The 72089-nt window shown below is 40.7% G+C and overlaps 1 non-coding gene across 1 annotated transcript; it reads right to left on the bottom strand.

The window, feature by feature from the left end:
- Window positions 1-38572: 38572 nt before the first annotated feature.
- LOC148040740 (small nucleolar RNA SNORD36) lies at window positions 38573-38640 on the bottom strand. The gene has a single exon (XR_015688719.1). It is a non-coding gene; the product is annotated as a small nucleolar RNA SNORD36 (small nucleolar RNA).
- Window positions 38641-72089: the final 33449 nt, after the last annotated feature.

The raw sequence follows: 72089 nt of genomic DNA, 5'->3' as shown, positions 1-72089 counted from the left end.
TAAGTGTAGACGTGCGGACTCATCTAGCCAGTCGGTCCATCATCAATGTCCGCACGTGTTGAGCTTGCCATCTCAACACTCCCCCTCAAGCTCAATTCTATCGCTGCAACTCCAAGTAAGCTTCGAAACTTTCGAAGCTTCTCTGCACCCAATGCCTCTGTGAAAATGTCAGGTATCTGATCCTGTGTGCTGACATATACCAAGTCAATCTCTCCTGCAAGTACCTTCTCTCTTACAAAGTGGTAGTGCGTCCCAATGTGTTTTGTCCTAGCATGAAACACTCGATTCCTAGCTAACTCTATGCTGCTCATGTTGTCACAATGAATGACAGCTGGACCATCTCCCTGCACATCCAAATCACCTAATAACATTTGTAGCCATACCACCTCACATGCTGCCATAGCAGCACCTCTGTACTCGATAAAGCAACTGTAGGTTGATTTTTGCTGCTCCATGTAACTGTTGCACTACCAAGGGAAAACATGAATCCACTTGTAGATCTTGTGTTTGACATGCTATCATCCCAATCTGCATCTGTGTATCCAAAGACATGTACATCCTTACCTACCCCATAAAAAAGTCCATAATGTAAAGTGGACTTCACATACCTCAATATACGTCTAACTACATCCAAATGAGGCTTTCTAGGCATCTGCATAAACTGTCTGACAAGGCCAACATCATAGCTCAAGTCTAGCCTTGTGATAGTCATGTAAATCAAACTCCCTACTATCCTCTTGAACATAGTAGGTTCTTCTATCTCATCCCCAAAGTTGGCACTCAACTTCACATTTTGCTCCAATGGTACTGAAAGAGACTTACATGTTGTCATACCATACTTGGATAACATATCCAAGCCATATTGCCTTTGGGATAGCCATATACCATCATCACATCTGATCACCTCAATACCAAGAAAGTATCTCACCTCACCCAAATCTTTTATCTCAAACTTCTTCTTCAAGAAGTCCTTAACTTCAACAATCCCATTGTCACTATCACCTGTAATAATCAAATCATCCACATAGATGACTATGATGACCAAACTTGCATCTCCCTTTCTCACATAAAGTGAGTGATCAGTATCAGAAATACAAAATCCAATATTAACAAGATACTCTCCAATCTTGTCAGACCATGCTCTAGGTGCTTGCTTCAGTCCATAGAGCGCCTTCTTTAACCTGCACATATATGTGGGATGCTCTAAATCCTCATAACTTGCTGGCTGCTCCATATACACTTCTTCTTGCAATTCACCATGGAAGAAGGCATTCTTAATATCCATTTGCTACAAACTCCAACCTTTGGCTGCTGTCAAGGCAATCACACACCTAACAGTTGCCATCCTAGCAACTGGACTGAATGTCTCTTCATAATCTATGCTATATGTTTGAGCATAGCCTTTTGCAACCAGCCTAGCCTTATACCTGCTAACTGAACCATCTTCATTATGCTTGACTTTGTAAACCCACTTATAGCCAATAGCTTTATTACCCTTAGGTAAGGGTACCAAATCCCAAGTCTTATTGGCTTCTAATGCAGCCATCTCCTCATCCATTGCTGCATCCCAATGAGCATGACCATCAACATCCTCAAAACAAGTGGGCTCAACATCCTCAACTAGATTCACCATATAAGCATAATGGTGAGCTGCATAACCTTCAAAACCAAACCTTTTAACAAGGTATCTGACCCTACTAGATCTATGTACCACCGGATCACTCAATGGAGCCTTTACATTACTATGAGCTCTTTGTACACTTAGTGTCCTGACTGAAGGAATATCAAGCTCATCATCCAAACTCTTCGAACCACTAGAATCTCCACCAAATCCCAAATGACTGGTAGATGCATAATTACCATCCAGCACTTTTTTCTTTCCTTTGTCCTTCCCTGCAACACTTATAGATCCACGTGAAGATGTGGGACTAGTCCTCAGTATCCCAGCCAAGGGCTCACTGTAGGTATAGTACCATATGATGTTTCTAGTCCACTAAGACTCAGTGATTCTTGTTTTTCTTTTTGCACATAACTGTCCTGATCATTATCATCATCTAATACATCACCATCAGGTACATACCAGCTTCCCATCTCATCAAAGATAACATCCCTCCTCACTCTGAACTCACCTGTGATAGGATTATAACAACGATACCCTTTTTGCTCTAAAGAGTATCCAATAAAAATACCATTTTTTGCCTTTGGATCAGGCTTCTTCCGTAGCTCATCTGGCACATGAACATATGCAACACATCCAAATACCTTCAAGTGCAATACATCAAGCTTCTTGTTGGTAAAGCATTCTTCAGGAGTCATCCCATGAACTACAGTTGTGCGAGTTCTGTTCATAATGTAGACAGCAGTATGGATAGCCTCATACCAAAAATATTTGGGCATATTCTTTTCAGCCATTAATGCCCATGCGACTTCTGCAATATGCCTATTTTTTCTTTCTGCAACCCCATTTTGCTCTGGGATATACTTGCAAGTAAATTGCCTCTTTATCCCACGAGTCCTCAAGAAGCCACTGAACTCATTAGAGAGGTACTCTCCCCCTCCATCTGGTCTCAAGCACTTCACTTTTAAGCATGTTTCTATTTCAACAACTGCCTTAAAAGATTTGAAGTGCTCAAACACATCACTCTTTTCCTTCATGAAGTATACCCATAGCTTCCTTGAATAGTCATCAATAAATGTGACAAAGAATTTGCTACCACCAATAGATACATTCTATGTAGGCCCCCAAACAGCTATATGCACTACATCAAGCATTTTTCTACTCACTTCTCTGTCATGCGAGAAGGGTTGCCTTGCCTACTTACCAAACTGGCATGCTTCATAGACTTTATGCAATTCTGCAACTCTAAAAGAAGGCAACCCTATAACCAATCCTCTGGACTACATTAATTTAAGCCTTTGCACATTTGCATATCCAATACGTTTATGCCATATTTCAATATCTGCAACTACTCCTTTTCCTTTAGCATACATAGCAGCATCCATTGCAGAAATTTCGGCACCTAAAGTGAACATTCGGCCAACTCTACTTCCTTTTGTGACCAACCTGCACTTATCATTAAAGTCTTCTACAAAACAACATTTTGCATTGAATCAGACCTGCAACCCCTGCTTTACCATTTGGCCAACAGACACTAGATTCTTTGTAATTGATGGCACATGTAATACATCTGTCAGGTCTGGCCATTATACAAGGACAAGGGAACCTTTCCAATGTGTGAAATTGGGTGGCATGAATCATCACCTGTCTCCACATAACCTGGATTTTGTAGGTCCTGCATCTCTCCAAACCATTCAACATGACTGGTCATATGATTAGATGCACCTGAATCGACATACCATACATCATCATGTGTCCCCTTTCCTGTAACTGCATTCATCATATGCTGAATAACAAACAAACACTCCTTTTTGTCTTCATTCTATCGTGAAGAGGATGCATAGTTTCCTTGCTGCAATTTACCACTGCGAATATAATCCTTCTTAGCATAGTAATGGGTTGCAATATGGCCTGTTTTGCCACAATAATGGCAAACAATAGTAGAATTTCCAGAACCTCTATTATCCCATCCACCTCTTCCTCTAGAGCTCCCCTTGCATCTAAAGTTTCCTTGGCCTCTTGAAACCTGCATTTCACCAAATTGCTGATTGAACATATTTTGCTAGTTATCACCAGCACATTCCATACCACGGCCTCTTGAAGAGGATCTACCACGTCCCCTTCCTGAACTTGAGTAAAATGCTTGAACCTGTTCACCATTTTTTTCAGATGAGTCACCTTGCATATTGATCTCTTCAGTAATCATGAGAGAGATCAACTCATTAAGATCTGGAAATGGCTTCTGTACATATACTGAAGTAACAAATGATTTCCATACATTTTCATTGTTAAGACCACTCAAAGTGGATGAAGCCAAATCATCATCATCAGGCATTGCATCAATCGCTGCTAAAGCATTTGCAATGCTCCTCACCTTCAACACATACTCATTGACAAACATTTCCCTTTCTTCAAGGCATTTAACTCTTGCTTGAGTTGAATCTTTCGTGCCTTTGTATTTACTAAAAACATGTTCTTAAAAATTGTACAAGCTGCATGTGAAGTTTTTGCATTCCTGATATGTCCCAACATCGTATTATCAATGACTGCAGATAACCAGTACATCACCTTTTTGTCTTTCGCATTCCATTCTTTCCATGCTTTTAATTCATCTGCAGTCGGAGGGATACCCAGCTCTGGCTCCTTTTCTTCACCTGAAACAAACTCATAAAGGCCCTTTGCAATGAGGAAGTTCGTCACGCGAAACTTCTATGAAGGGTAGTTGTTCTTGTCGAGCTTCTCAATAATGGGATTTCCACTGTTCTCTGCCATTATCACAAACAATAATACAACACAGCAAGCTAGTCTTCTGCAATCTTTCACAACACGTGCACAATAATACACCAAGCAACCTTTTTCACTGATTGCTTAGTAGTACATGTAATCTACAACCTGTTTGTAGATAAACCTTATGTTTGCTTCCTGCAAACACATAAAAATTTACAGATTCGAAATCTGTAACCTGTGCACCTACTTTCGATCAATACAGCCGAAATCACAGTGTATCCTGAAACTGCTGTTCGCAACCTTGCGGCTCTAAAATGGGGCCTGAAACAGCCTCAGATGCCCAAAATAACTATGATAATGCCCTGAAGACCTTAATACGTAGAATATACAGTGCTTTGCTCGCACACCAAATCTCATAGCAATTTGAGATTTTTGCTCGATCCTGCTTCCGGTGCCTCCACTGGCACTATCCAAGAGAGAGAGTGGAAGAATGGGAGAGCTTCTTACCTGTTGCTTGCTTGCTTGAACCTTGCTTCTTCTCCTTCACTTCAACCTTCAAAATTAGCCTCTCTCAGTGGCGTGGCTCTGATACCATGTCAAGAATTGCGTGATGGGGGGATTTGCTTGAGCTGCTGTGCCAAACACACATGTATACACAAGAGGAAGCTCACTCAAGAACACAAGAAGAGAGATGGAGGCCAAAACGTTTTCTTGCTGATTTTTCTTCTTCTTTCACACGCAATACAATGTACACAAAGTATAGATAAGATACAACATAAAGGAAAGTGTCCTTCTAAGTCAAATAGTGCATAATCGACTACGCTAATCGATTGGTGCTATATCTTTGCCAGCTGTAGGTAGGTGTAACAAACTAAATATAATAAGTGATAAGTCAGTGGCCATGTGAGTATCATAATGACCACCAATATGCTAAGTGTAGATGTGCGGACTCATTTAGCCAGGCAGTCCATCATCAATGTCTGCATGTGTTGAGCTTACCATCTCAACATAGTCCTTATCATGGGGTATTGAAAGTCAACTCTCAAAAGAAGCAAAGTCTTTGTCAATGGGTGAATACCTCCTAATGCTTGAAATCAAAATGACTTCAAAAATCACCTTTGATAGTGAGATAGAGGCATGGATGTATTGTTCTCCTTGTTACATGGCCGTAGCAAAGATAAAGTCAGAAGTAGAGATAGAGACAGAGACAGATGCAGAAGCAGAAGCAGAGGATACAACAGAGAATCTGTTCTTCTCTCACAGAACCCCTACAGAGGTAGAGATAGAGTCTGAAGAGGACAATGATGAAAGTCAAGATGAAGCTAATGAAAGTGACATGGAGGAAGATATACAACCTGAAGAGAAATCTGAAGAGGATACAAAAGAGTGTGAAGTCCTAGATGTTACATAAGTTTAAGACCCTATGTTGTTAGATATAATGAATCTAGTACCCTTTGAATTGGCTAATGAGTTGCAACAGATACAAAATATCAATAAGCAATGGATTAAGCAAAATAAGCCTTCCTTCAATAGTGGCTATTGTCACCCTAATCTACCCTTCTCAAGAAATGGATGATGACAATGCACCTTGCCAATAACCACCAATCTGCCAGCCCAAGCAAAACTCAAAGGATTCCTATTATGTGATGTTTCTAGGGGCATCCTTAGAAGATGAGTCCTCAAGCCAAGATGTAACTAATTTCCAAACCAAACCCGAAAGAGCCCTAATTCTATTTCAGTATTCCAAGGAGCAAGCGAGATCCTCATTAAAAGAAGAAGTTGGTTCTAGCAAAGTATTAGAAGAGGAGACCACTCCCTTGAAGGAGTCGGATCTATACCCAAAAGTAGTTCGTGGAACCTTCATCTGCGAAGTGAAAGGTGAAAAGGAATTAACTTTCGTGGATGCTGCTGGCACTAAATGGCACCTGAAGATGGATACCAATCTTCCAGAAGAAGAGTTGTCGGTCCTACTTGACCTTCTGAAGGAGAAATTGGATGTGTTTGCATGGTCCTACAAAAATCTAAAGGAGATTGATCCCACGGTGTGTTAGCATCACATTGACCTAGAGCCTGATGCTAAGCTTATGAGACAAAGACAGAGACACATGAATTCCAAGTATTCAGCCCTCATGAAAGGAAAATTATTGAAGCTCCTTGAAGTTAAGTTTATCCATCTAGTGGCCAATTGTAAATGGGTTTTTCCCATCATGGTAGTACCCAAGAAGAATGGAAAGTTGTGAATATGTGTAGACTTCCGAAAGCTGAATTCCGAGACTAAGAAGGGTCATTTCTCTATCTCTTTTATAGACCAACTGTTAGACACAATGGTTAGTCGTGAACTTTATTCTCTCTTGGATGCATTCAGTGGTGGATACAACCAAGTCCAAATCATAGAAGAAGATCAATCCAAAACAACCTTCATAACAGAATGAGGAACTTATGCTTACATAGTAATGCCATTTGGGTTGTGTATGCTCCTGCTACCTTCCAATGACTGATGATGGCTGCATTTCAAAATCATCTGCATGATTTCATTGAGGTATACATGGATGACTTTTGTGTCTATAGCCTAATCTGTGAGCATTGGCGACACCTAGAGCAGTGCTTTGACAGATGTCGAGAGTATGGGATTTCTCTCAACCCTGTCAAATGTGTCTTTGAAGTCTCTTCAGGAGTTCTTTTGGGCCACATTATATTTGCACAAGGGATAGCAACCAACCCCCCGAAGATTGCATTTCTAGCAATACCAACTAACCTCAAACAATTGAGGGGATTCCTTGGCCATGTGGGCTATGATAGATAGTTCATTGCGCACTTTGCAACAAAGGCAGCCCCCTTGCATAAGCCCTTGAGGAAAGATGTGGAGTTTATGTGGATCATTGATTGTGATGAAGCATTCAATACTCTAAAGTAGTGTTTAATTGATACACCCATCTTGCAACCTCCTAATTGGACAAGGGAATTCTATGTGCACACTGATGCATATGTTTGAAGGGTTAGGATCAATCCTATGTCAAAAAGGCACCTCGAAGTTAGACCAACCTATTTACTATGCAAGTTGAAAAGTAACCGATCGAGAAAGAAACTACACAATGACAAAGCTTGAATTCCTCGCACTGGTGTTTGCCTTGGAGAAGTTTTGACACTACCTATTGTCGACACACTTTCAATTCTATGTGGACCATGAGACACTATCCTTCTTGATGAATAAGGCCAAATGATGAGATGGCTCCTTTTGTTCCAGGAGCTTGACTTTGAAGTGATTACCAAGCTAAAGAGCATTTAGAAGCTTATTGAATGGTTCTTAATGGTTTTATTTGAGCTAAAATATTTTTGATGACCTTCTGTGTATGGTACTGTAGACCCTCTATAGAACTTCTATAGAGCCTTTGTCTCTATTTTGTTTTTGTTTTGTTTGCTCTGTAAGTGTTCTATGGGATGAATGTGTAGCTTGGGGAAGTTTTCTAATCTTGGAAAGAGATGAATAAAAGTTCAAAATAGCATGTGTGCATAGCACCATAATCCACTTAATTTTGTAAATTAAAATCCATCTACAGTGCAAGCACACACGTGCTATATACACATTTAATTTGTAAATAATAATGAACCCCCCTAAGTCACACATGCATGTGCTTTGCACCACAAATCATCTAATTTTTAAAAATGAAGTGCATTCATAGAGACCCCTAGTCTAGTCCAGTCAAGTCAGTCTAAGTAGGGGTTGGGATTGAATGGATAACCTTTCTGTTGGCTAAAATGGATCAACATTTTTAGCATGTAACGAAAGGCCAACTCAGTACTGTTTCCTATGTTGTTTTTCTACAGAAGATCATTCAATTGGCACCTCCCCGAAAATTTCCTGTGCCTGATCTTGTTCCACTTCTGGAGCAGTTTTCTTCTTTTGTTCCTCCCCCTCCTATGTAAGTCAATTCAGATTTAGCATATATACCCCTTGTTTTAGGATCATTCAAAAGAAGTGCTACACATAGGGTCCTTCTGATCCTCTCCCTACTATGGTACATATTTTGATACTTTATGTGTTTGTAAGTTTCCTTCCCTCATTCTTGTCTTGTACCAATCTCTCTGCAGCACAACAAGAAGGACAAATAGATCCGCAAATGCCTCCTTCCTTGCAAGCAGTGCTTTCTAGATCTATGCTTTTACAACTAGAATCTGGTGTTCAGTTTTCTTTGGAGACCTCCATGACCTCTTATCTTCAAACAATCTATATAGGAGTGTACACCTCATTGTAGGAGAAAGTGGACTCTTTAACTAGTCAGCTTAGCAAGGCTCTAGAAAATTTAGCTCTTTTGAGAAGGCTGCTTTGAGTAATATCTATACAAAAATGATTGTAGCTAGAGCTTTGATGAATGCACAGAAAGCCACAATTAAGGAGTTAGAAATCAAAGTTGCCACTTTAGAAGAAGAGAACATGTCCTTAACCAAGGAGAAAAATGAGGCTCTTGTAAAAATGATAGAATTAGCTCTTAAGCTTGGTATATTTGAGGGCTAGTTGTAGCATTCCCAAGAAACTATAGAGTCGTAGAAGAAGCTTATTGAAGAACTTAACAAAAAATTGGCTACTTTTTTAGTTCTTCTTCTAACCCCAGTGATGTCTTCTAAGAAGAGCTAGATCAGTCTCGCAGTAGAAAGCTAAACTGTGTGATGGGTTCTTTGCCAAGGTACAACGCCTTTAGCAACATATGAATTGTGTTCAGGAAGATTTTGTCCGCTATGCTGCATTGGTGTCACCTCCGCAATCCTTCTAGATTAAGTATCATCAACAATGCTTTGCATTGTACATTTCCTTGAGTAATGTGGGCTTAGAACCTCTAGAGGATGGGTGGCAGAACATGTGGTCTGTAGATTTACTCAAAGTAATGTTTGATAGTTTTATTGATGAGTTAATCTCTCATGAGGCCCAGTTATTATCTTTTATGTATCTTCGAGGAGATCTGCACATTGTTGATGAGGAGGACGTGAATCTTTATGTAGGAGATGTGATTTTATAGGTAGTCATGTATGTACATTCTACTAAGTTGACTTTGGTCGATGGCCTTAAGAATTATCATCATAGCAGACATTGTGGTGTAGAGGCTATACTTGGCATCATCCTTTGGAGGATGATGTTTTTGATCCTCACCATTGATGGAGTGTCTTTCATAAGTTGGATATTCACTTATTGCGATCCCAAGTGTTGAACCATATTGCTAACAATCCCTTGTTCACTAAGAATTTCTTTTTAGCTTTTGATTTTCAATGTTCCATCTACCCATATGATCCTCATGATATCCTAACTTATTCCCTAATTTCTTATCAATTACCCTTGTATATTGCCATCCTCACTTCTAATCCAAATAGTATCCCTCTCTTACTTTTACCCCTACAGTTTTCCCTCAAATTCTAGTTTTTATTACTTGCCCATTTATTATTGATCCTACATCTTTGCCTACTCCTATTCTCCCACCTATTCCCTCTGTTTTTCTGGTAGAATCCCTTCATAAATTTTTACTTTCTTTCCCTTCTTTCCCATCATCATCCCTTCAAATGTCTTCATTTTATGATTTAACTTATCCACCTCTTCATTATTCCCCTCTTATTTCCTTACCATCTCCATCTGACTTTATTAACCTTCCTCCATAATCAGTTATGGATACTCTTGGGTACGATAGTGGTATCCTCTATCGACGGTAGTGGACATTGAATGATTATTTGACTGGACTTGTGTTTAATTGGCCTATCATTCTTGGGTCTTGGGACTTTTTTGCACAATGTTCTACTTCTTATCTTCAATTTGCTAGAGCACATGCTCATTTTGAGGATACCTCTGTATGCTTGGCGTCTCATTTTTGTTGGTATCTTGCTTTTGTGCATCAACAGTCTCATTTGAATAATCAGAAGAGTATTCTAGCTTGATAATTAATCCTAATGAGGATGTGATTGTTGCTCTGATGGATGTCCTGTATTATTTTGCACAAGCTTTTCCTATTAGGTTTATTATCTTGTTGGAAAGGATGTGTTGTTTATAGTTTCTTTAGAATGTGCCTCTACATTTTGTGGATGAGAATAAGAGTCTAGAACATCTCAAGCTGAGTATAAAGTTTAAGAAAAAATATCTTCATCTTACATGGCATGTGGATACTCTCTTGATTGTATTGATCTTTTTAATTAAAATCTTTCTCTTTGCTTTCCATGTTTTGGGAGCATGTGCCATTTAGACTACATTGTTTAGTGTTTGTGTGAGTTCTGTGTATGTTCTATGATGCGTATGTGATGTTTTATCCTTTTTGCATGGAGTTGAAGATAAAGATGGAAATTATTGAGAAGTTGATTGATGGTGGTTTGTGATTCTATTTGATGGATGGATACTTATTGTGAAAGCAATCTCTTATATCCTTTAAAAGTTTGCCATGGTTTTTTGTTTCTAAGCTGTGTTAATGAATGAAGGTGTTTTCCTTTCGTCGGAATTCTTTATTAGATGCAGGTTATAAGTTGGGGATGTGCTTGGATGGTGTTTCATGAAGTTGCCGTGGAAGATCAAGTTGAGCTATATTTTGAACTTCTATTCTCTTTTTCTAAGGCTGTGAGGATGCTATATGTTGAGGGTTGATATGACTATGTTTTGATTTTTTTTGTTGGATTTTTAGATAAATTTTGTGTGATTTGAATGATGATTGATTGGTTTGAAAGTGTTTGGGATTGTTTTGGATAAGGTTGAATAGGTTTGAGAGGCTCATGATAATGATTCTTGATGGTTTTGAATGGTTTTCCTTGAGCTAAATGCTTTCTAATGACCTTCTATATGGTATTGTAGGCCCTTTGTAGAGCTCTGTAAAGCCTTTGTCTCTGTTTTGTTTTAATTCTATTTGCTTTGTAAGTGTTCTGTGTTATGAATGTGTAGCTTGGGGAAGTTTTCTAATATTGGAAAGAGATGAATACAATTTCAAAATAGCTCAAATAAGTGAAAGAAGTAGTTTCTAAAGACTCAAGTGAAGACTAAAGTGACAATGATAGTAGTGAGCTTTCAAAGGACATTGTAGAAGAACACTGTAGAGGCTCTGGTGACCCTTCATATCAGAGATACCTCTTGGGAGGGGTATCCATGACCAAAGAGGGATTATGGATGATTATTCTTCATTATTCCAATGTACCATTGAGAGAAAGCATGTGTGAGAGAGATAGAGTGTGAGAGATAGCCAATTTTTCATGCAAAACAATGTATCTATGAGTGAGAGATCATGAGAGAGATTATGAAGACATTGAAGATGAATACTATGTGATGATTTCCATTCAAAGTGGAGAATTCCTTTGTGTTCTCTTGTTCTTTTGATGAAGAATATGAAGAATGTGTTGAAATTTTGTTGTGATAAATCCATGGGAGAATTATTATATGATGTTGTGTGAAGATTTGAAAAGATTGGTGTTGTTTTTCTTCTTGTGGTTGATTAAATGATGAAGAACATGATTGTTGATGTTATAAGATAGATTTTCTTGTAGTAGATTCCCCGTTTTTCTTGGTGTTCCTCTTGGGGCTTCAACTAACATAATGGAAAAGGATATTCAACCTATTATGAAGGTTTACTAGGGAAAATTTATCCATCAGCCAATAGATCAATGTTGTTCTTTCTTTTTGCATGATATTGAGAAGTCAAAGTGCCACCCATTCCACATTTACTGTATGGGTCTTTGTCAAAGATAATCCTTATCCACTGTGACAAGAAAGTCAACTTCTTTTTTGTGGTTGATTATATCAACAAGTGGTTCCACTAAAACAAAAAAAGGGAAGAGAAAAAACTTTGAAGAAGGAAAGGGTTCTAATAAGTGTCGTTTTAACGTAAGGGTTTAAACAATAAAAATTGATTGAGATGATTAGCTGAGGACTCAAAAATTTATATTAATTTGGAGGCCCTATTGGTGATTATGATGTGTGAAACATGAAAACTTCAATATACAATAGTGTTGGGTAGCTTTTTGGAGAGAGAACCTTATTTTGGAGAAGAGGGAGAAAAACTTAATTTTGGGGGTCAAAATGTGCCACTGATCATAAGTAAGTTGGAGAGGAAGGTGGATCTATGCTAGATAACCCTTGATCCTCATGATCCATATTGATTCTTCTATGTGTGCTTGTGCTTCTTCTACCTAGGCCCCCATTTTTTCGATGATTTCCAATTGGTGCTTTGGGTCAAGATACTCTCCTACCTTAGCACTCCCTTGTTTCTCAAATTTTGGAGCGGTCTTAGGTTTTGCATTTGGTACTTTATTTCTATGTTAGTGTAGTGGCAATAGGACTGGAAAATGTTATATGGCCGCTAGATGAGGAGAAACCATGATTGGTGTATGGTTCCTAGTTTAAAAACTAGAAGGTCTCTAACCTTGAATACCCAATGGTTTTGAGATAGCCTATGTGGACATGACCACATTGGCAAAACAATAGGGGGGAGAGAGGTAGCTTAAGGTCTTACAAGGCACACTACATAGAGAGAATGCCTACAATATAAGAAGATGAAAACCCTAGTATTTCTTCTTCTCCTCCTTCTCCTCCACTATAATAGTCTACCAAGAATAAAGAGAGTACAACAATCATAATATACAAGCAGTCCATATTGTAAACATGCTAACTAGAAGAATAACTAGATAGCTATTCTCTGACTTGGGTAGGTGGAATCAGTGATGTTTAGGTGTAAAATGATACTAAAAGCATATGTCAATGCAAGTAGGAACCGTGCCAATGATATGAATGCAAAAAAAATCATCTAGGCACATGATTGTCAACTCCTTTTGGGCTTAACAACTCAATACTCCCCTTCAATCTCAAATCCATGACTTTTATCCCAAATAAGCTTTGATATTATTGAAGCTTTTTTGTTTCTAGAGCTTGGTAAAAATATCTGCAACTTGCTCCTCTATACTCACATATGTGACATCAATGCCACTTGCCAAAACCCACTTTATAATGAAATGGTAATGAACCTCAATGTATTTTGTACATGTATGAAACATTGGGTTTCTCACCAATTTCATGCTACTCATGTTGTCATAATAAATGAAAACTCTCTTGTCTATCTATATCCCTAAATCATTAAGTAACTTTTCCATCAAAGCTACCTCATATGTTTCCATGTACTCTACCTCTATACACTCAATAATGCAACAATGGGTTATTTCTTATTACTCCAAATCATAACCCCACTACCAAAGCAAAGTACATAGCCTTTGATGGACTTTCTATCAAACACTACATCCTAACCAATCTACATCAGTATATCATAATAATTCCACCACTGAATTAGCCTCATAAAAGATACCATAATCAAATGTGGTCTTAAGGTACCGCAAAGTACATCTCCTATTGTCCAAATGAGGCTTACGAGATAGTTGCATAAATTGAATCTCCAAGCTAATTGTGTAGTTACAATCTTGCTTGGTGATAGTAACAAGGAGCAAACTTCCCAGTGTCTTCCTATGCATCATGGAATCCTCCAATATCTCACCCACATCAACACTTAGCTTCACATTTTGGTTCAATGGCAGTGAGATTGGCTTCAATAAGCCCTATATTTCATTAACATATCCAAGATATATTGCCTTTGTGAGAGCCATAAACCCTTAGATGCCCCTATCACTTAGGCACCCATAAACTGAGTGATATGTATTGACAACATGAAAAAATATAGACAAGATACAATGCTATCTTTTCATGCCATGCGCTTAGCACTTGTTTTAGCCCATATAAGGCTTTTTGTGTAGGCTAACACATAGTTGGGGACCTTCTAGATTCCCAAGTATTCATAATGCAACAAGAGGATCAGCTCTACAAGGCTAATTTCACTCCCCATTGGGCTGATAATGCTATAGATATACTAGAGCATGGACTTCTTGAGTAGAGAAGGCACACCTTACATTCCTACACATTAAAGTGCGACCTACTAGATGATTGTACTAGGATAGTTGCACAAGCTAGGACAATATGGTGTGTTGAGGTGATGTAAGTGTGAGCATGAAATTGAAGATCTATTACAAGAGGTACATGGGGGAATAGCTAGAGGTTACTTTTATTTTACAACCACAACTTGTGTGTGCTACCATGACAACTTTTGTAACTAATCCTATTCAAGGACGTAGCATAATTTATTAATTATAGTAATGAGTATCAAATTGGCTTGTTAACCCTTTGAATAATGGAAAATTGACTTCATGGAACTAATCATCCCCACAAGAAATATTGTCAAATATGGTGCATCATAGTTGCAAAATGGACTACATAATAAAATAGGCTGAGGCAAGGGCAATATGAAAGAATGATGCTAGAATGATGATGAAGTTCCTATGGAAACATGTCAAATATAGATTGGATTGTTTGATAGAAATAATTAACCAAGGGGGACTCACTTCATTAATGAAGTGATTGAACACCTACTATCCATCTTCCTAAGAATCCTTTAAGACTTTGCCCCATGAAAATGGCTAGGCTGTGTTAAGAAATAAGATCCTAATCAATGTTTCATAAAAAATGGTCTCTACATCATGAACCAATTGGGACATCATACTTATGGTAGCTCTATGGGGATATTGAATTTCATACAAGGAAGTATCCATAGGTCAAATTCCCTTTAGGCTAACCTATGACACAATGCCATTATGTTGATAGAATTCTTAATCCCCAATATGTGCATTGTAGGTTGGGAAGGAAACAAAGCATGGATCAAATGTCTCACTAGGTTAAAATTGCTAATAAAAACTAGCCTTCTAGGCCACTCATACACTTATTATAGAAAAAACCCACAGGAAGGCTTGGTTCAATAAACACAACCAAAAATAAACATTTGAACAAGGGGACTTGGTTCCCCTTTACTCGCTTAAGGAACATAAATAGAAGCTTAAGTTCAAATGGCAAGGATATAATTCACTTTGCATCATTAGTTGAATGAGGAAAGCAAAGCTACGTATCCTTGAGGGGGGATCGACCACTTCAATAGACACCACATCAAGAGTATCCCCTATGACATCTAAAACATGAGCCTCTAGGACCCACCGAAAGTCTAGCCGATCACAACATGTAGTAGAGCCATGAGTGACACGAGGAAGACCTAGTTGAACTATAGGATTTCAAACTAAGTGAAGTTATAAGTAGCACCTTGGTGATGGGCAGGCATAAAGTGGTTGTACCAATATCCTACCTCGGGATTAAACTCATAGCTTCCAAGGAAGTCATGGGGATAATGGCCTCATTATAAAGGCTCGGACTAGAAAGACAAAGAAACAAAAGTGTTTATTATTGAAAACATTGCAGAAAAGCAATTAAGACTAGTCAGATGTAGCCTTGATATTTGATCGAGTGCTAGTTGTTTTCCACCTCTCATGTCAAATGGTACCTATGTTGTAAAAAATCTTCACCCTATATTTTCTTGCTATGTGCAGATGCAGAATCATTCACTCAAGGCAAAAAAGCCAAAATGAGAATCATCAAAAGGTAAGAAGAGGATGAAGCAATCAATCATACAAGGCCTAGAGGATGGAGCATAAACCATATAAGGCCGAAAGGTCATCAAAGAGACCAAGAATAATGAGAAAATTGTGTTTACCATAGAGGAAAACAAAACATTTGACCTATTATCCAAACTTTATAGTATGGGGGAGCTAAAGTTATGTCTTGATAAGTAGTCTAGATAAAGTAAGTGTGAGCAGTCCAAAGGCACAACAGTGGACCCATGAATACATGCTAGAACTATACATCCTATTTATGATATTCAAGGTATAGCTACAAGGCTACACATCCTTCATTAGAGAGTTTAGACAAGATGTAAGAACTTCCATGGTGTGCATCACTAATTAGGAAAATCTAAGAATCTTTGAGGTCAAACTCACCCCTCAATTAGTAGATAGAGAAATCCCTTGGCCTGAGGAGATAAAGAAAGAGAAAAGGTACATCTAAGAAGCCCATTGATGTGACAGCTACTTGGGGAGATAGCAATAATTTGAACTACTCTTCTCTACCATCACCAATGAAGATCTCATGGTCATAACTCAGACTTTCCACACTATGTTCACATATATCCAGGCCAACACCTCAACTAGTAGGATTCGAAAAAGGCACATAAAAGATCTAATGATAGGCACAAAACTTGGATGACCTTTGACATGAATATGTAGTAGAATCATTCAAAAGCCCAAGACTTCCTAAAACAACCATCAAGGAAGCAAAAATCTAGCACAAATAACAAATCTAGAATAATCATGTATGCTTGTGTCCTCATCGAACATATCATGACCAATTTTGAGGCCCTAGTAGGTGCCATCATCAATCCCACTTGGGATAACCATGGTTGAGTCCCAAAAAATAGGTGGTGGCAACTTGTAAGGCTAAACAAACAAAGGAGACCAAGAAAAAGAATGGAAAACTTTGGATGAGGGCACCTTCAATGAGGATGATGAATAGGGGGATAAGAGGAAAAGGGACAAAGAAGGAGATAAAAACCTTGAGAATACTAATGAGGAGGAAAGTGGATGTAGGAAGAAGAAATTTAATTATAAGGAAGACCTCCATTCAACTCTTAGGAAGTCTCTTGAGGTTTGCACAATGAGAAATATGAGCATATGAGAGACCAATAATATTCTCCAAGGCATTAAATAGTCCTTCATAGACGACATAAGGAGAAGAGAAGAAGAGTGAATGACAAGGTTTGGATAGAACTAGAAAAAAGAGTGGAAAGCTCAAGCAAGGGCAAGGAGAAGGTAGTAGAAGGCCCCAACATAATGGATATGATAGTTGCATTGCAATCCTTGTAGGTTGGCATCCAAGAACTTAAGAGAGAATGAGTCATAGAAAAAGCTACGTGAAAGGAGGTAACAAATAGCAGGTAGAGAAATCCATGACCCAACAAGAGTAGGAGAAATGGCCCATAGTGATAGAGAAGGGCACATTACCCTAGAAATTTTATGTGATGAACTATGTGGGGAAAAGGCTCAAACTATAAGGGCAAAGAATGAGTTGCAAGTATGGCTAGATGCAACAATAGAAAATATTTTTATATAATTAGGTCAATGCCATTGGAAACTCCAAACGTAGGTTGGAACCTAGGTTGGGGAGAAAGACAAGGAGTTGGAGACTGAAAGTAAGGAGTTGGAAGGTATAGCTAAGGCAATGGAACATAGGGACAAAGTGTAAGAAGACAAGATGATGACCAGGAAATCAGTGCAAATAAAGGTACAAAAATGTGGTCAATTTGGAAACATCCTTGGCAAAATAACATTTTACTTTTGTACTCTCTTGTAAATTTTCATTTATGAAGCAATGTAACAATGTGGGTCCTTAAGCTCACATCTTAAAATATGGAAAGGAAAAGGGAAGATCAAACACCTCTTTTGTCTCATTCCAAAAATTGACTTGTCTTTTAGACCTTAGCCAAGATGTATGCAATTCAATTTTCTATATAAAGAAAAGAAAAGGAGGAGGCTTGTCGGGTGATTTGGGGAGGTGGGAGGTTGAGGTGGTTACAACCTCTCTCTTCCTTTATCTTCTCCTCTCACGCTTCATTTTCTCCTCTCTCCCATTTTGGCACAACACTTGCCTTCTTGTTCTTGCTTTTCTCTCTTGTGCTCCTTTGTCAAATCTAATGGAGAGTGAGGAAGAGGAAGAGGGTGAGGATGGAAGAATTGTCCAATTTCTTGTGTGCCTTCCTCTTGTGTGTTTGGAGAGCATGGATTTTGGTGAGAAGGAGAGTTTTCTTGCAGGTTTTTGTGGCCAGCAAGTGTGCTTGCAACCTCTCTTGGCCGGTTCGTGGTTCGATTTGTGCCGTGGTAGGGTGCTGTTCATTTGGTGCACTGGCTAGGAAGAGGTGGCTACAAGATTTGCAAGAGAACAAGTTTGCACCCTATCAACAAGAAGATCATTAGTTCTTGTTGCATTCTCATGAAGAGATTTATTGGTTTACTGGTATCAAGAGGAGAAGAAGTTTAATTCAATGGAGAAGGAAGTGGAAGAAGAGGCATTCTGCCACCATGCTTTTGGCTTCATCTCACTTCTGATGTCCATTGTCCTCGTTTTGATATCATCTAACCCTGCACCAACACGCCCCTCTTGCCTATTCTTCGGTCTCTAAGGCCATTTTTCTGAGCACATTTATGAGGGTTGTACCCTGCATGTTGCCTATTGTGGCGACGTCAACGGAGAGCCAGCTGCCTATTGCTGGCCGTCTAGATAGCAAGAGCCCAATATATCTAGCATCGTTTACTACCTCACCAGCCACATGGCACAACAACCCTGCAGCGCATTATACGCATGTAAGATCCTTACAATGACAGCAACCACCAGCGGCGTTTCATCCTCATCCACACGCCTCCTCATCTTACACGTGGCATCAACGATAGCATTATCCTGTTCTACAATTATTTCATTCTTTCTTTTAATTATTCGAACCCTCAATACCATGAAGCAACAATTTTTAACCTTCAATGATCAAAACTTCCTCTAAGGCTCATTCACATGCATCATCTTTATGTTTAACATTTCCTTTCATCAAGATCATTCTCCTTCAAGCACAGAAGATCGTTTTTTGTTCTTTTTGTTTTATCGTTAATAAAACCTCTTCCCTTTTCTTTTTCGAAACACATTTTATCGGGTGGGAGAACTTCAATACCATATCCTTTGCAAGGGATGCACTTCATTTTTATATATTTTCGGGTTTATTATTGTGCTTCACAGTGTGGTTGTCTTTCAACCTAACTTGAGTGTGATGTTGCTCTTGTCCACAAGTTGTTGAAGAGCCCTATCTTTCGAGTTTTGTTTGGTGTGCTTTATAACCTAGGCTCAACATCCTAGTTGTGTATTTCTATTTTTTGTGTTACTTCCCCTCCTTATCCAATGGAAATTCAAAGATCCAAGAAGAAAATGAAGACTGATGATGAAGATGAAGATTTGTTCAAGTGTTGATCGTGGTTCTTCTTCGAATTTTTTCGCGGGGATGCTTCACACTTAAGTGTGGGAGGAATGATGACCAGGAAATCAGTGCAAATAAAGGCACAAAAATGTGGTCAATTTGGAAACATCCTTGGCAAAATAACATTTTGCTTTGGTACTCTCTTGTAAAATTTCATTTATGAAGCAATGTAACAATGTGGGTCCTTAAGCTCACATCTTAAAATATGGAAAGGAAAAGGGAAGGTCAAACACCTTTTGTCTCATTCCAAAAATTGAAGGGTCTTTTAGACCTTAGCCAAGATGTATGCAATTCAATTTTATATATCAAGAAAAGAAAAGGAGGAGGCTTCTCGGATGATTTGGGGAGGTGGGAGGTTGAGGTGGTTACAACCTCTCTCTTCCTTTATCTTCTCCTCTCACGCTTCATTTTCTCCTCTCTCCCATTTTGGCACAACACTTGCCTTCTTGTTCTTGCTTTTCTCTCTTGTGCTCCTTTGTCAAATCTAATGGCGAGTGAGGAAGAGGAAGAGGGTGAGGATGGAAGAATTGTCCAATTTCTTGTGTGCCTTTCTCTTGTGTGTTTGAAGAGCATGGATTCTTGGAGAGAAGGAGAGTTTTCTTGCATGTTTTTGTGGCTAGCAAGTGTGCTTGCAACCTCTCTTGGCCGGTTCGTGGTTCGATTTGTGCCGTGGTAGGGTGCTGTTCACAAGAGTAGGGAAATAGAGAAGAAAAGTAAGAAGTTGGAAGATACAAATACAGAAATGGAAAATAGGGAAAAAATGCAAGAAGACAATAGCATGGAGATAAAGGAGAAAAGCAAAGAGGTGGAAGCAAGGGATAGAGAGTTGGGAGAAAAGAGTGCTCATGTGATTCCAATTAAATAAGTGATGAAGTATCTCATCTCGTTCTACTAAAGGCCCCCAAAAGTCACAAACTATTTAAAATATCGATGGAAAAATTTAATACGTAGTTCAACTTCATGGGCCACAACATTAGTCTCACATCTCTTTAAGAGATCAAAACGTATAGCTTTCCTCTTTGTTGAACACATCGCTCAAACATTACAATTTACAAGAAACAAATTAATCTTCTTCAAAAGGCTCCATCTCACTAGGATTCTAAAATCCCCTCTTCATCTTCATCAAGGACTATAAATATATTTCACTACACAAGAGGTTTCCTTTCCAACTTTGTTAATGGTACCTTTTTTAAAGGATGTCACCACCCTACTTTGACATGCTTAGAGTCTTTACCATTGTTTTTGTTGTTCTACTTACTACCATCTTTCTTTACTATGTCACTTTGAGATATATCAAACTTCTTATTTTCATTATGGCTTGAACTCTTGATCATATTTCCATTGCTAGCCTTAGTGGCATTATTGCCTTAGATGATTTTTCATGTTAAATATTTGGCTTCTCATCCTTGGCCTTTTCAACTCCAATAGTAAGAGTATCTTCTTTCTTTAACTAAAAAATAACCTTCTGTAGAAAATCATAGGGAGTGTCCTTGCTCTTTGCAAATAATGTTGCAAAATTAACTTCGGTGACAAAGTCAATCTCATTTGCATTAAATAACTCAAGTTCCTAATTGATTATTCTATCCCATAGAGTGCAAGCTTCCTTCTTTGGCTACAAAAGGCTTCTCCCACTCCTCAGTGCACATATTACTTAGTGTTTTGGCAATAAAAATTAGGAAGCACATGTAATGATAGCCATGCATGGCATCCATATGTAGTAGGGTATGCCCATAATGAACATTGGCTAACTATGGCAATGAATTTATAGGATTTCCTATGCAGCCCACAACTTTATTCAGTAGTACCACCTCCCTTTGTATGGGACTGAATAGGATTTTAAAAAAACATTTATTGGAAGAGGGTATACCGTTCTTCAAATGTTGCAATGAACTAGAATTCAAATGGTTGTTCAAATGGGACATGCAATATGAAGTAAAGAAAGGAGCTCATGGAGGCATATTGCTATTGAAACCTATACATTTTTTAGATCATCAAGCAAAGAACTTTCATTCTCTTGCATATCAATATGAAAATTGTGAAATTTAGAGTAATTGGAAATGATCTCTTATTTAGCAACTCTACAAGATTTCAAAGTATAAGAACCATGAGCATCAACACCCCCACAACAAGGGGAGGGCACTTACCCACCCTTCCTCCTTGCACTTATGCACATTCCCTATTATTACTTGTTAAAAAGTTTCACAAGATTAATTTAATGTAGGATATCTCATTTAGTATTTTTAAAAATTCATAGAGAGTCTTTCATAATCAAAGCTTATAAAAAGGATGGTTATCAATAGAATTTAGTCAGAAAATATAGCAAACATGTCATAATGCTAAAATAGCAAGATAATTTTTTGCCACATTTCCATGCTTATAGCCATGGAACATCAATACTCCAAAAGGGTATAAAGTATAGGGAAAAAAATGCATGGTTAATTGTAGTTTAAATGTTGTATATTGTGGCCCTAGGGCTTTGTTTTGGCATTGTTTCCTATAGTTGCTATTGGAATACTACCTAGTCTAGTTACATGTCTTTTTATTTTGTGATAAATTATATCCCTTCAAATACAATAATTAGAACATTAATGTGACCTTAGTTCGATATCTATATTCTCACACTAAAAGTTGGAAAAAATACATATTTATAAGCCATCTTTTTTAGCAAAGTCTTCTAAACTAGGACTTGGATATAAAGATCCCATTAGATTGCATTAAAATTCTCGAGTCATATGGACATATGATGTACAAATTCTCACACTTACCAATATCAAATGCATGTGATATTTTTCAGAGTTTGAATGCTTTCTATCACGTGTTTTAGTTTGCGACACTACAATAAGAATCTACCCCACTAAGATTTTAAACTATGATCTAAACCTTTGCTCAAAAGTCAGTTGATACAAGCATGCCTCTAGCTTTTACTGTAAATAATCATTCTACAACACATATCTCCATTCTTTCAAGAACATGTTGAAATCACACTTAGTGAGAAAAAGTTAGAATTTACAATGGACCCCCTTTGATTGAAGCATGTCTAATTTTTACTATAAAGAAAAATTCTACAATACATGTCTTAGTTCTCTCAAGAACATGTTGAAATCACACTTAGTGAGAAAAAGGTAGAATTTAAAATGGATCCTAGATCATGCTACAACTTGATAGTGCTTGTGATGTGCAAGTGCATGTTTATTTATCTCAAAGTTGTATTCTAGTAAGTCACCTATTTGTTGACTATATGCTCTCCTAACACTCTATGGTGGATTTTCTTATGAATTGTGCAAAATAAGTCACCATTTGTTGACTATATGCTCTTTTAATGCTTGTAATGGGTTTTCTTATGGATTGTGCAAAGCAAACTTGTAGATTTTTTTCTCAAGTTGAGCATTCCTTGAGTACATTCATATTATCTAACTATGTGGACCAATGACTAGGCATTTTATCATATGCCCAAAACTCACTGATGAGTTTCATTGATGACATTCTTGACCAAATAGATCAAAAGTTTGTTTGAAACTTAAAAGTACTAAAAGGTGAGGTGATGTTGGCTTGCCAAAAGTTCATGGGGATTTGAAATCAAGTGGAATCTTTGATAGTTATCTTGCATATATTTCTTTATTTTACTTATTTTCATTTCAAAAACAACCATTCACTCATTAAGATGATTGTTTTTATATGGGATCCTCAAAGTATTACATATTTAAAATATTGCAATATGGTGAAATGGAAATTACATAATATAATACTTCAAATGGTATAGATGCATCCTAATATGAAAAGATTCCAAGTAAAGGATCTTCATGCATTCTCAAAGAGTTCACACCATTTTTGTAAACAAATAATCTCAAAGAGCTTACTTGTGTTCAAAAATAGGAATTTATAAAATTCGTGACACTTTATTCAAAGATGGGGTGCTATAGCATCTGGAAGAAGCTTCTACCAAAGAATTAAGAAATGTTATATGCACTAATGTGGGCATCCAAATGCCAAATCATGCAACCTCTTTCAAGTGGAGGTTAAATCTTTTAAAATCATTGAAGGACAGAACATATTCTATCCTTCAAGTACATCATTTATGTACTCAACCCATAAGTTATACCTTCCAATAGGTTCCACAAGTGAAAGATTTATGTAAAATTTCCACTTGATCATTCTCTTACAAAATATACAACATTCTAAGTAACTTCATAGATTAAGGACCACCTTGTTGGAAACTTGTTACAAATAATTCAATGCACACTAAATGCTTCGTGCTTGTCTAGTAAATCACTTTTGAAACTCATGTCCATACATTACTATTAAACATAAACATATATCACTTCATAATCATATATCATGATACTTGCGAGCCTAACAAAGCACAAATCATACAAAATCTTCTAGCAACCAGGAACCTTAACAAAAAGCAATAACCTCGATAATATGACAAAATGTTGCTTGCTTAAAAGAAACTTCTTAAATAGAACATACATTTCTAAGATTAAAATATATAGAGCATTCCAAAAAAGAAAACTATTATCCAAAAAGAGAGCATATCTTTTCTAGATTAAAATATATACATTAAACATAAATATAGCATACATTTTCTAGATTACAATATACAGAATCATAAAAAAAAAGTAAACTACTATCACAAATGGAACTTTATCAAAAAGCTCCTTCTTCGATGTCCCTTTCATACAAAGGAGATGTCAAACTGCAATTGATTACAATGTAAGACATCACCTTTTTGAAATATCATAGGTTTGTATGCTAACCAAGACATCTTCCATAATTTATGTTCCGTAATAATGGTACCTACATGTACGACCAAATTTGGCTCCTATTCAAGATAATATATCCAATATTTCATGCGACATCTAAGTTTCTTGATGTATCTTCCATTTATCTACATTAAGACTAAAACCATCTAGAAAATCCATTTATCTACATTAAGATCGAAACTTTCTAGAAATTTAGGCATCTTATACATAATGTTAATGAAAAATGCTAGACAATGTTTTAAACGATATATATTGTTTGATAGACATGGGCGAAATAGCCAAAATAGCCATCAAGTTTAGGCCTTATTGAGGATATCTCATTCTTCATTCTATGATTTGTCACTAGCCTTGATGTGTGTTAAAGTTAAAACTAACAGTTATTCTTCAAAAGTCATGCATATATTTTGACTGAAAAAAAGGTTAGTGAATATCCAAGACTTGATATGGTTATACTAATAGCATATTTGGATGGAAAACTTATAGAGAAATTTACACTTTTATCTAAGAGAAACAATACAGTGTGTAATTTTTTAAATATAAATTTAGTTAGATTTGAACGAATCACAATTCCTCTACATGTAGCTAGTCAATTTTATTCAAAGTTGTATAAATAACAACACACAAACAACAATATTGGTGAAGGTTTCTTTTTCTAATAACAATATCTAGATTATAGAATGAAGAATTTTTTATTTTAGCCTCAAATTTGATTATTTTGGGGAGGGAAAATCTATATATGACATGTTACATAGACCCATTGCTATATCAAGGTTTACCTCTTATATATCAAAGTGGTCACTTGAATCATGATTAGTTGAGTACCTTAAAGATTGGGATCACGGAAAACTTGCAAAATTGGTACAAGAAGCATAGCTAGCCATTATGTCCTTGAGGATGCAATGAGTTGTTCTATGCATATGCTACCAAGTGTCATATCAATGTTGCCAACTTGGTGCACAATCCTAAATATGCATTGACACATAGTTTTGTTGTTACACCTTTTCCTCAACACTTGTAGCTAATGAAATTTCAATCTATGTGTTGAGTAACAATCCTCTATCCTATTATACAGATATGTGCTCAAGTTCAACTTGGTGATACCCAATCCCTTTTGAGTAGTGACTATGATGTGCTTTCCATGTGCCTTTACTAGCCAAGCTATGTTTTGAGTCAACTTGATACCTCTCGTTTTCTTATCATCACATATATTTAGCTGCTCATCTCATGCACCCATTTCATCCTAACATTTAACAGTTAGCAAGCCAATAAGCATCATTGTCTAAATCCTAAGCATTGAGGTTGTGCTTGCCAGGAAAAAAAATTTAGGCAAGTGATTCGGGCTTTAGGTAAGTATTTGAGTCTATGTAAGCACTTTTGGGAGTTTAGTATTTAATAGCTACAAAAAATGCCATTAAAAAATCATCATTTGGCTTTTTAAGAGCCAAGAAAGTGCATTTGGTGCAAAAAAGGTAGTGTCTTTAAAAAAGCAAGCTAGAACATGAATTTTCACCAAGTGAGAGCCCTCTTTTGGCAATAGAGCATTGAGAAATAAGGTTGTATCTCTCTCATCTAGAGTTTGCTTGCCTTTTGTGATAAAAAACAATTTTGGACATTTTGAGATGCTTCATAGACATTGATGATATCAAATTTCCCAAATTATGTGTCCAAATTTTTAGCACAATATTTTAGATTTTTTAACACCACCATCTCCTTTGGAGTGCCTTAAAACTCTTAGAATAAATTTTGATCACCAAACTCAAACCTTGGGTTGAGGGAGATATGCCCCTTTTTTCCTATCTTTGCATAGCCAAGAGAGGGCTTTCACCTAGGAAAAATCCTCCTTGGCTATAGTATCCACAAAAGTTTACAATGAGTAGACTATCTTTGATTATGTACTTCTATAGTTCTATTAATTGATTATTGGCTTTTGAAATTTTGCTAATTCATCCCCTAAATTATACTTCCACAATATTGCTTGCTTCAAAATTGTTATTACTAGCCTTGGTTAGTCTCACACACACACACACACACACACACACACACACACACACACACACACACACACACACACACACACACACACACACACACACACACACACACACACACACACACACACACACACACACACACACACACACACACACACACACACACACACACACACACACACACACACACACACACACACACACACACACACACACACACACACACACACACACACACACACACACACACACACACAAGTAGGATGAGACATTATGGATTGCTTCTAGATATGCGTTTTCTCCATTTAAGGGTTTTTTTAAAACATACAAACCCCCTTTAGCTTTGGCCAAGGTTTTTGGGTATATATATGCAATAAAGTGAGAGAGCCCTTTTCTTCTCTCCTTCTCTTTCCCACACATGAACATATATGTAAGGAATGCCTACATTTGATGAGATGCTTGATATATTATATGATGGTTAAGTTTATTACATTACCTTCATTGATCTAGATTAAGTATTAAACTATCTAGAAATCTAAGTACATTATATATAATATTAATGAAAAATGACAAGCATAATCTTAAACAAGACATGTCATTTGATAGATGCAATTTCCTTTTTCTTGCTTTGACAAGTGAAATAGCCAAAAGCACAAAAAATAGTTGTTAATGAGATCTACTTTCCTTCTTCTACTTGAGGCATCTAGGCCTAATATGCCTTTTAACCATTTCTTGATTGTGTTGTATCATGACTTAAGGGCCTTTTTCATATTTGATGGTACATCTTTAGAGCAATCATTTTAGACATCTACAACAGCTTTCCTTTTAAGATGTAGCAGCTTGTATTTACTTTCAATGATGTTTCTAGTTTCACGTGAGAGTGTAATGTGGTTTTCAAAAAGTGTAATATACAATATTCACCGTTCCTTTATTTTGGAATCGCACCTATGCTTATGAAAATCTACTACCATATTTGATTCTTTTTTTAGCAATGATTACTTGGTAATATTTCTTTCCATTATGATTAACTAATCATAATAATTATTTATATTGTAATACTGATATGTGATATAAACCTTTACATTATTTATGTTAGCATCAATGAAGACATATGTAGATCACTACACTAATCATTAGTATACACTACTCAAGATGTCATGAATGCATATTAATGTACGTGTTTTTTCTCTCCGCTATGATATGCTTAATAATAATTATCTAATGCTATTGTGCTAAAATTTTGTTTTTTTTAATAATGCATAATATTATGTTATAAAAGGTAAGTGTATAGATCACCTCCATGGTAAAGTTAAAATAGCTATATCACAGAAAAAAAGACCCCAGATATTTTGAGATGTCGAGCTCCACATGAGTTGGCATCCATTACATGCCTTAGTGATGTGATAGGACTTTATACGCTTGCACGTTAGGTGATTGATATGGAGGATATGCTAGTGAATCCTATAGTTGGACTACACCCATGTAGTCCACTCTTGGTTATAGCAAATTCATTGTGTCGTCTCATCCATCCGTAGTGATTTACACTTAGTGGCTCCACATACATATATTATCATACTTTCATATTAGTCATTTATCATGCTATAGACTAAGTTATTTTGTGTGGAAGAAGAAGAAAGAATAAGAAAAAGATTCTAGCCCTACTTCTCTATGTGCTCAAGTCTTCATTATATATGTGTGCATTCATAATATTTCTGTCTTATCTTTTGACTCTCTTCCCATGAAAGACATCTATGGCACTAACACTAGTTTTTAATCTTATTAGAATCAATTGTTTGCTAATAATTAGACTCCGATTGATTCATTGTCCTATACTAGATATTTGGTAAAAAAAAAAAAAACTCATTCAGTTGAAGACGTGCAACGGATGACCACCCGCACCCTTAGTGTTTACCCTACATTGCTAGCTCCACATTGAGCAGCTAATAGTAATTGTGGACAATTGCTATCCCATCTCGGGGGTATAATGCCAAGAGACATAGTCACAGTGGATTCCGTGAGATTTTAAGGTGGATTCTATAAAATTTATTTGTTGATGGAGGCTTGTATAGAAGGTGGATTCCTTGTGCGAGAAGTTGACGTGGACGCATGTCCTTCTCGAGTGTTTTATTAATTAATGTGCACGTAGACGATTCCACAATAGGTGATTTCGTAAACTTTATATTAATTAATTAAGCTTTTACGAGTTTATAGTGCGCACTCGAATTAAATTAAGGTTAGGACAATGTTCCAACCTATTTTAATTATTTGTAGCTGAAGATTGCTAGGTATTTACTATTGTTTGTTTATTTTATTTATAAACAATTGGGAATGCTTCAATTGATGTGTAGAGCAGGTAGCGATGGCTTTGGGTAGCACTAGGTGTTAGTGTAAGTCTAAGCGTAAATTTCATAATTATAATTAGTTATCTTAAGTATAATATATAATATTATGTATTTATATGATATTGTATTATTAAAATTATTACTCTATTTGTAAGTTATAAGTTTAAACTTCTTTAGTAATAATTAGACCATTGTCCTTAATACTATTAATTTATTTATTTTTAATATTGATTATTTTAGGCTATGAGATTTAAGATATACTTTTATTAAAATAAGCTTTCTTTATGAAATACCTTGCTATTTTCTTAGTGTGGTTAAGTTTTAGAAGGCTTTTCTAGATTTCTTTATAAAAGCAACATGATCATGCATAAAATAAGAGAATAGGGTGAAAATTGAGTTTTTTCATTTGTCCCTCATTCGAAATCCGAATTCGGAGCTTCAAGAGTCGTTTTGGGGGTTTTGATACGCTCCGAATGTGATGGTGATATCATCAAGATTCAGAGCACAAAATTTTCTGCAGCAACTGCAGCATGTTACATGATACCTCTTAACTCATAAAACTTTGTATTTCAATTTATATTTGTACTTTCTTTGTAATTATATGTAAGATATGAATGCAAATATCCATTTTAAACTATAATATATAATTAAGGATGGCAAACCATAGCTTTTGCCATGGGAGAGGTTGGGCCCAATCGTGTGTTTTTCTCTTGTCTTTTTCACTCTATTGAGTTATTCAAATCCTCTTATGTATTATAATGTTGTTTGTATTTAATAGTTGAGATGTTTGATTTGTTAGAATTTTCCACTAAGTTCTATTATGTGTGTCATAAAGTTGTTTATGATTGAGATTTGATTTGCTAGATTTGCCACGTGTTCAGCTTCGTAATAGAATTTTGCCATTTGAGGTTGTTTTGGCCTCTGTTCTAGTCTTGCAAGTTCATCAAAAGAAATTTATTGGTGTATAGTAGATTTGATTGTGTTTGTTGTTTACAAGCACAAAGATTACAAATTTTAGATTTATAAGGTTTGAAGTGTTTACCAAGTTGTTGCAGACAAATAGGTATTTTCATATAGATTTTGGTAATTATTGTTTAGGTCAATGAAAAAGATTGTGTATTTTGGTTATAGTGCACCTAGTATCAGCTTGGTTGTAGATTATATGTTTTGCAAGGTTGACTTTCTTATTAAATTATTTGACAATTTTAACCAAATTTTTAGTGAGAAGCTTAATAAGAATAATTATCTTGCTTAGAAGTTCAAGATGTCAATTTTCTTGAAGGGCAAAGTTGTTTGGGAACAACATTTAAGGAAACATCGTAGTGGTACTTCCTGAAGTCTCTTTATGAAATACTACTGTAGAACAGATCAAGGCTAAGATGAATTGGGAGCAGACACAAAGTAACACAATGCATTGGTTGTTTGTGAGTGTCATAAATAGTATGATGAAGCATTTATAGGAATTTATAACCCTTGCTATTACATGCAAAAATTTGGCAAGATTCTTTGAGGTAAACATAAAGGCAAAAAAAAAAAAGTTGTAGCTCAAGTCAAAGCTGAATTAAGTTAAAAGAAAAAATCTTGTTATGGAATTATATTTAGTATGATATTTTATAAAATTTAGATGATTGTGGATTTTGCCTATTTGTCACATGATTTGTGACTTATTGCATGAATGTATGCATATGACATTGGTTGCACTATACCTAGTTGATAGATGGAAAGATATTAATGTGTTTCATATTGTGGCGAGTAGATTATTAGATGGAGTTATATGGAATTATTATTTTGGAGTAGATAACTTTGTGTGCACACATGTGCCACCTGCACAATAGATCTATTTTGGATGTATTTATTGAAAGGGATAAAATATTATTTTCGATTGTAAAGCTATTTTGAATTAGGTGTGTTTGATTTATTTGCACAAAAGCAAGTTATGCAAAGAAAGGAAAAGCAAGAACTCAAAAAGAGTGCTTTCAATGTATTTTGAGTATAAAAGCTTAATTGAATATAATAAATACATGCATGGGAGAGGTGCTCACCCATGCATAGGGGTAAATTGTACCCAATCTTGTGTCATGCATACTTTTCCCAATTCTCTTCTTCTTTATCATTTGTTCAAGTTCTATTTTCTTTATATTTATAGAAGGGGGCTTTTAATTACAATTTGAAAAAACATTGTAAGTTTAGTAAAGTAAAAGAGATCATTTTATGGCCTTATAACATGCGAAAAAATAGTATTTCTTAATATCATTTGAAGGCACATTATATAGATGATTTCTTATAGGTGCACCCTCTGAGGAGGTAGCACTAGTTGGAACTTTATGATGTAAATTTAGAACAGTAGACATCACTAGTAGTACTGATGCCAGGAGGCATATTCCATGGTGGATTCCGTAAAATTTTATTATTACCGGGGCTCATACACAAAGTGGATTCTTTGTGCAAAAAGTCGATGGGGACGCCTATCCTTTTCGGGCATTTTGTTAATTTAATGTGTAAGTGGGTGATTCCATAGCGGGTGATTCCATAAAATACATATTTAAATTAATAAACATTTATAAGTTTAGAGTGCGCACTCGTAATAAATTAAGGTTAGGATTGATTTCTAACCAATTCATTTTTATATAGCTGAAGACTGCTAGGTATTCACTTTTGTCGATTTAATTGTATTATTTTTCTAACAATTGTGAATGCTTCAGTTGATGTGTAGAGTGAGCAGTTGTGGCAGTGGAAAGCATTGGAGGATAGTGTGTATTCAAATTATCATCAAATTTTGATGGGCACGTATCTTAGACATGGCGCCTATATTTTGTCGCACTTATTTATTAAAGCGCTTGATATTTATTTATTATTTTTGTATGCGCTTGGGCACACGATTTAAATATTTGTATTGGACATTGTATTTGGGTATTGCCTGATTTCTTGGGTGCCCAATAGCTTTACTTTTTTAGTGGCACAAAAGCAAACACAAAAGCTAAAGCGTGCTATTTTGTAAATTGGGCTATTATTTGAGCTTGAAGATGAATAATACATAAAATACATGCTTTGTGGAGCGCTCACACAAGGCATGGGGGGAGATTGCACCCAATTGGTCTCTTGTTCATGTCGTGCAAACTTTCTTCATTGATTTTTGTGCAAAAAGTAGAGTTTTGTTCTTGGGGACCTTCTGACGTTCACTACGCACGCATACGGCGTCCGATCTGTGCACCAGTGGTATCAGAGTGAAGCTGAGATCGAGAGCTTCCAATCGCTTACCATCTCACGCAAAGGCGGAGCTCCTGGAACGATCGATCTCTACAGTCAGTCTCGTGGCAAATGGTCGATACCAGCGTGTTCCTGGCAGTCAAGAACCCCCTTCTGTACCCTCTGATTGCGAAGGACCTCTCTCGATAGGCGAAGGACCGGCGGTAAAGTTTCCATATCAAGTCGTTTTGTTACAGAGAAGAAAGAAGAGAAGTTTAAAAACAATTAAAGTGTTAAGCTTAAGGCTTAAGCTTTAAAAGCTTAAAGCTTTCAAATTGACGATTTGCTACTGCGGTATGCCGTCGTCAGAATCGACGGCATGAAAAAATGCCCCCCCTTAAAAAACGAAAACGGCAGCACCTAAGCTTCATTAAGCTTAGTCACTTAAGCTTTAAACTCTAAAGTCCTCCAAGTTCTGCAAGTCCCCAAAGTCACTAAAGTCTTCTACAACAACTACCTTAGAGGCAATTCATACTCAAAAGCATACGAATCACTTTACTACTCTCAAGAAGCCCCTGTTCACACTTGCAGTCTTGCTGAACCAGTTTCAGCAAAAACAGAAGTTCACACGCAGACTATACGCAGTTTATATGCAGTTTATATGCAACACTATTCTCTTGGAAGATGGTTGTGACAACGAATTTCGCAATCGAGAAATACTACAAAAGCCAAAAATATGCAAGCCTTGTAAACCCGCCTTTGAGCTACGCTCATCCCGTTAACAAGATTTCGGGAGTGTGAGGTCTTTTGGAATTTTGCAAGATGACCGATCAAAACACGATCTTATTGAAGGAGATCTACCTGAACCAGCAATGGAGCAAAAGTTGGATTTGATTATCATGGAGCTTCAAGAGGAACGAAGAGCCCGACAAGCTTTGCAAGTTCAATTGGCCAATTTTCAACGATCTACCACCAACCAAGATGGATCACAACCTGAAGATCTTATACGATGTACCATCGTTGCAACACTTGAAGCCCAATCCATCCGCAAAGAAACAAAGATAAGTAAAAGAAACTTCAAATTTCATACTTTCAATGGATCACGCGATGGAAAGACTGTACTTGCTTTTATCAGTCAATTTGATGATTACTTCCATGAAGAAACATATGCTGAGAAAGACAAAATTAAATGTGGCACTAACCATTTAGTTGACCGAGCATCTTTATGGTGAACTGTGGTCCGCAAGAGCGTTGATTGTTCCACTACTTGGGAGACTTTTCATTTTATTTTTTTGCAAAATTTCCTTCCTCCCCAATTCCATGAAAAAGCCATTAATAAGCAATGGGATCTTCTACAACAAAGAGATCGCGAACCTATTTTCCAATACACTGAACGTTTCTTGAATGCCCTATTGCAACTACGAATGCTCGAAGATGTACCTGAAGCAACTCATAAACACAAGTTTAGTGCTTACACCATTTCAAAATCACACACATGGGATACACATCTACATCTACTTCAGTTTGCATATAACAACATACCACATACAATTACAAAGAAAACACCATTTGAAGTTATTTATGGATATCGATTGCCTACACCTGTTACATCATTGTCAAACAAAATTCAAACTGCTGATGATATTACTAACATTCATGCTACTATTTTTTATGAAGTTAAAGATATGATTGCCAAAGCCTAGCAATCATACACAAAACAAGCAAACAAGAAAAGACAAGCTATGAATTTTAAAGTTGATGATTATGTTTGGTTACGAATTGAAAAACGCAGATTACAAAGTGTAGATAAACACCCCGTTGTTAAATTAGCACCAAGATTCTATGGACCATTCAAGATCATACACAAAATCAATGATAATGCATTTAAACTAGAATTACCACAATTTTGGAAAATCCACAACACCTTCCATATCAGTTTATTACGACCTTTTAGAGGCCAACTACCTGTACACCCTGTCTATGAAAACCCTCCTTTGCTACATGATGAAACTCAAATCCTTGAGCTTGAAACTATTCTAGATACTGACTTTATGACCACTAGAACTTATCGTAGATATTTTAGATATTTGGTCAAGTTTAAAAATCATCCTGTTGAAGAGGCCCAATGGATGCATGCTAGAGACTTAAGTGCTTTCCCCACACTGCTAGCTCCACATTGAGCTAATAGCAATTGAGGACAATTGCTATCCCACCCCGGGGGTATGATGCCAGGAGGCATATTCCACGTGGATTCCATGAGGTTTTGTGGTGGATTTTGTAAAATTTTATTATTACCGGGGCTCATACACAAAGTGGATTCTTTGTGCGAAAAGTCGATGGGGACGCCTATCCTTTTTAGGCGTTTTGTTAATTTAATGTGTAAGTGGGTGATTCCATAGCAAGTGATTCTGCAAAATACATATTTAAATTAATAAATATTTATGAGTTTAGAGTGCGCACTCGTAATAAATTAAGGTTAGGATTGATTTCTAACCAATTTATTTTTATAGCTGAAGACTGCTAGGTATTCACTTTTGTCGGTTTAATTGTATTATTTTTCTAACAATTGTGAATGCTTCAGTTGATGTGTAGAGTGAGCAGTGGTGGCAGTGGAAAGCATTGGAGGATAGCATGTATTCAAATTATCATCAATTTTTGATGGGCGCGTATCTTAGACATGGCGCCTATATTTTGTCGCGCTTATTTATTAAAGCGCTTGATATTTATTTATTATTTTTGTATGCGCTTGGACGCATAAATATTTGTATTGGATATTGTATTTAGGTACCGCCTGATTTATTGGCATCCAATAGCTTTACTTCTTTAGTGGCACAAAAGCAAACACAAAAGCTAAAGCGTGCTATTTTGTAAATTGGACTATTATTTGAGCTTGAAGATGAATAATACATAAAATACATGCTTTGTGGAGCGCTCACACAAGGCATGGGGGGAGATTACACCCCATTGGTCTCTTATTCATGTCGTGCAAACTTTCTTCATTGATTTTTGTGCAAAAAGGAGAGTTCTTTTGTTCTTAGGGACCAAGTACGAGGTGCAGATTTACCACAGGAGGCAGCACTTGTATATGATTGGTCACCCTTGCATTTTTCTTTGAGTTATCAACGGGAGATTGTTGCTTTTTAATCCATGGTGAGAAAATCGGATGCTGCATGTATATGTAGCGAGCATTGGAAAGTCCCCAAGAACAAAGAACTCTACTTTAAGCTCAAAATTCAAGAGAATAAACTTGCACGACATAAGGCAAAAAGACCAATTGGGTACAATCTCCCCCCATGCCTTGTGTGAGTGCTCCACAAAGTATGTATTTAATGATTTATTCATCTCCAAGCTCAAAAAATAGCCCAATTTTACAATTACATGCTTTAGCTTTTGTGTTTGCTTTTGTCCAAATAAAGAATTAAGCAGTTGGGCGGCCCAAAAGTCAAGAAATGCCCAAATACAATGTCCAATAATGAATATTTAAACTATGTACCCATGCACATACAAAATAATAAATATATTTCAAGCACTTTAATAAATAAGCACGCCAAAATAAATATTAGCACCGCACCTAAGATGCGCACCCATCAAAAATGATAATTTTTTCTAAATAACTTGAATACACACTATCGCCCCAGTGCTTCCCAGCGCCACCGCCGCCTGCTCTACATATCAACTGAAGCATTCACAATTGTTAGAAAATAATAAAATTAAACCAACAAAAGTGAATACCTACCAGTCTTCAGCTACAAAATAAATAAATAGGTTGGACCTCTATCCTAACCTTAATTTAATACGAGTGCGCACTCTAAACTCATAAATGTCCATTAATTTAAATATGTATTTTGCGAAATCATTCGCTATGGAATCACCCACTTACGCATTAAATTAATGTGACACCCGAAAAGGACAGGCGTCCCTGTCAACATTTCGCACAGAGAATCCACCTTGTGTACGAGCCCCGGCAAATAACTATAATTTTACAGAATCCACCGTAAAACCTCACGAAATCCACCATGGAATATGCCTCCTGGCATCATACCCGTGGGATGGGATAGCAATTGGGGCCTCAATTGCTATTAGCTCATGTGGAGCGAGCAGTGAGGAGTAAGTACTTAGGTCATGAGCATGCATCCATTGGGCCTCTTCAACAGGATGATTTTTAAACTTAACCAAATATCTTGAATATCTACGGCCAGTTCTAGTGGTCATATAATCAGTGTCTAAAATGGTTTCATGTTCAAGGATTTCAGTTTTTTCTTCTAACAAAGGAGGTTTTTCATAGACAGGGTGGACATATAATTGGCCTTTGAAAAGTCGTAACAAACTGATATGAAAAGTATTGTGGATTTGCCAGTATTGGGGTAGCTCTAATTTAAAGGCATTGTCATTGATTTTGTGAATGATTTTGAAAGGTCCATAAAATCTAGGAGCTAACTTTACAACAGGGTGGTTCTCAACACTTTGTAGCCTTCTCTTTTCAATACGTAACCAAACATAATCATCAACTGTGAAATTCATAGCTTCTCTTTTCTTATTAGCTTGTTTTGTATATGATTGCTGGGTTTTCGCAATCATGTCTTTGACTTCAGCAAAAATAGTAGCATGCATATTGGTAATATCATCAGCAGCTATTATTTTGTTTAACAATGAGGTAATAGGTGTAGGCAATCTATATTCATAAATGATTTCAAAATGTGCTTTCTGTGTAGCTGTATGTGGAGTGTTATTGTATGCAAACTGAAGTAGATGCAAGTATATATCCCATGTTTGTGGTTTTGAAATTGTGTATGTACGCAAAAGATCCAAAATTGTATTGTTTGTAGCTTCTGTTTCCCCATTTGTTTCAAGATGAAATGCAGATGAAAAATCAATCTTTGTTCCTAAATTAGCAAACAAAGTAGTCCAAAAATTATTGCACAATCTAGAATCACGATTAGAAATAATAACTTTTGGCAAACCATGGTTAGTGAAAACAATTTTCAAAAACAATTAAGCAGCTTGAGATGCAGTTAACATTTTCTTGCAAGGAACGAAATATGCTTGTTTGCTAAACCGATCTACAATAGTCCAAATCATATCGTGATTAGCTTGAGTGTTAGGAAAACTAGTAATAAAACCATTGAAATATGTTCCCATGGTCATTCTAGAATTGGTAAAGGCATTAACAAACCATATTGCTTACCCTGGTGTCGCTTAACTCTTTGACAAATTAAACATTCAGATACAAAGTTAGAAACATCATATTTAAATGGAACAGTTACACATAACCTTTTCTCATAAAACATAAATCCATCAGCATAAGACAATGGATCAATTGGAATCCACTTATTTGCAATTGATTTATTCCAATCAGCTTGAAAACTAGTGTCTTGATCATAGGTATGTTTCATAGGGATAAGGGAATCAAAAGATATCACAGAGATATTATGAATAGTTGGTCTTCTACTCAAGGCATCGGCAACAACATTTTCTTTTCCGGGTTGATATTGGATAAATGGATGAAAACTTTGAATAAAAGCAGCCCATTTAATATGACAGTCAGAGATTTGTGGCTAACTAAGGATATGTTTGATACTTTGTTGGTCAGTTTTGATCATGAATTCAGTTGGCAACATTGCTATTGGTAGGGTTGGAAGTCAATCAAAGCCCTAAGGGCTAATAAAAAATCCCCATGGTAGTGAAGTAGCTGGGTAAATACCAATAAATACCAAGCAAGCAACGACCCATACAGTTTTGTGGAGTAGTTTAAGTAGGTCTGCGAGGCCAATAGCTTCACTGATCCTACTCAATGCTTCTAGGCTTTCGGACTGTGCTTAGGCGACAAGGGTCGGGTACACAAGTCTGGATGTGGGGCCCCAAGAGGAACACCAAGGAAAAGGGAATTCTCTTGCAAAAAAATCTATCTTGTAACATCAACAAGCTTGTTTATCATGTTTCATATGATCACAATGAAGAAAAGAACACCAGGCACAACAAATCTTCATGCAGCATCATGTAGATCTCCCACGGTTTTCAATAGAATCAACCATATTCTTCAACATCTTCACAAAATCCATCAATAAAACAAAGAAAGCAAAGAAGTACACCATCTTTGAATGGAAATACATCACATAGTATTCATCTTCAATATCTTCATAGTCTTCTCTCTCAATCTCTCATATACAATCACTCTGGTTGAGTAGAATTGGCTATCTCTGACTCTCTCTCTCTCTCCATCAATAATACATCATATCCTCACTACAATCTCTCAATAATCACTCTCAATAATCACTCTTAGGTCGTGGATACCCCTCCCAAGAGGTATGTCTGATATAAAGAGTCACCAGAGCCACTACAGTGTCTCTTCACGGCTCACTACTATCACTTCACTCTAGTCTTCTCTTGAGTCTTTAACAGCTACTTCTTCCACTTCCTTCAGCTCTTTTGCACTTGTATTCACCTCTTTCCAAGGCTAGAAAACTTTCCCAAAGTCACACATACATTCCACAGAACACTTACAAAAGCATACAGAACAGTCTACAGAACAGCTACAGTACAGAGACAGAACAGAAACAGAACAGAAGCAGAAGCTCTACAGAAGACCTACAGAAGGTTACAGAAGGTCATCAAAACTTCATAACTCACTCTCAAATCATTCCAAACTCTCACAAACCATTCAAAAGCTTTCACAATATCTCATTCTTCATCAATCAATACTTCATCCCTCCTTACAGAAGACAATCAAAACAAAACAGACCAAAACAGAACAAAACAGAAGGTATACAGAACCAATCAGAACCTATCAGGACATCACAGGACCATCAACAAACATCATGAACTTACAAAACACAATCATTACCATCCAAAACACTCTCAATCCACTTCTAAATCAACCAATCATCCCATAAAATCAACCATTCAGCTCTCAAAAACAACAAAAATCAGCCAAAAAACAAGTCATTTCAACACTCAACATATCCCCACACTTAATAAGGAAGCGTCCTCGCGACCCAGGAAAAAGGAAATACAAGTTCAGGGAAAAGCTCAACTTTGATCTTCAATATCTTTTCAAAAAGAATCCATCCACCACGACCCCAACTTATAACCTGTTTCTGATATAAAAATACAAAGAAAGGAAAACTCTTTACACATTAACACCTCTTATCAAACTAAAAATCACAACAAATTTGTAAAGGATATAAGAGTTTGCTTCTTCTTCATCAGCATCAGCTTCAACTCTCTAACCACGACCCCAACTCTACAAATCTCCAAAACATAGCTCGTACACGAAATCCAATAGGAAACCACCACGTTCGTTTGACATACATGAACTCACAACACAAACACTAATACACAACACAACCATCTGAATGACTCCGTCAAAAAGAGAGTTTTGCATTAAAGGCTTCCACCATACATTGGAAAGGCATCAATGAAGATGATCCCTCTTAAAAGATTGATGTTGTCGGAATCGATCCATAGATAAGGATTCATCTACAAAGTTTTTAGGAGGATTTTGAAAAAATTGGAGACAGCACATCCTTTCCAACAGGACCAAGTATCTGCTAGGCAAACAGAGGGCATGAAAATACAGTATCTCCAGCTGTTGGGAATCAATGCTAACATTGACATTCATGCACAACTTTGGAATAGACTTTGAATCAGTATGAGAGTGCCTATGCATATACGCCAGGTACCAAGCAAAGTGAGCAGTTAATCTCACTGAGGGATCTGCAGACTGTGAATATTGTTGGGCAAAATGAACATAGTTTTGATAAGCTTGACTGGAAGCTGTCCATTCCCCTAGAATTACTGGCCAATTAATCTGCGGTCCTGTAAGGCAATCATCCGAACTCCATCCCCTTCTTCTGGAAATCTGATTATCAAAACCGTCACAGTCACTAACCAACTGAGGTGGTTGAGATATGGAAGTGTGAGGAGAGGGTAATGAAATAAGAGAAAGTGGATGTAGGGAAGGATAGGAAAAATCATAAAAAGAAGAAAAGGTTAAAGAAGGAGTGGCAGAAATTTGTAAGGAATCACTAAGGAAATGTGTTAATTGATAAATAGGAAATGTGGAGGGTACATTTATGAGGGGTGAAGGACAGGGTGGAGAAGGGGAAAAATACCCTATCCTCAATAAAGGAACAGTAAGTGAAAATAGGAATTTGAGGGAAATGTGAAGGTTGGAAAAGAAGAGGTAAAATAATTGTGGAATTAGTTTGACAAAGGGAAAAATATATAGCATAGCGGTGAGCCAATTGTTGGTAATAGAGGAGGGTAGGAACAGAAGGTCCTAAGAGAGATCGTCTATGATAGGCATCAAAGAAGATAGCATCAAATGGATTATGTTTGGAAAGATAGGTTAAGAGATCCATCCTCGGTTGGTTAGTACTCTGGGCAAAGGTAGGAGCTGTGTGTTGTCTTTGATTTAGGACCACCGAATCAATCATGGGATGCCACGAATTATCCTGACAATCAGCTACTTTGGAGGAATAACTTTGAAACATATCAGCTATGCGCAACTCCAAATGATTGACATATAGAACAGCCTGTAAGACCACATCCCCCACATACCATGCCATATCTATCTCATCTGGGATTAACAAGTCTCCTCGGAGATACATGTATGACATCAACATGGTGTCTGGCGTGACAGAATCTTCAAAGACCATCCTGACTACCTCTGTCAACAACTCAGCAGACCAAGCCCCACTCCAGCCATCCTCTGGAAAAGGTAAATCCATCGTGGAAAGCTTCATGTAGAAGACCAACTTCTGTAAGTGGTAGTGGACAAAGAAAGAATGGTCTGGTAGGACAAAGTCCTGAAACTGTTCAAAGGTAGACCATAACAAGTCCATTCTGGACTGCAATCTTTCCACTTTGTCTTGGAATAGAGGGCACAAAGTAGCCTGTCTCTGTAGGGCAGCCAAATCCTGCTGTGAAAGAGAAGGAATTAATGGAACAGGAGGGCTTGGAGGAACAGAGCAGGACTTTGCAAGCTGATCTTGCAACTGCTGGATTTGGGAGGCTTGGTTGGCCACTGTGTCATTAGCCATCTGTAAAGCTGAAAGCTTGTCATCTAAAATAGCTTGGAATTCTTTCACTTCGCTGGACATCCTCTCCTTCTCTGCTGAAAGGCTAGTAACCTGATGCCAGGGTGCACAGTTGATGGTGCATTAGTGCGTCCAACCCGTCTGGCATAGGTGCAAGGAGGAAGGCAAGGGAGCCTTACAGTGCAGTGTATTGAACAGGGTGAAGTGTCTTGTGTTGACGGTAAAAACCCATCCCGTGGGTGCATAGGGAAACGGGAACATACCTGACTCCAAGTGTCGTAACGTCTCTCAATCTCACCTCTCGGTAATTGATTGAAGAAACTCCAGTCACACTCAACCCACCCTCTGTCTCACGCTCTGTGGATAGATACAAGAGGGCAGCCTTTTCCTGAAACCCTTTGATGTAATCCTCACAGTCGCTTGTGCAAAGGGTGTATGCCTTGTGCGCAGCTGATGGTGCAACAGTGCATCCCGCCCTGTGCCGGCATACAGTGCAAGAATGAAGGCCAGGGAGCCTTATAGTGCAGTGCACAGAACAAATCGTGCTTTGTGCTTTGAGAGGCCCATCCCGTGCGTGCAACACTTCATTCACACTTCTCACCTCGCATTTGATTTGAAGGGAAAAGACTGGTCTCTCGACCCACCCTCTGTCTCACTCTCTGTTGATAGATACAAAAGGCAACCGTACTCACTTTCCCATCCGGTTAGGATGAAAGCTCACATCACTCAAGGGGTTGTCGATGAAGATCGCGTCATCAGTTGTTGAAGAGGCGTACCCAGGGAGGTAGCCATCAAATCTAACATTGTGTTGGATAGGAACATGTCGGCTGCTAGAGGACAGTTAGTCACTTTGCAAAGAGACCCAGGACATAGTGTACCAAGGGAGGCAGCGTCGGAATTGGATCCTAGGGATATCAATTAATGAATCCACTTTCTGGACTGCTAGGTGTTACCACCTTTTCCACAGCTAGCTTCTCGCCCAAGGGTGTTTACCACCTTTTCTTGGAACGAGGCCTGCTATGACAGGGAATTGCTTCCTTTTCTCTCATAACAGATTTGTTTATTTGTTTTTTTTTTCTTTCTTTTGTTTTTTTTTTCTTTCTTTTTCTTATTTTCCCCTATTCCCGAGGGTGTTTCCACCTTTTCTCGAAGAAGAGGTCGGCATGACAGGGACCTTAGTCCTTTTCTCCCATGACCGATATGTTTTTTTTTTCTTTTCAAGATTGAGCAAGGGAATGGCAGAACTACCATTTGTCAGAATCCACCTCGCCACTGTCGCTGGTGGAAAATAGAGGATAAGAAATCAAGACTAGAAGGGGGTTTTGAGGGGACAGAGGGTTGCGCCCTCTTCATCAGAAATGATTGAAGAACGGCTATCAAAAGTAGCATCATAAGAAGTACAATGCCGCGCCAACGAGGGGAAGGATCAAGTGTCCATAATTGTCAAGATCCCCAAGGAGGGAAGTACTTCTTCAAGCGATATCCATTAATCAGAAATGGATCATCAGAGGCATCAATGGTCTGCACTTGGACAGAGCCATTAGGGTTGACTGCAAGTACCTTATAGGGGCCCATCCACCGCTGTTGGAGCTTGCCAGGAAACTTGCCAAAGCGTGAATCATAGGCTAGGACCAAATCACCTTCTTTGAACTCCTTGTGCTTGATGAAACTATCATGGTAAGCCTTACGTCGAGCTTGCGTGGCTTCCATGCACTGTAGAGCCATCCGACGAATTTCGTCCAAACATTCCAAGTGCAGGAGACGGCGTTGCAGTGAATCATCATCCCCCAAACGCTCTTTGATAGCCACTCTCAAAGAGGGTAGTTCTAGTTCAACAGGAAAAACAGCTTCTGTACCATACACCAGCTGGAAAGGTGTCTGTCCCGTTGCTGCTTTATGGGAGGTTCTATACGCCCAGAGGGCCTCTGTAAGTCGATCATCCCAATCACGACGATGTGCGGCAATCGTTCTTGTCAGAATTGAGCAGAGGATGCGATTGGTGACTTCGACTTGGCCATTGGCTCTGGGGTAATAAGGAGTGGACTTACGATGGCGGATCTTATACAACTCTGTCAACTCTTCCATGACTTTGTTAAGGAAATGCGTGCCTCTGTCACTTACCAACTCTAAGGGACTGCCAAAATGGGTGATGATATTCTCGTACATGAACAGGGCCACGCTGTTACCATCGTCCCGCTTTAGGGCTTTAGCTTCACACCACTTTGTGACATAATCCGTACATACGAGGATGTATCTGTTCTGTTTCCTTCTGGTGGGAGGGTCGATCGGACCTACGAAGTCGATACCCCACTTCTCAAACGGCTTCAAAGGAAGGATAGGTTGCAATGGCATGGCACTTGTCTTCGTGGGTTTCCCCATTCTTTGACAAGCATCACATCTTTTACAGTAATCATAGGAATCTTTGTGAATTGCAGGCCACCAATAACATGCTAGCAGAGCCTTCCTGGCCGTAGCTTCTCCTGCAAAGTGACCTCCACATGGCTCGTCGTGACAAGCCTTCAGAACAATCCCAATCTCATCCCCTGCAACACATCTTCTGAGCATTTCATCTTTGCCTTTCTTGTACAATGCACCGCCTAGCAGGGTGTATGGGGCTGATTCTAGCATGAGCTTCTTCCTTTCCCGACTAGAGATACCAGGAGGGTACTGTTGGGTTGCCAGCAGATTGGCAATGTCCGCATACCAGGGAGTGACAGTTTCTACCAAGAATAAGGAAGCATCAGGGAGGTCTGGATCATCCTGCTCCTCGTCTGCAGTTTGTGGGATACGCGACAGATGATCAGCCAGAACATGGGAACGACCAGGCTTAGTAATCACCTCAAAGTCTAACTCCTGGAATAAAAGGAGCCATCTCATCAATCGTCCTTTCACATCTGCTTTGTTCATCAAGAAGGACAGGGCCTCATGATCCACATAAAATTTAAAGTGGGTAGATAGGAGGTAATGGCGAAACTTCTCCAGGGCAAACACCACTGCCAAGCACTCCAGCTCGGTCACTGTATAGTTCCGTTCCCTATCAGTGACTTTTCGGCTTGCATAATAGATCGGTTGATCCAACTTCGAGGAGCCCTTCTGGCAGAGGACAGTACCTAAGCCTTCAATTGATGCATCAGTGTGTACATGGAACTCTTTCGTCCAATCAGGAGGTTGCAGAATGGGTGCCTCTATCAGACACTGCTTCAGAGTGTGGAAGGCTTTGTCACATTCTTCCGTCCAAGTAAACTCTGCATCTTTCCTCAGAAGCTTGTGCAAGGAAGTTGCCTTTGTCGCAAAATGGGCTATAAACCTTCTGTAGTAACCCACATGACCTAAGAATCCCCTCAACTGTTTGAGGTTGGTGGGTGCTGTCAGAGCTGCAATCTTTTCGATCTTTGCAGGGTCTGTTGATATCCCTTGTGCTGAGACAATGTGGCCCAACAGGACTCCAGAAGAGACCCCAAAGATGCATTTGTCGGGGTTGAGGGAAATCCCATACTCCCGGCATCAGTCAAAGCATTGTTCCAGGTGTTCCCAATGTTCACGGATCAAACTATAGACACAGAAGTCATCCAAATATACCTCAATAAAGTCGTGCAGATGATTTTGAAATGCGGCCATCATGACTCGTTGAAAAGTAGCAGGGGCATTGCAAAGCCCAAATGGCATCACTCGGTAAGCGTAGGTCCCCCATTCTGTGGTGAAGGTTGTTTTGGATTGGTCTTCTTCTGCGATTTGGACTTGGTTGTATCCACTGAATCCATCCAGAAGAGAATAAAGTTCATGTCCTGCCACTGTGTCCAACAATTGGTCTGTGAAAGGGATAGGAAAATGATCCTTCTTTGTCTTGGAATTAAGCTTTCGAAAATCCACACATATTCGCAATTTGCCATTCTTCTTGGGTACAACCACGATGGGTGAAACCCATTCACTATTTGCCACTGGATAGATGAACTCGGCTTCTAGAAGCTTGAGCAGCTCCGCTTTCACCAATGTGGAATAATTCGGGTTCATTCGCCTCTGTCGTTGCCGTACTGGCTTGGCATCAGGCTCCAAGTCAATATGATGTTGACATATTGTGGGATCAATCCCCTTTAGGTCTTTATAGGACCACGCAAACACGTCCAAATTTTCTTTCAACAAGTTGTACAAGGTTAACAACTCCTCTTCTGGGAGACTGCTACCCACCTTCAAGTGGCGTTCAGTGCCATCTGCATCCACAAAGGTTAATTGCCTTTCACCTTCTACTTCACGGATGAAGGTCCCGCGGACTGCTTCTGGATACAGATCCGACTCCTTCAAGAGAGTGGTGTCCTCTTCTGATGTCCCACTAGAACCAACTTCTTCTTTTGGTAGAGACTTAGGTTGCTCCTTAAGACGTTGGAATGGGATTAGAGCTGTTTCGGGTTTGGTTTCAAAATTAATTACCTCTTGGCTTGAAGACTCATCTTCTGATGATGACACATCCAGGAACGTCACATAACAGGGACCCTCTGATGCCTGTTGGGTTGGTGGGACTGGTGCTTGTTGGCACGGTGCATCATCATCATCTTTCTTTGGCAAGGATGGGTTAGGACAGCAGGAGCCACACTTAAAAGACGGCTTGCTCTTCTTAATCCATTTCTTATAAAGGTTTTGCATATGAGAAGATCCATTTACCAGACCAAATGGTACCATCGCCATTCTGTCCCATAGCATGAGCTCATCGGCTTCTGATGCTTCTGGAACTTCTTCCTCAAATGTATCCTCTTCAGGTGGGATAGACTCTTCTGGCTCACTTTCTTCACCTTCTTCATCCATATCATATTCATCCTCTTCTGTCTCTGTCTCTACTTCTGCTTCTGCTTCTGCTTCTGCTTCTGTCTCTGCTTCTGCTTCTGCTTCTGTTCATGTTGCTGCTTCTGCTTCTGCTTCTGTCTCTGTAGGAGCTCTGTAACAGAAGAACAGATTCTCTGGTTCCTCTCCTGCCTCTGTCTCTGCTTCTGCTTCTGCTTCTGCTGTGGCCATGTAACAGGGAGAGCAGTACATCCATGCTTCTATCTCACTATCAGAAGTGATTTCAGAAGGCATTCCTGATTCAGGCAGGAAGTATTCACCCATTGATAATGGCTTTGCATCTTTTGGAAGTCGGCTTACAGTATCCACTATTAAGGAATGTGCCATTATTTTCTTGGGAAGGATCTGTTTGACAGCATCTTCGTCTGCTGATGTTCCATCTGTAGCCTCGTTAGGGGAATCAGAAGATAATTCCAAGGAGGTGGATCCATGTCCTTTTTGAGAACCATACAGTTTCAGCACCACTTTGTTGGGTCCTCTGTTGGGGGTAAAGGCGCCTCCGCCGTGCCGCCCCGTGTATTACTACACTGATAGTACCCGCCACTGCACACTGCAGGTGGCGGGCGCCCGTCACGTCACTTTATTCTTTATTCTTTTAGTGACAGTTTGAATAAAGGAAGGCCCGGTCACACATTGTGACCGTTGGAGTTCCCATTTCTTGTCTCTCTCTTTCTTGCTCTTGCTCTCTCGCCATAGCTTGCGTGCAAGCTTCGATCCTTCTCACCTTTCAACTGGTATCAGAGCTTGGCATTCTCTTGCTCGAGCTCGACTCGGTGCTTCCCGACCTTCGCATCGACTCGCTTCACGCATTGGGTCTCCATCCCGGCAGCCATAGCCGACCTCTTGAGCTCCCGACTCTCCCCGGCTTCCCGAGCTCCATCCTGGCCTTCTTGAGCTTCATCAGGGCCTTGCCCTTGAGGTATTGCTTCAGCATTTGCAGGCATTTGAGTGGCATTTGAGTGTATTCTCAGATTGAAACAGGGCAGGAACAAAGGGCAGCCACTCTTCTTGAGCTCCATAGCTCATATCTTCCCTCCCCTTTGCATTGGGCCTTCATGGCTTGGTATGTGCCTACCTTGGGCCATCATTGAGCCCCCCATTACCCCCTTTTCAGCCCATGTGGAGCAGCAGCAAGTTCAGCACCAACAGGGCAGATTGCATCATTTTTTCCAGGCTGTGAGCACTCATCTACTTCAGCTCCACACTTGGCCATTGCTTCTTGCTCTCTACCTTGATCAAGAGGGCTATAGACTTCATGTTTGATGTCATTAAAGCTTTGGGCATTGGTCTTGATCTTTCGGGGCTGATTTCTTCAGATTTGGGACTGTCATAAACTGTCATAACAGGCTGAAAACAGGGCAGCACCATTGGCATTAGCATTTGTTGCTTATACTCCATTCCGGTTGTGCTATTTGATGCCCGTATGCGGTCTACATGATGCCTAGTGCCTTGGGAATGTATGCACATGATTATGCCATGATTTTGGCTTGAAATATTGGCTGATTTGGGACTGTTATTTACTGTTATACAGTGCTGGAAACAGGGCAGCCACACTTGGCATTGGCATTTAATGCTTATACTCTACTCCGGTTACCTTGTTTGATGCCCGTATGCGGTCTACTTCCTACTCGGATGTATTGGGGATGTATGCATTTGGTTTGACCATGATTTTGGCTTGAATTTGGGGCTGAAATCTACTGTTTAGAACAGTAAATACATGCTGGAATAACAGTGGGCTGAAGGTACTTTACATGCTTTGGCACTTACCTATCGATACCGGATGTATGCTTTGAGCTTTGGCATGATATCTCTGACATTTGGGGACGACTTGGAGCATATGTATGAGATTATGGGATGCTTTTGAGCTTCGCATTAGCTCCGTCTTCACTGGCATTTGGACCGACTCGGCATGCTCGTGGACCGCCTATGCCTCATGTCTCTGCTTGACAGTTAGGCTTTTGCATTACATGCTTTGGTTCGTGACATATGCTATTTGGTTCGTGTATGCCATACCGACATTTGGAGCTTGGATTTGGATGTATTTGAGCATTCCCGGCTTACTTGATCACTGATCTTGGTTGCTATTTGGATGTCATTGAGTTGACCGAGAGCTTATTTGGGCTTATGTATTGCTTCATGGTTAATACGACCGGTGCTTCATGTATGTCATGCTCTCTCGGATGCGCTTGATGCATTGACAGGGTCACTTATCACTGGTGCTTTCTCTTGGGTTGTTTGAGCTTCTGAGCTCGCTTTGTACGCCTTTTGTGCCAGTGGGAGCATTTTACATGCTTTCTTGACCTTTGACAGTTGCATGCTATTGGAGCACTTACATGTATTTGGAGCAGTTTATGTCTTGAGCAGCTACATACACATTGAGACTTTGGGATCATACTCCGATCTTTATGGATATGCATTGATGTACTCTTGGTTCACAGGATGCTTATGAGCTGAGTCTCATATTTGGATCTTTCTCTTTGAGCAGATACCTATTTGTGTCAGGTTTTGGCAGTTACAGGAACACTTTGCTTAGAGTGTCTGGTGGTGTGCCTTTCACTGGCAGATGTTATTTTGACATGCTTGGTGTTGAGCTCATGTTCTTTTCACTGTCATTGGCCTTGCTTATGTCCGTTTCATGCCGGCTTTGGACCTAGCATTGTTTGCTTGACATTGGATCCTATTTTGGGACAGTTTGCTCTCTAGACTGCATACATGCAATTTATTACAGCAAGCAGTTATTGGTGGATTGAGGTGTACTTTTCATGCTGAAATATCCTGATTTGGTGTATCGCACCTAGTACTAAGTGGGCAGCAACTTTTGGCACACTTTGCTCGCCCTTTGGACCCCGTTTTGGTCATTTTTGGGCAGTTTCTGCAGTAAAACAACAAGCAATTTTGGGCTGTTTGGGCATTTCCAGCCTGCATAATGGCGTCATCTTCGCATGATAGTGCCATGTTTAACATTACAAAGTTGGATGGTACCAACTACTCTTACTGGAAGAGTCAAATATGGCAGGTTTTGGTGCAGAAATCTCAGATTAAGCCACTTCGGTTGAGTGGAGAGCAGCCTGAAACTATGGACATTGACGACTGGCTTGTACTTGATGAGCTATGCAAGTCCACGATTGTATTGTCTCTCACTGAACAGGTACATTATAATGTATTTGAGGAAGCACAGAGTGCATGGGATCTATGGAATAAGATCAAGAATCTTTATGATAAGAAAAGTCCAGCGAGTCAGATGTACTGGTTGAAGCAGCTTATGGATCTGCGCATGAAGGATAATGCAACTATGTCTGCTCACTTGAGCCAGTTCCATTCTATATTGAAGAACCTGACTTCGCAGGATATCACCTTTGGAGAGGAAGTAACTCCTCTTTTCTTGCTTGGGACTCTGAATGAGTCATGGGATGTTTTCCGTACTGCTCTTTGTGCCTCTAGTGCTACTCTAAAATTGGCAGATGTTGAGAGTGCTCTTCTTCAGGAAGAGGTGAATCGCAAAAACTTGGATGCCTCTCGTGGTAGTCATGCTTTGACAGTTAGAGGCAGGAATGACAGGTATGACCGTGGTAATGGCCGAGGCCGTGACTCGCAAAAGGGTCGGTCTAAATCTCGTGGTGGCAAGTCGCGTAGTAAGTCGCGTGGACGCAATGCAAATGTCACTTGTCATCATTGTGGGAAAAAGGGCCATATTAGACCACAGTGTCATGAGTTGCGCAATGAGAAGCGCAAGGATAAGGGAAAAGATAAAGTGCAGGAGAAGTCCTCTGATCGCAGCATAGTACCTGCGAAGTCCAACGTCAAGATTGAGGAAATTAATGTCACGCAGACTGAAGAGTTCGATGGTGGTGATGAGTTTATACTTGCAGCTAGTTCTTCTGATGCTTCACACTTGACTGAGACACCTAGTATGTATGCACAAAGCTGGTTACTGGATTCAGGTGCGTCCTTCCATGTGACGCCTTACCGTGAGTGGTTTCACTCTTACCGTACTGTGTCTGGATCAGTCAAACTTGGAGATGACAGGTCTCTTGATATTGTGGGCTGTGGAGATATTCAGTTGCAGTTTTCCACTGGCAGTTCCTTTTTGCTCAGGGATGTACGTCATGTACCTGCGCTTATGCGTAGTCTTATGTCTGCAGGACAGTTGGATGATGCAGGATTTCATGTCTGTTTTGGGGATTCTGCCTGGAAGATTACCAAAGGCAGACTTGTGCTTGCTAGAGGTGCCAAGGCTGGCAGCCTCTATCCTCTTGTTGTATCTGGGTCTTCTGTAGACCATGTTTTGGCAGTGGGCTCTATCCCACATGTATCACTTTGGCATGCCCGTTTGGGGCATATGTCTTTGAAAGGAATGAAAATGTTATCTGGTTTGCAGTATCTTCCGCCTTTGGATTATGCATGTTTTGACTCGTGTGATCATTGTCTTTATGGTAAGCAGAATAGGTCTACGCATAAGAAATTGGGTAGGCCACGCATGAGTGAGCCCTTGGCATTGGTGCATTCCGATGTTTGTGGGCCTATGCCTTGCATGTCTATGGGTGGCGCGAAGTACTTCGTTACCTTCATTGATGATTTTTCTAGGAAAGTGTGGGCTTATCCCATAAAGCAGAAGTCTGATGTCTTGGCAGTTTTTCAGAGATGGCTTGCTCTTGTTGAGAACCAGACTGGGTATAGGCTGAAATGCCTTAGGACAGATAATGGGGGAGAATATGTCTCGCATGCTTTTGAGCAGTTTTGTGATGACAGGGGTATTAAGCGTCAGTTGACCGCCCCTTACACCCCACCCCAGAATGGTTTGGCTGAGCGCATGAACAGGACTATTCAGGAGCGTGTGCGCTCTATGCTTAGCCATGCAGGCCTACCCCAGAGTTTTTGGGCTGAGGCAGTTAGTATGGCAGTGCATGTCATAAACCGATCGCCTTCCAGTGGATTGGATTTCCAGGTTGCAGAGGAAGTTTGGGCTGGTAAGCCACCCTCTTATGTGCATCTCCGTGTCTTTGGATGTGAGGCATTCTGCCATGTGCCCAAGGACAAGAGGAGTAAATTGGATCCAAAGAGCATTAAATGCATATTCCTTGGCTATGGTGAGTCAGGAGAGATGGGCTATCGCCTATGGGATCTGCAGGCGCGGAAAATAGTACGCAGCCATGATGTTGTCTTCCATGAAGACAAGATGCACAGGCAGCCTGAGAAGGTGGTTGAGATCCGCAGAGTGATCTTTCAGGAGGAGCCTAGAGCTCCAGCACAGCTAGTAGTACAGCCTGCAGCAGTTCCTCCACATGGCCAGGATGTTGGACAGGCAGTTAGAGAGGCAGCAGAGCCTGCGGTGAGACGGTCTGCTAGAGACAGACGTCCACCTGATAGATTTCAGCCCTCTATGCATTATGTTTTGGTTACAGATGCAGGAGAGCCTTTCACTTATGATGAGGCTATGCACAGGGGTGACAGTCACTCCTGGGAGAGGGCTATGCAGTCTGAGATAGACTCCCTGCATAAGAATGAGACTTGGGATTTGGTTGCCTTGCCTAAGGGCAAGAAGGCTTTGACATGCAAGTGGGTGTACAAGCTGAAAAGTACCCCTGGACACCCCAAGCCGGCATACAAGGCTAGATTGGTAGCAAAGGGTTTTAAGCAGGAACATGGTGTGGACTTTGATGAGGTCTTCTCTCCTGTGGTTAAGATGACCACCCTGCGCTTAGTCTTGGCTTTGGTTGCACAGCTTGACTTAGATCTATATCAGATGGATGTCAAGACGGCTTTTCTACATGGGGACTTGCATGATGAGATCTATATGGATCAGCCTAAGGGCTTTGCAGAACCTGGCAGGGAGCACCTAGTGTGCAAGTTGAAGAAGAGCTTGTATGGCTTGAAGCAGGCACCTAGGGAATGGTATCATAAGTTTGATGCCTTTATGCAGTCACAGGGCTACAGCAGGAGTGCTATGGATCCGTGTCTTTACACGAAGAAAGCCCGTGATGGCAGTTTGCTTATCTTGGTACTCTATGTTGATGATATGCTGATAGTAGGGAAAGCTCATGATGAGCTAGATGCTCTTAAATCTCAGTTGAAGAAGAGCTTTGAGATGAAGGATTTGGGACAGGCCTCACATATACTTGGGATGCGCATTAAGCGCGATAGGCATCAGGGACTTTTGTATCTCTCACAGCGGGATTACATTCATAAAGTCCTTGAGCGCTTCCGCATGCAGGACGTAAAGCCTATTGGCTGTCCATTACCTTCTTATGTGAAGGTATCACAGGCCGATTGTCCGCAGACAGATGAGCAGAGGGCCGAGATGGCCAAGATCCCTTATGCATCAGCCGTGGGCAGTTTGATGTATGCCACGATAGCCACTCGTCCAGATATTGCACATGCAGTTGGTGTTGTGGCACGCTATATGGCTACACCTGGCAGCAGACATTGGGATGCCGTGAAGGGTATCATGAGGTACCTGAAGGGCACAGCAGATATGTGTATTTGCTATGGCAGCCAGGATACAGGGGTCGTGGGGTACACTGACTCCGATTATGCAAGACATGCAGATAGTAGGAAGTCCACTTCTGGCTATGTATTCACCTATGCTGGAGGGGCTATCTCTTGGATGTCCAGGGTTCAGAAGTGTACGGCTTTGTCTACCACTGAGGCCGAGTATGTTGCAGCCACTGAGGCTTGCAAGGAGGCCATATGGTTAGGCCGTCTAGTTGCTGACCTTGGGATTGATGCTACACCTACACTGCATTCGGATTCTATGAGTGCCATTCAGTTGGCTAAGAATCCGGTCTTCCATGCGAAGACGAAACACATTGAGGTGAGGTATCACTTCATACGTGGTGTCGTGGAGGACAGTTCTGTTGACCTTGTCAAGATCTCCACTGACGAGAATCCTGCAGATTTGCTCACGAAGAGCCTCACTACTGAGCGCTTTGCCTTCCTCAGGAGGTTGATGGGCGTTGGATGAGATGTCACCTTTCCTCATCCCTTGTACCTATGTACATTTGTACTGTCTTTTCTTTTTCTTTTCTCTCTCACTAGGGTAGATTCGCCTTTAAGTGGGAGGTTGTTGGGGGTAAAGGCGCCTCCGCCGTGCCGCCCCGTGTATTACTACACTGACAGTACCCGCCACTGCACACTGCAGGTGGCGGGCGCCCGTCACATCACTTTATTCTTTATTCTTTTAGTGACAGTTTGAATAAAGGAAGGCCCGGACACACATTGTGACCGTTGGAGTTCCCATTTCTTGTCTCTCTCTTTCTTGCTCTTGCTCTCTCGCCATAGCTTGCGTGCAAGCTTCGATCCTTCTCACCTTTCATCCTCTGCCCAAGGTCAAGGTTCCTTTGAACCAATCCGTCCTTGCTCGGGCTTCAAAAAGCCATGGTCTGCCCAGTAACAGGGGATAGGATGTACCATAAGAGTTTGGCTTCACCACCAAATAGGTCAGCCAATAATCTTTTCCAGCCACAGTAGTCTTCACATATGGGAGAATGCCCAAAGGCTTGATTCTACTCTGATCCGCCAGTCTGATGAGCCATTGGGTGGGTTGCACACCTTGTAGGCCTAGATCCTTCATCGTCACATCCGTCATAATGTTCACTGATGAGCCTCCATCAATCAGTGCATTTGCAATGAAGCAGCCTTCTATCCATATGCCAGTCTCTGGAGTACCTGGATCTAGAAAAGCGTTAGCCACATCCACTTCTTTTACAGGCTCTGGAGCCTTGTTGGATTTTGTTGCTGTTGAGGGAGCAATCCTTAAGCCACGTCTTCTTGTCAGTATACTTTTGAACCTTTTCCGGCAACTGGGAGACAACATCAATAATTGTCGAAATGTGAGGTTTGGTCTAAAGGTATCTAGATCTCTAACCAGATCGTATTCCTTAATAGGATCCACTGGCTTTTCTAATCGGTTAGGGAATGGGGCAACACCCATTTTCATTTTTCCTCTTTCTTCCATCAGAGGAATTACAAGAACTTCTTCTGCCACTTGTGGCACTTCCTCCTCTTCTGTATCCTGGACCTCTGGTCCTGTCTCTGTAACTCTCTGTGGCACTGTAGGGCTCTGTACAGCACTGTTAGGCTCTGTTCTATTCTGTTCTTCTGGTGGAAGATTGAACTTCACTGTTCTGGCAGGAGGGTTATTTTCTTTCTGGATAGGTGGTTCCTTCTGCTTTGCACGCGTGATGGCAGCAACTTCCAATTCCACTAAATTGGAGGTAGGCTCTTGGGCCTTGGACGGACTATCAGTAGCACTGTTTTTCACTGGGGTTGGGCTTGGACAGTCTTTTGCAGTGTGGCCTTCTCCTTTGCATCGACTGCATAAGGGCTTGTAATCCACTGACCTTCGAGGATTTGGACAATTTGGTGAGATGTGTCCCTTTTCTCCGCATCTGTAACACTCCACTTCTGATCTCTGACCACCGCCAGACTGTCTTCCTCTGTAACTTTGAGAGGGAAATCTTCTGGGTCCGAAATTAGGACCAAACTCTCTAGGCTTGGGTCCAATATCTTGTGTTGTCATTTTGGATTCCAGCAAGTTGAATCTTGCATCTTCTTCCTTCCTTCTCCTATCATGCATCTCCTTCAGAGAGCAAATGTCCTCTGTATGGTTCTTCCACAAACAGTAGGAACAGAAGGCCCCAGGAATGGTTGGTTTTCGTGTACATTCAGTGGCTAAATGGCCTGATTGATGACACTTACCACACCAAGTATTTGACCGCATCACATCTCTTCCTGCTCCTGCAACGTTGGATATGCTAGCGGTATTCACTTTCAACGTCTGTAGTTGCTCTGTAATCACATCCATCAACTCCTTCTTAATGTTTGCAACTGAGTTGGATAAATAATCCTTCAAGCTTTCTCCTCCGGACGTACTAGCAGGAGGGTTTTGAGGTGTCTCTGTAATCACTGCATAAACGGGTTGGGCTGGTACAGAGGGGTCTCTGTTCTGGTTCTGATTCAGTGCTCCTGTTTGAACTGTTGGCTGTTGACTCCAGTTGGTAGGGTTCCACTGTTGCTGCTGATTTGGCATTGAGGAAATTGGTTGAGACCATGGTTGTTGTGGTGGAACCACCATTTGAGGCATGGATTGTGGCCACTGTGGATTTGGTGCACTGTACTGTGATACCAAGGGCATCTGTTGGTAGGGATAGGGAACAGTCCCTGGAACTGCATTTGGTGGGTACATCATTCCTGGCATCAGAGGAGGTAAGACTCCTCTTCCTGAATTCATCGCCAATCGAGCTTCCACTTCATCGTACAGTCTTGCTCCTTCTGTTGCAGCTTGCAGTGTGGCTGGTCTTTGCAGCTCCACAAACTTACGGACTTCTGGTTGTAATCCTCTGAGAAACACTCCCTTCTGAATGCCATCATCTAGATTATGGTTAGTCCATCTCTTCAGGATGGATTCCATTCGTGAGACATAGGCTTCTACTCTTTCTCCAGAGGACTGACTTAGGTTCATAAATTCCTCTCTCATCCGCTCTTCAAAACCTTCACGCCTGAATTTAGTGAGGAAGGCCAACTTCAGGTCGTCCCATGTGCCAAAAGTTCCTACTGCTTGTCTCTCATACCACTGAAACGCCGCGCCCTTGAAAGTGGCGGGGAATATTGCTAACCAATGCTCAGGGGTTCTAGCATTGTTAGCCACACACGCTACCATAAACTTTGCTACATGAAGATCGGGGTCTTCGTTGTACTCTCCCTTAAAAACTGGCAATGGGACTACATTCGCTAGTCTGTCATCAATATTTCCAGGACGGATCTGGCTTGGAAGTGGACCTCCAGCAGGAGGAGGAAGGGCTCGATGTGCCATTGGGACTTCTGTAAAGAGTTCCGCAAGGGCGTCAAAGGCGGCTTCTGCTGCGAGCTCGCTCTCGGCTCTGATTCTTGCTTTCTCTCTTCTCACGTACCTCTGGACTCGTTCCAACGCTTGCCTTTTTATTGCATCATTCATCAGGGGGTTGACTCCACTATGTTGTTAGTGCTCCACAGAGGGTTAACAGAAGGCCTCAGTCTCTATAGGACTCTCTTGCCAACATTTCTTCTACTTCTTTCTTTTCAACGTCCCTGAATTCTGCTTTCATGCCACTACACAGGGGAAGGTATTCGGTTCTGAAGGTGTCAAAATGCATACGTCTGAGCATTGTGGTGGTACCATCATCATAGTAATGCCAGCTTCTGATGGTTTCAATAGTGTATGTTGTGAAAAACACTCTGTCTACCAACTTCCAGTGGGTTGCTAATTGAACAAACAGAAGATTATCAGTACACCAAGCATCCCATGTATCTTGCTGTTGAGCGTCCACGAACAAATTCCAACTCTTTTCCTTCTTGTCTTTGTGAACCTCTACAGACCAAGACTCCTGAAGCTTCTTCACAATCTCCCACTTGATGTTGTCTGGAAACTTTTCAATGAATGCCAAATCTTCCATGGATGGTCATTCTCTCTGTTTCTATTCTTCAGTTTGTTCCCAAACAGTTTGCCACCAAGATGCAAGTTTCTGCTGCTTCAATAGGAAGAGGAAACTGTCCACCACATAGAGCATGCATCATGATGGTGATGTGTTTCCGCCATTGTGGGATGAACTTTTTGTGAAAAGTGGCTTTGATTATGAGAAATTCCAACTCTTCAGTGGAAGAAGGAATTTTACAAACATCCATTGAATTCTTCTCTTCTTGGCAATGCCAATTCCTTCATTTTCAGCCTCTTTTGGTGCTTGTTGATGGCAAGTTTCCCCGGCTGCGCACCAAAAACATGGGGCCCCAAGAGGAACACCAAGGAAAAGGGAATTCTCTTGCAAAAAAATCTATATTGTAACATCAACAAGCTTGTTTATCATGTTTCATATGATCACAATGAAGAAAAGAACACCAGGCACAACAAATCTTCATGCAGCATCATGTAGATCTCCCACGGTTTTCAATAGAATCAACCATATTCTTCAACATCTTCACAAAATCCATCAATAGAACAAAGAAAGCAAAGAATTACACCATCTTTGAATGGAAATACATCACATAGTATTCATCTTCAATATCTTCATAGTCTTCTCTCTCAATCTCTCATATACAATCACTCTGGTTGAGTAGAATTGGCTATCTCTGACTCTCTCTCTCTCTCCATCAATAATACATCATATCCTCACTACAATCTCTCAATAATCACTCTCAATAATCACTCTTAGGTCGTGGATACCCCTCCCAAGAGGTATGTCTGATATGAAGAGTCACCAGAGCCACTACAGTGTCTCTTCACGGCTCACTACTGTCACTTCACTCTAGTCTTCTCTTGAGTCTTTAACAGCTACTTCTTCCACTTCCTTCAGCTCTTTTGCACTTGTATTCACCTCTTTCCAAGGCTAGAAAACTTTCCCAAAGTCACACATACATTCCACAGAACACTTACAGAAGCATACAGAACAGTCTACAGAACAGTACCAGAACAGCTACAGTACAGAGACAGAATAGAAACAGAACAGAAGCAGAAGCTCTACAGAAGACCTACAGAAGGTCATCAAAACTTCATAACTCACTCTCAAATCATTCCAAACTCTCACAAACCATTCAATAAGCTTTCACAATATCTCATTCTTCATCAATCAATACTTCATCCCTCCTTACAGAAGACAATCAGAACAAAACAGACCAAAACAGAACAAAACAGAAGGTATACAGAACCAATCAGAACCTATCAGGACATCACAGAACCATCAACAAACATCATGAACTTCCAAAACACAATCATTACCATCCAAAACACTCTCAATCCACTTCTAAATCAACCAATCATCCCATAAAATCAACCATTCAGCTCTCAAAAACAACAAAAATCAGCCAAAAAACAAGTCATTTCAACACTCAACAGGATGCTGCAAAGTGAGCCAATTTCAAAAGCCTGAAAAATCTCTTCATTAAGAGATTTTCCAAACCTGGTTACTCCAATAACCTGCTAGTACAACTTATGAACGTTAAGCAGAGAGAGAAAGAGGACATCCGAGATTACATGACCCATGTGAGGAGCCTCTTCAGCAAAATCCCTATAGGCGAGAGACCAACTGAAAGAGTGATATCCACGGTATTCATTAATGAAATACGAAGTGAAGAGCTCTACAAAGCCTTGGTCGACAACTCGAGCTTGTAGTGAGACGTGCTAGTAAGGGTCTTTGAAGATGCTATTAGAGTGGATGATCAGCTCAAATAGAGAAGTTCCAAGAGCTCGAATAGAGAAGAGTCCCAACACCAGGGATTTCGAGAGGGCTTCAATGCCGAGTGAGAGATCAGGCCCAAGTGCTCAAGATAAAGGGAAGGGCACTGATTTAGGACAAGAGCTAGCAAAGTTGAAGACGAAAATAGCTAAACTATAGGAGATGATGAGACGACCAACACGCCCACACGTTCAATGCATGCATTGTGGCAAGAACCACTTGTCAGTCGAGTGTTAGGAGCCTAGGTCACAACCTTGTGCTAATTGTGGTAGGTTTGGGGCCATGATGCCATGCATTGTCAACTACCTCAGAGACTCCCATACCTATAGCCTTACGGTCAAAACCCTACCTTGCAAACATGCCATCGAACTTCTTTGGAAGGGGAGCTCCATTGGCCCTCCCATCACCTAATGACGCTAAGCCGACCATCCCTAGGATGGAGATAAACCCTACAAGTATTCCTAGACCACCGAGACCCTACATATCCCTAGGAGGAGCTGAACAGCAATTAGCCTTATGTAAACCCTTATGTATTGTATGATGAAGAAGGCAAAGCAGTCCTTATGGACTACTAACCAGTACCGGTGATGGCGTTAGGTAGAGGGAGAGGCAGAGGCCTAGGAGGGTAGACCCAAGAGTCAATCATGTGTTGGATGTGTGGTCATCCAGGACATGTTTTTTCGCACTCCCTCGAGACGGAGGGAACAAGCAAATAGAGATAAGGCTGACCTAAGATGCACTGAGTATAAAATCACTCATATCTTTGTTGATTTCCCTAAACAAATCTATTCTCTAGTTCGGAAAATGAGCCATTGGTTCCATTGGGATTGTTCGGTGTCAAGACACTTGATGGGGAGGCCACGCCTATCCCATTGCATGTCATGACCCATGCGCAAACAAAACAAGCCGACATATCATTGCCAGAGCCTAGCAACCTTGATGCAACCTCAATTGGAAAGAAGAGACAAAGACGAAGGAATAAAAGGACAGAAACTAAGGTCGCTCTCAAAATCGAAAGTGCCACAATACTACCTATTGGAAAGAAAGTCATTGATGCAAAGGTAGAGACATTGGCTCCACGGACACTTGAAAAGGGTAGTGCTAAGGTCGAGGAGTACCCCAACCCGAAGCGCCAACTCGAAGCCATCGAGAAAGTGAAGGAATGGGTGAAGGAGACCCAAGAGCATCTAAAAGATGTTGATCCCATACTAGAAGATGAGATCAATGATCTTTCAAGCATAAGCATGCCAATCTCTCCCCCACGACCAAAATCAAGGGATGCAATGGCACCACAAGGAATGCCACCTAGACAAAGTTTAAATGCTACGAGCTAGCAAACCAGTCAAGGCCATTGGCCAAGAACTGTAGAATTAGGAGAGATGCAAGTGGCTAGCAACCTCCTTAATACATTGGTGACTACCCCTGTGACTCTAAGCTAAGGCGGCCTACTTAGGCAGCATCCAATGCTATGGCAAGAGCTGAAACAATGGGTCATCGAAGAATCAAATGAGCCAATTGCCGCAGACTTGCCTAAGCATGACGTAGAATTGCAAATACCGAGACTGACGCTGCACTCCATGCCTAAATCCTTGCACGTCAATGCTTTTTGGAAAGGCACAGAAATGCATGCAATCCTGCCAGTCTTAGCTCTTGGGGATGTCACAAGAAAGGGAATCGTAGACACAGGGGCGGGAGTGAGTGTGCTAAGCCATGCAGTACTCCAAACTTGGGGTAACCCACCTGTCGAGACTACTAGGTTCAATGTCACACTGGCTAATAGAATGAAGGTGAAACCATTCGGAGTTTTGAAAAATTGGCCAATGAAGATCGCAAGAATCCAATTCTTTGTTGACTTTATAATCATGAAGGGAGTGGACTATGATGTCCTGCTAGGCCAACCTTAGATGCACAATGCGAGAGTTGTCGAAGACTAGGGCAATTGTCTATCTTCTTAGGCAATCGAACAAAGGCTATAAGAGTTGAGATGGACACATGGAAGACTACACCAGTTGACCTAGATGCCATCTCCACCATGTTGAAGGGTGACATGAAGATTAGAAGATCCTATAGGGCCTTAACCAAGTATATCCTGTGCCGCCCTGAGGACGAATGAGATTGCATGCATGTTATTGCTACCATCGACTTGTCGTTCTCAGACAATGAGGAGTACAAACAAGCCATCAAGGAAATTGGCAAGCCCAAGGACACACCCTCAGCACCAGTCTGCATGATAGTTGGAAGCTTACACAAAAATCCCAAGCCTGTCACATTCCAAGTCCCAAACAATAAACAAGAGCTCTTGGAAATCCTAGGATATCTAACCACCAACAAGTTGGATGGCAATCCAGCAACTAATCTCAGGTCACTCTATGATCTCTTGGATGAGCCTGAATGGTGGTGATCCAAGGTGCACAATTTAAACTTAATGTACAATTGGTCTTTAGTCCCCAACTAGCAAGAAGAGACGTATCAAAACTTGGAGAATGAGGAGCAATTGGACAATTGATGACGAATATGAAGACTGCTATTCCTTCACTGATGAGACCGAAAGGGAAATTGATACTATAGAATACGACACTGGGGGATGTGTAATTGAACAAATACGAGTGGAATCCACACCATGCAAGCATAGAACCCTTAGAATAGAGAAAGGAGTCATGCACAAGGACTATGATCAAACTTGGTTTGAGCACATGGGCACAATCAACTATGAGCAGGCAGGCCTAGCCCACCAACCAAGTGACACACCATTGCTAAGAATGGACTCACCTTCTGGGCTACAACCACCAAGAGAGACCCCCTCTTCGAAGCAAAGATGGAGAGTTTGATTTTGAGTCGGAAGTTAGCTCAGATAGTGATCCTATGATACCTCAATCTTCCAAAACTAGATGCACCAAGGGGGACCTACCCGTCCACTTAAGATGCCGATGGTTAAGGGAGGAACGATAGAAGCTACCTAAGGAAATGCAGACAAAAGAGCAACGAAAACCACAAGATCTACCAAATAAATTTACAAAATTCAAAAAAGGAGATAGGCTAGTAATCTTGTTGGGAACCAAACGATAGGGGCAAGCAAGAAACCAATTGAAGGACCCGCCAAGGTCAAAGAGGTTAATTTAGCCAGGGAAGGGGAGATACCATGACCCGTCTTTATAGCTGATGACTTGACTGAGGAAGAGGAAGCAAGTCTCATTATTCTCTTATGAGAGTATAGAGACGTCTTTGCTTGGTCCCTTGAATAGCTCAATGGGGTAGACCCAACTATAGTGACTCACAACATACCCATGACACTTGACGCAATGCTCGTGACCATATCCCATGAATCCAAAGCACACCCATGCCATAAAGGAAGAAATTGACAAGCTAATGAGACCAAGATTCATCTACGAAATTGAACATACTGACTGGGTTTCTCCCATAGTCATCGTATTAAAGAAGAATGAAAAGATTAGAGTGTGTGCCAATTACAAGAAGGTAAACGTGGCTACAAAGAGAGATAACTATCCATTGCCGTACACTGAGCACATGCTTTAGAGAGTAGTCGGCAAAGAGGCCTAAATTTTTTTGGACATGCTCGAGAGAGTAGTTGGCAAAGAGTGTGTGTTAATTACAAGAAGGTAAACGCGGCTACAAAGAGAGGTAACTATCCATTGTCGTACATCGAGCACATACTCAGGAGAGTAGTTGGCAAAGAGGCCTAAAATTTTCTAGATAGCTTCTCTGGATACAATTAAGTACAAGTGCATCCTAACGATAGGCATAAGACTACACTCACCACCACTGAATGGGGCGTCTTTGCTTACATAGTCATGCCTTTTGGGTTGATTAACACACCAGCTACCTTCCAATTAATGATATGCACTATATTCAAAGACATGCTTAGGAAGGAGGTAGAGGTCTTCGTGGATGACTTGTGTGTTCATTCTACTTGGAGGAAACACTTAGATAGACTCCGAGCGGTCTTTGAATGGTGTCGATTGTATTGTCTCTCATTAAACCCCTTTAAGTGCCAATTTTGGGTGAAGCATGGATACATCCTAGGACATGTGGTATTGAAGAATGGCATTGCCACAGATTTCTTGTAGATCAAGGTCATTGTTAGGTCATACAAGGCGTTCAGTGCTTCTTAGGCCATACAATGGTATTATCGACAGTTTGTGTTGAACTATGCATTGATTGCTAGACCTCTATACAAGCTGTTGATCATATTCAAATGGACCGAGGAATGCCAAGGTACATATGAGGAACTGAAAAAGGCTCTGACCATGGCATCAATTCTACGAGTCCCAGATTGGACACTCACGTTCCATGTGCACATTGACGCTTTGAAATTTGTTGTAGGTTGTGCCAGCTTGGTGAACACAATCTAGATTACCTAGTGAGCTTTTCTAGCTTACAACTCACTGAGACCAAAATAAATTACTCAACAATGGAGAGAGAGGGCTTGGCCATGGTGTTCACTGTGAAGAAATTTGGGCATTATCTTTTGGCTATGCCTTTTACCTTCTTTGTTGACCATCAAGCCTTGTTGTATCTTGCTAATAAACCTTACACTATAGGACACATCGCTAGATGGCTACTTCTGCTTTTGGAGTTTGACTTCTCCGTGGTGGTGTGTAAAGGGAAGCAGCACTACATGGCTGACCATATGTCTCACATCCCCACAGGAGAATCCGTCGGGCAAGGCATTGTAGACAAACTGCCAAACGCACGTCTATTTAACTTGTTTGGTGAAAGGGATTTGTTTAGAGCCGACATCACAGCGTATTGGGCAGATGACATAGTTCAAATACTTGAGCACGGATGCCCTGAACAACCAATAGAAAAAGCTCGCAACTTAGGCATCTCATCCTGAAGATTGAACCCTATCAGTTGATAGCAGGCCAACTCTACACGTTGGGGCAAGACGAGTTGCTACACAGATGCGTGTGTGAGCATGAGATGCATGATGTACTCACATAGGCACATGGTGGAATCACAGGAGGACACTTCAACTTAGACGCGACAACCCACAAGGTGCTACAGTTTCAGCTATGGTGGCCTACTCTTTTTTGAGATGTAGCACGATTTGTGAAGCATTGTGATGAGTGTCAACGAACTAAGGTCCCTATTTGTAAGGATCACATGGAGCTAACCCCAATCATTGCATGGAAATCCTTCGAGAAATGGGGGATTGACTTTATCGGACCCATTAGTCCCATGGCACAGTATTCACAAGCCAAATACATCATTGTTGCCATTGACTATCTAACGAAATGGGCAGAAGCACGAGCTACGAGAAAAAATGACTCTAGGACCACTACCAAGTTCATATGGGAGCAAGTGATCTCATGATTTGTGGTTGCCCCATCGAACTAGTCAACAACCAAGACACAACTTCATCAACAAAGTGATAGCTTACCTCCTATCCACCTTCCTAATCATCCATCAAAAATCTTCGCCTTATTACCCTCAAGTAAACAACCAAGCTGAATCCACAAATAAAATCTTGGTGAACATCCTGACCAAGGTGATCTCTACTTCGTGCAGTGATTGGGATAACAAGTTGATGGCGAGGCCTTATGGGCCTACCGTATGGCTTACAAGAGGACTATAGGACAGACCCCCTTTAGGTTAACCTATGGTACTGATGTAATTCTATCCTTAGAGTTATTCATTCTTAGCCTAAGGATAGCCCTTCAAAAGAGATGGGACGGGAAGGAAGCATGGATGGAACGTCTAATTGAGCTCAAACGCTTATCGAAAACCCAACTTCTAGCCACCCATGCGCTAATATGTGAGAAGACAAGACACAAATGTTGGTTTGAAAAGCATATCAAGCAACACAATTTTGAACAAGGGAACTTAGTAGTATTGTACTCAATCAATGGATATAAGCAGGAAATGAAGTTTTGGGGGCTAGGTCCTTTCAGGGTTCGAACCATCAGCCGAACTGGCAACGTAGAACTCAAAATCCTAGAAGGTGAGGGCATAGGTTTCTTCAATGGCAACCGCATAAAGAAGTACTTCCCTCCCATGCACCCACTGCATGAGCCTCCAATGCTAGCATCCCCTGTCAAAGTATAAGTAGCCACTATCACTGAGATGGACGATGAGGATGAGGAAGTTGTAGAACTAGCTTACCTAAACATAATGGTCACTGCCAAGCACACATGCACCATCAATGTATTGATCGATGAGGGAGCTGACTTTAACATCTTAATTCATGATCATTGGATCCAAATTGGCAAACTGCAATTACAACCCACTAATGCTAAGCTAAACCCATATGGGGGCCGATCATATGCACTTTTGGAAAAGTGCAAGGTTGCAATTTCTATCGAGTCTGAAAGCATGATAGGATGAACCTTTAAGGTCGACTACGAATCACAGTGTATCCACCTAGCCATGGGCAACCATGGTTAACGTCTACATAGTTACAGCTTTTAGCAAGGGTCGCATGACTCCTTCCAAGTCCGTAAAGCCAGCAGTAAAGACACCCACTATCAAGTCTAAGGAGGAGATTGTGACTTGTCACAACTTACCGAGCCTCAATGCCAGCAACCCGTTGAACCCAACATTGAAGCCCATGAATCTTGGATACCTAAACATCAAGGACTGCCACCTAGAAGTAGACACCCACGCCCTTGCAAAGCTAAGGACCCACACTCGAAACCTAGGAGGCATAGAAGAAGATATAGATATCGACAAACAATCAAAAGCCGTGATGGATCCCACAAACCTTATTGCAAGCACAAAGCTACTATGAGGGTAATACCCGTGTCTGGGTATCGAAAGCCAAGATGGCCAAAGGCACTCCTCAAAAGCCACCCTCAAACTCAACCACATGAACCATCCTAGCAAGTCTAGCACTCAAGCCACATGAGACTCAGGCTGCTAAGTTCATAGAACCTCCAAAGCCTAGATCAGTAGGACCAAAACAGATCTATCACCCAAAATCGTAGCCTGCTACTAACAAACCAGCCAAATCTAGTCCAGCTAGTGTCCCTCAGACCTTAGAAGTACCTAGTAGCATGACACCTTGTAGCTACAACCAAACCCATCGAACATGAGGCCAAGCTACAACCTGAGGAGGAGCAAAACCAAACAGCAACCAGTATAGCTGATGAACTCTCTATTTCTATCAAACCTCAACAACCTGCTAGCCTTAAACTCTCTTATGAGTGGTGATCAATTTTAACCTTGCCATGGACTTAGATGAAAATACAGGGGACGACCTGGTTGCTTGCCTAAGATGCATGAAAGCTACCTTCACAACACTGGCTAAAAGCTATGATCGACTTGACTTAGGTCTCTTGGAAGAACTGATAGCAACGAAAGTACGAACACTCCCTTGCTCTTGAGAAGAGTCAGAATTTGTATTCATAAAGGCTTCCAAAGCAGCTCAGGAGTTAACTGCAAACTGAGATATCCAAAGAATAGGAAACCACACAGTGTCTCATTACGCCATATAACAGAACCACAGTCATGGTCATAGACCAAGAAATAGAGCAGTTGCAATAGCTTGCTAATAACGAATCCTCCTTCTTGCAAAAAGGGTACACTCTTTGATTGCAATGGGAGCTAGAGGGATGTCAAATCATGACCAACACTGAGCAACGACGTGCAATCCAGTCATCAGAATATGACCCAACATATGTAGCTCCAACTTCCTATAGGGTATTGAATACCATTCGTAACCGACCCCTAGAAAAACACATTAAGGGATATCCTTATTTAGATTGCATCCTCATCGAGAAAGAGCTGCATATCGCTAGCCGAGTGGACTCTGATGACTTCTTGCTTGATGTCCTCACTTATGTTACGCATGTGGGCATACGCCCTTTGGACATGGATAGCTCTGCTAACTTAGAATATAATTCAAATTTCTATGATTGGCTCATGCACAGGTAAAACATTAAGACTATGTGGTAAAAACCCTTCACCCTCTAACCCTTTAATCCTAGGAAGGATTCTTCTCATCTCAGTGGGGAATGGGGTAAGTGAGGTGAAGTGAATCAAAATCAAATCAAACATCTAAGGAAACAAGAAAAGGAAAAAACAAATCTTAAAAACCTCAACCTACACCTAAGAATAGAAAAGGAAGGAAAACATTGGATAGCGATTGAGGAAAATGTCACAAACCTTGAAATAAAGCTTTGAAGGAAAGCCTATTTCTGTACTAAAAACATTTTAATTTAGCAAGCATGAAGTTTTTTCTTCCAACAAGTAACTGTTCTGAAAAGCACTAATGACAAACCATGGCTTATGACAGAAGCTAAAGATGTCGCAGCAAGACCGAGCCCATTGCCTTTCCTTCACGGAAGAGCAAAGAGCAAAGTACGGCCTCTCCCTTGAGAATCAGGTGTACAGCCAGATCAGATTCAAGAGCATTCACCACATTCAAGAGGTGGTGACCAATGAGGAGGCCATCAGGAGGATCGTAGACCCAGTGCAACCTCACCAAGTACATCGAAAAGTTCGGTTTGACCACACTAAGTTGTGGAAAAGTTTGGACAAGAGCTTGACCACACTAAGTGCATGGAATTCCTAAGGACATATAACCCCAACAAGGAGTGTGGGACCATATCCGTGGGAAGCATAGAAGGAATCAAGCAGGTGCAAGTCCCATTCAGCAGGGCCTTGGTGGAAAATGCGTTGGGATTGGAACCAAAGGTGGAGAAGAGGTAGAGAAGAGACATCTATGCCATGCTGGGGATGAGAAAGGAGAGTGTCTTGATGAATGATGGCCAAGGTGACAAACATTCCTGATGCAGAAGTCAAATTAAAGGTCAAGGTGATCCACTCCCTCTTCCCCAGCCAAAGGTACAATTTGCTCATGCATAGGATCAGCATGCCCGTGCTGGAGAGTGTGGTGGCTCATTCGTTGGATGAAGTAGATTGGAATGGCTATGTGAGGAAGACCATAGACCAATCTGCTAAAGCACTAGCCCTTGGAAGCAGACTGGCAAGTGGAGATTCCCCAACCTTGAAAGGAACCAACATGAAGAAGCCTTCATCCAAAGCCTCGTTTATAGGGTATGAAGGAATCTTGACCGCCCTTATCCAAGAGGTGATAAAAGAGGCATGAGATGGAGAAGAGGGAGCAAATGAAACACCTGATAGATCACCTCCTTGTTAGGACAAAGAGCAATCAAGTGAGAGGACACTTAGTGAAGAGGAGGGAGAGCAAGAAGCTCAATCCAGCAAAAGGAGGGCAAGGATGCCTAAGAAGAAGATGACGCAGAAAAAACAAGAGGAAGAGAGGAAGAAAAAGGAGGAAGTGGACCTGCGAAAAGACAAGAATGAGTCAAAAAGAGCCAAGGAAGAGAGGAGGAGAAAAGCTGTCGAACAGGAGGAGTTGAGGAAGAAGGAAGAGGAAGACATTGAGCTAGCCAAACTAAGACAATGAAGTAGCAGGGCAAACAGGGCGAGATGGACACCTTGAGCCCAAGGAGAGAGGAGAGCCCAAGTTCAAGCTTTCAGGTACCTGAAGGAATGCCAACCACGGCATAAGAGGGCAAGGGCAAAGCCCCTGTCGATCCCATTCCACCCCTCATGGTGCCTACCCCTGCAACGGCAATGCCCACCCAGAGCACCCTAGCCATGGTCCACGCCACTAAACTTATGGCTTGGGTGCAGTATTTTGCTAACAAAGAACTAGCTCATGCAAAGAGCACGAAAGACCGGAGTGTAGGGCAAAAGAGACCAAAAGCAATAGCAGATGCTATGAGTCAAGGTAGTACCCTAAGCGGCAAAAGGTGGGAGCCTCCATGACTTCCATCCCCACGACTGTGATGCCACCCGCTAATATGATGATTACATCGTGGAGCTACTTTCTCATATGGAGAAGGCCAAGGAGGAAAGAGAATAGAGGTGGCTAAGTTGGAAGCCATCAGTGGCGGCCTTCTACCTAGAAAAACCTCAACAGATGGCCATGTGCCAAAAAGAAAATAGCAAGCTAAAGGCCAAGCTCAGGGCGCCAAGGAAGAAAAGGAGAAAACCTAGAGGTAGGAGCTCGAAGACAAGAACCAGGAGCTGGTTGCACTACAATGTGAATATAAAATCTTGATACTATATCACCAAGACCTAGAAGCTCAACTGCAAAGAGTCCAATCGGGCATGGAAGAGCTTGCTAAAAGTGAAGTAGAAAGGAAGTGGGAATAGGAGGAGCATCACCTAGAGGTCGAAGACCTCGTAGTCAGAGTAGATGAGTAGGAGAGGCTGGAGAGAGAAATCGAACACTTAGAAAAAGAGAAGGAGGGGCTCACCCACAAGGGAAAAGAACAAGAGTCGATCATAACATCCCTAACACAAAGGCAAGGGGAGAGCTCTGAAGAGATGATGAAGAGAGCCAAAGAGTGGGCAACCCGCAATGAAGGGAGGGTGAGAACCCTGACGCGCTGCGTGGCTCAAGTAGAGAAAGACAAAATACTTGTTGAAAGCAAAGCAAAGGCCGCCTAGGTGAGCTTCCAAATGCATCAACGTGCCTTCCTGAACGCCCTATTGGACATCACCCAAGGAGAGGAGGGAGAGTCCATAGAAGCCACCAAGAAGAAACTGGGAATGGCATGTAGGTCCCTGAGACCAGGCTTGTACATGCCGCCACAACCTAGGGGAGTTGGCACAATCCTAGAAGACCAACGTCACTATCTCCTATTGGCAAGCCTAACCCCACAAGAAGTGGGCGTTCTTGAATTCACCGAAGAAGAAGCGGACATGAACTTTGAAATGGGGATGCATGAGGAAGAGCTTGTCCCACCGCCTCCTTTCCCATGGCCTGAAGAGTAGCAACACACAAATACCTCAGTAGAAAGAAAGGCACTGCTGAGGGAAAGAAGAAAACAAATGGTGGAGGAAATAAGAAGAAAATGGAATGCCAAAGGAGTGAGGGCACCCCAGGCACCTATCCCACCATGTGAGGACGATTCCCCAACAAGCTTCCACACTGACCTTGTAATCTAGGAGAGGCAAGAAATGGCCAAGATCCCCTTCAACTTTAATTTCCAATTCCCCACCACCCTGCGTAGAGTTTTCCCATTAGGGTGGTGGAGGAGGTGATTAACATTGGAGGCAGGCTCGGACATAAGTGGTTGAAGGAGAGAAAGTAGAACCCCACACTATGGGGCGCTAAAGATGCAAAATTTTGGCAAAATAAAGTTTTTGAAGTGCCAAGGTTTGTGCCTGGCTATGAATGCCAACCTACATGGAGAAGAAGGGTCTACGACACCAACCTACATGGAGAAGAAGGGTCTACGGCACCAACATGGACACTTGGATGGCCTTTTGCAACACTCAACCCTTTGAGCGGAATGACCCAACTTTTATGCCCTACCCTCGAAGGGTGGGAGTGGATTTTGTCTCCAGTGTCCAAGGCCACTATGATTTCCCAATAATTTATAATCCACATTGTACTACATATGAAGAAGCCCTTGTCTTCACATCAGAAAATTTGTATGATACCCTAATCCACTTCACCAACGAATTCTCTTCATACCTTGACCCCACCTTTATTACCACTTGTAATTACCTTAAATTTCTTAGGATACTCCTTAGGCAAGACCACACTTTACAAGCGTGTGGCCTACCAGTCCTCCATTTTGATCCTAATCTTATAGATAGTTGCACGATGGCTCGACTAATGATGCAAGCTGCTCTACTACCTTCGTTTTGCTTGGCTCTTCTAAAGGATATGAATGATAGCCGCTTCATCTACTGCAATCATCCATTCCTCTCCACCACCCTTCAAGTCTGCCTAAACCTCAAGGGGTATCTCTAAAGTTGCCAATTCCTTAACAAATCTATTAAGCCCCCTTCTCGACCTCACTCCGATGATGAAGACTAGCTTCTGTCATGACTATGTAACTTATCAAGAAGAAGAAGAAGAAGACGAGAGATAAGAAAAAAATAAACAAAAGACAAGAAAGTACAATGTGAAAAGGTAAACATAGAGAATGGAAATGGAAAGAGAAATCACATGTAGACACAGCAAGTTGCACATAGGTCACAGTCACTCCACTTAGGGGTTCTCAAGTTAGGCACGTCCGGTGGCCTCAGTCGGCAGTGTCTAATCCCCTAGCCTTTTTGATTCCCCACTACACATGCTTAGGGCACATCAAGGGTAGGACATACCTAGGAAGGTAACTCTTGCCTATAGTTAGACCTGTCTCCCTAAGCTACCTACAAAGCATCTCCCTTATGCACAAACCGGGTCCTCCAGTGTGCCCAGGCTTCGATCCAACTCCCAATCCCACTTGCACAAGCACAATGCATCACTCGACACGCCCCTAGATAGTGCATCTTCTTTTCTTTCCAAGTACAAAAAAAGGCTCCAAACCCCCAGCTTCGGAGGCCCCATCATCCATGTAATACACACCCCACCTCCACCACCTTAATCGGGTGATCCATTTCTTCCCAACCCCAACATCCCCCAAGACCCCCTCATCTTCGACTCATAGGTCCGCCCCTTTGCATCACTTAACCTTCATCAACTCAAAACCGCAAGTGTCCTGGAACTAGTCTCTACCTAGGAGAGGGGTCACCTCATGCGACAATGTCACCAGTAGCGACAAACCAAGGTAGAGGTAGACCAAGACAACCCCATCAAAAAGTGAATGAAAAAGCTCATTCGGAACAGTGCAAGAGAAAACAACCGTGGAGGGCAAAAAATTTGATCCGTCCAACACCATCTTAAATTTCAAATACCGATCCATCTGCCCGCCACTCTCCAAGCAAGGATCCGTCCAACACGATATTCAATTTCAAGGGCCAATCCACCCGACACCATCCCTCACAAGGCTTTGTATACAAACTCAAAAAAGCCATCTGGCTACACCATCCCTCCTTCCAACCACTTCGCCTCGGTGCCATGGGACTAGCACTCGACTAGGAGGGGGGTAATGCTAACTCTCATACGAACAAGGTGGAAAATCTGAAAAATCTAAAGTAGAACATAAGGCCAAGTCAAAAGTGAAACGGAAGATGAAGGTGCACAAGGAAAATCTTGAAACACACAAAGTGCAAGAAGTCCTAAATTAAGGAGAGAGGTACACAAGAAAAAGTGCAAGTCAGTACTTTGGTAAAATAACGCAAGGTGCACCATGATTTATTTTGTAAAAGAAAGTCGGGCTCTCACCCATGCAAATTGTAAAGATAGACGGGCGGGCAGTAGGAAGGAAGTTAGGAAGATAGGAGGGCAGTGGGAAAAAGGGCATAGGCCGACCATGTAAAAAAGGGGATGACCGCCCAAAATGGATTTAGGGTCTTTTATATAATGTCGAAAAGTAAAGGGAGAGCTCATTCCTTGGTGTGTGGCAAAGTGAACTCTTCTTCTTCTCTCTTTCTCTCCTCTTTCTTGCTTATGAGTGCTTGAGGGAGGGAGTTTGAGTGAGTGAGGGTGTGAGTGTGTGAGGGTAAGGGATCTTGGAGGTGAAGCCCTCCAACATCTCCTCTCTTCTTCTTCTCTCTTCTCTTCTCTTTTCTTGTCTCGTGCGTGGCTATGGAAGATGGAGCTTGGAGGAAGAGGCTTGAGGATGCTTGAGCTTGCATCATGAATCATGGAGCAATTAGAGTGCTTGAGAGAGGAAGCAACTCAATTGGGCACCAAGGTAAGCTCACTACACTCGTAGAGAGGGATAGTGCATCGGCTATGTGAGAGGTAGCCATTAGTGCTTGCTTTAAACTCTTGAAGGAATAAGTGTTCCATGGGTCTTGGTGGTTGAGCGAGAGAGGCATCAATAGTGAGACATAATTTACATAGAATAAAAGTAGGATGTAATGGCCCTCTCAAATAGGGCCTATGGGTAGGAGTAAAAAAAGTGAGTGCAATATGCACTAGGCTATTTGAGTGATTACCAATGGTGGGGGGAGAAGAAGAAGAGGAGCACGCACACACACACACACACACACACACACACACACACACACACACACACACACACACACACACACACACACACACACACACACACACACACACACACACACACACACACACACAAAGAAGAAGAAGAAGAAGAAGAAGAAGAAGAAGAAGAAGAAGAAGAAGAAGAAGAAGAAGAAGAAGAAGTACTAGTAGTAGTAGAAGTAGAAGAAAAGGTGCAGTAGACATGAGAGAGAAAAAGTGGATAATAAGCCAAGAGAAAAAAGATATGAGGAGACATGGGAGACAAAGATGAGAGAGAGAGAGCTCCAATGTCCCCCAACTCTGATGTTGCTTCACAGTAACTTCACATGCTATCGTGAAGTGGCCTCGTATTCCTTGCACACGCACAAGGAACATTAAGTGCAAATCACAAGAAAGTGTGACAATGTATGAGCAATGTATGCATAGTTGCCTTTTGAAAGGAGGTGGGTGACCCTTGATAAAGGGTATATGGTTCTATAAAGGTAGCTCGTGAATTTGGTATTTCATAATATCCAAAGGTAGACACTCTAAAAAACGGTAAGGTTTTGTATATGTGACCCGTGATTT

The sequence above is a fragment of the Lygodium microphyllum genome, chromosome 2, assembly GCF_053477565.2.
Source record: "Lygodium microphyllum isolate KBCC chromosome 2, Lygodium_microphyllum_v1.1.10, whole genome shotgun sequence".
NCBI classification, from domain to species: Eukaryota; Viridiplantae; Streptophyta; class Polypodiopsida; order Schizaeales; family Lygodiaceae; genus Lygodium; species Lygodium microphyllum.
The sequence above is the reverse complement of the archived record's forward strand: the minus strand, read 5'-3'. Positions and strand labels throughout refer to the sequence as shown.